At 38.0% G+C, this 72,089-nt stretch overlaps 2 pseudogenes; both read right to left on the bottom strand.

Annotated features, from left to right (window-relative positions):
• Window positions 1-38,895: 38,895 nt before the first annotated feature.
• LOC149184859 (auxin-responsive protein SAUR32 pseudogene) lies at window positions 38,896-39,336 on the bottom strand (annotated as a pseudogene).
• A 9,018-nt stretch (window positions 39,337-48,354) lies between these two features.
• LOC149184858 (auxin-responsive protein SAUR32 pseudogene) lies at window positions 48,355-48,795 on the bottom strand (annotated as a pseudogene).
• Between the last annotated feature and the right edge of the window lie 23,294 nt (window positions 48,796-72,089).

Raw genomic sequence — 72,089 nt, 5'->3', positions numbered from 1 at the left:
TTGTCGAAGGATCGTGCTATACGGAACTGGTCCGCGACTATGAGAGTGATGATGATCTAGACTGCATCCACAAGATAACAGTGCGAGACCAAGACTGGGTGAATCCCACTGCAGATGGACAGATTACATGGGAGCATGAAAGTTCCTACACTTTGGATTCTAACGAAGAAGTAGAATGATGGTAGAATCAGTTACACGAAGTAACTACGTTGAATTACAACATGATGACCTGGTCACTGCATTGCGTGTCGACAGAAGTAAGAGATCTGCCTACTTATGATGGTCTAAATGAGGTAGATACCTTCTTGGATGCATTTTAAAGGGAGGTGTCGAAAAAGCAATGCTTCCAGGCCTTGGACTAGGTACTATGCGCTATGCCCACAAGATGGTGGGGTATGCACAAAGGAAGCTTTAATGATTGGCACAAATGTAGGAGAATGATGTGAGTATGATTTGGGAAACCTAATATGCAACTGACAAACAAGTATGATGGGCAGAGTGATCAACGCACATGGATGCAGGTCTATGAAGAAAAGCCCCAACCTGAGCAAGTGCACCTATACTCCCTGCTAAAGTACCTAGTCAATAAGCCTGTGTTGGGGGGGTGAATTTGTAGGTGGCTTTTATTGTTCCAAGAGTATGAATTTGAAGTTGTTGTGAAGCTTGGATGATTAAATGCAGGACCAAACCACCTGTTGCACATCGAGACAAGGGAGGAACCTACTAGTTTGGAGGATGGATTACCTGATCCGCAGCTCTTTGCTGTGCATGTAGCGGATGGGAATTTTCAAGATATAATACACTTTCTAACAACTAGACGTCGAAAGGATACTCTATCTAGCAGAAGAAGGAATTAGTGGTACACGTGACAGATTTCTCTGTCATTGTTGGGCATCTATATAAGATGGGGAATGATGAAATACTGCTGATCCAAAATGGATCTTGAATAAACCTTCCAAGTCTTTGAAAATGTTTTAAATCAAAGTATGACAAGGAAACTATGTTGAAACGTAAGCCTGTCAAAGAAATGCAGCATTAATGCTCAAGGGCCGTTGGATCTGAAAGATCAATAGACGGGAGCAAAACAATGGAGCAGTCATCCATTGTTATCGCATCAGAGAAAAGCCAGTGGTGTGTTTGGACTGTGGCCTTAAGAGAAATGCGATGAAGCGGACCCAAAGGATTATTGAACAAAACAGTGAAGGAATTGAGTTCCGTGGTAAATGGTATTTCAGGCAGGCTTCAGGTGGTAAGTGGTATTGGAAGGGTTGCACCCAAATCCATACACCAGTTGACATGTAGCACGCATTAGGAGAGAGAAAACCGCTCTTTTCAGGCAAGTGATCTCCGCGCAAGTAAGCCATCTGAAAAGACTATCAGCCGTTGGATTAGAGATCGCAGATCAACAGTGGAGATTGAGTGGACTACTTGATGTTTTGGGTTTAGTGTGAACCGTTAGATTAAAAGGCAAATAGATGGGCAATATTAAGTCATGATATATTGCATCGCAATGTTTCCAAAGGGAGGGAGTTAAACCACAGGTATGAAGGAATTACGATAAGCAATATGCGATCGGCAATTGGGGGATTGGGTCACGATAATACAAAGGGGCCTTGCAACATTGCGACATGTGACTATGTGATGTGCGATAGTGCCGATCGGTGATCATTGAATCACATCACAACAATACAAAAGGGCCAATGCACATGCGACTTTCCAATTAAAGCAATGGGCCAATATGCGATAAGCAATAGATCGAAGATCAGCGATCAGAGGAGTAGTGTAGCAGGACATGAAACTTTTTATATGTGTGGACTTGAAAGGATTATAGATGCGGCTGAATTTCATTTGAGTTCTAGCTTTAGGCTCACGGTTGGGTTTCTGTGAAGTTTTCCCATGTATTCCATTATTGGGTTCTGTTTTGGGATTTATGCCGGAGGAAGGTCGAACAGTTGGGTTACCCACGCCCGCTGTTCCTTTCATTTGTAAACTGATTCTTTTAATGAACATTCGATTCATGCTTTAAGCGATTGTTGTAATAGAATGTGTTATAAAACACGATGAACCCAAAGATACTATGAATGGAGGATAGCCACCATAGGTTGGGAGGCAAAGCCAGAGCGCTTAACAAAGCAAAGCCACCAAAGGTTGGAGGTAGTGCCTAAATGCTTCAGTGAAGTATCAGACAGCAAAGAGATCGAAGGATCAAGCTGTTGCTGGTGTCTATTATGCAGAAGACAGAAGAAGGAATTCCAGAGACAGTGCAGAATTCTGAGGGAGTCAGAGAAGCCAAAAGCTCAAGAAGCTCAGAGCACTGATTGAAAGAATTAGTCTAGAGAAGCCTAGATCTGTCTGCAACTAAAGGACAGCCAGGGGTAAGATGGCATTCTAAGCCCATTGGTTTAGTTGTAAACCATTGGAGTTGAGTGTGGAACTTGTAAGAGAATTCAAGCCATAATCCCAAAGAGCCTAGTCGAATTGATTAGAGCTCAAGGAGACGTAGCCCAAGATATCAGGGTGAACTCCATATTATATTGTTGTCTTTTGTGATTGATTATTACTGCATTGCATTTACTGTTATATGTTTAAATATTAGTTTAAGCAAATGAACTCAAGCACTTGAACAATTAAAGGTAAACAAAGCATACACCTATTTCCAGTTCTCTTAATTCTGCAAATTATCAATCATAAGCATAGATCTTGGAAATTGTTTAAGCTTTGGAGTGGGAGAGGTTCTTTTAGGTTGACAAGAAGCCTTTAGATCCCCATTTTAGATCAGGTGGTATTAGAGCTAGATGCTTGATTGACAGAGCAATCTATTTGCTTGTTTGACTTGATAAGTGTTTAAACAGTACAAAGGATGTTTACTATTTGACTATTTGTAAACTGATTATTGTTTGAGTTTGCAAAGGTAAAGGAAAAGTTGTTATTGGCTAAGTCCATGAGAGGACAAGAAGGAAGAAGGGCTGAAGGCATTCTTCTTATCCCAAAGGACCTCAAGGCAATCCTTGAAGCACAAGAGGTTTGTTGCAAAAGGCTGCTTGAATAAAAGCTTGACTCTGAAGTCATTTAGTTCAGAAATTTGTCTGAATTTTGTTGAAGTTCTTTTGTTCATTTTCATAATGACAACTTCTACAAGTAAGTTCTCAAAATCTTCCTCATTTACAAGAGTCTTTGATAATTACATGATGCAAGACTTGTTCATCATGATGGATATGGTGAGAGAAATGAGTACCGAACTTCGAGAGCAGTTGAATTCCATGAAGGAAGAGAAGCAGTTGCTTTCTAACAAATTGCAGGAAATGGAGAGACAACTTCATATTGCAAATATGGATCTGGAAAGGGTGCATGAGTTGGAGACATAGCTCCTTGTTGCCAAAGAAGCCTTAGTCAAGTATCAGCTTGAAGAAGAGGTAAATATATCCAATTTGTCCTCAATTTCCTCTAAGAATGTTTATATTGGTTCTTTTGAGAAACATTCCAGAGGCATAGGTTCCAAGTTAATGTCCAAAATGGGCTATGAAGGAAAAGGATTGGGCAAACATGCACAGGGTATTGTTGAGCCAATAATGGTTGAGGAAAGGCATAAGTATTTGGGTCTTGGCTATGGACAATCTTATGGAGAAAGTTCCAAAGTTGCCATGAAGGCAATTGAAACAGTTCCTAGAAGGAGTTCATGTCAGGTCTTCTACCTCAAAAGTGTAAAGATTGTATTCTTAGGGAATGCAATAGTTTGAAACATACTTTGCAGGACAAAGGTGTTCATAAGCATACACTTGAACCAGAGAGTTGTGGAAACTCATAAACTATTGAAGAGATTGATGGTGATCCAAAGGGAGCCACTTCTTCATTTGACTCAGCTCCTCATGAAGGTAATAAAGGTGAAGGAGAAAGGTATAAATCTAGTTCTAGTCATATTCCTTTTGATTATGTAAAGCATGGTAAATTTCCATTTAAGCATGGGAAAAGAATTGCATGTTCCTTTTGTGGTTTGGATAACCATAGTGTTTCTAGATTTTGGAAGAGAATGGCCGCATACAGGAAACTTTCGAAGGAAAAGAAGCAAGAAGCCAAAGGTCCATTGGACAAGGAAAATCATGCTGTTGAGAAGATGCACATGCGTTGTACTTATTTCCATAAGCAAGGACACATTGCTGAAAAGTGTTGGACTCTGAATCCAACAATGCTTCCGCGAAATTTGAAGAAGGTGGAAAGAGAGAATGGCAGGAATGGAAAGAAAGATTCCATAACTGATGTGTTTAAGGATGATTCACATGTTGATGTTGATGTGTAGACAAAGGAAAGACCTTTAAAATGGATTGGTAAGAAATGGTTAGAGTTCTTATCCAATTAAAGGTTGCATGTCTATTGATATAATGCATCTATTTGCTAATAGAATGCAGGTTGCAGGGTTTTACCAAGAAGGTGAATGGAAAAGTTGAGTATGCAGACTCACTTTATTGCAGCTAAATCATTTTCATTTCAGCTTTGAAAGTACAGTGTACATAAGCGAAAGTTGAAGGATGAAATGCATGCATAAGAATAATGTGCATAAACACAAGGATGTTGATGTTTTTCCTTGTATTTTAAAATGTATGTGTGATTAGCTTGAAGGGTTGATTACTTTGTTGTAAACATGCATGTAAGGTTTTGTGGGCTTGTTATCTAGTCAATCATTTGTATGCAGATGTAAAGACATGGAGGTAATTCACAAGATGTGAAATATGTTTCTTTTGTTGAAGCAAGAGTTTAGGCCATCCAGTTTTGTCTGTAATTCTGTTGTTCTTGACAAGATGTCAATAGAACATTTTTGTAATAGGTACAAATGTAAATTTTTGTGAAGAAGATGTAACTTCACATTTGTTTGAGCCACCTTGGATCAATGATCAAGGAAGAGAAGTTCAAACTACCTTCTGTAACCTTCTCAACAGGAGTTCTGCATGAAGTCAAGGAGGAAGATAGTTCTTAACCAGAGGACTAGCACATCCAGGAAGGAAGTGTTCAAAGGCTTTGGTTCAGAGGCACTATGCAAGGCAAGTGTATGGAGGCTGAAAGAAGAGGGTGTTGTTACTCTCATCTACTGTTCAGATCAGTATGTCAGTCTTTTGGGGTCCAAAAGATTCCCAATGGGGAGGTGTGATCCAAAATGGATCTTGAATAAACCTTCCAAGTCTTCGAAAATGTTTTAAATCAAAGTATGACAGGGAAACTATGTTGAAACGTAAGCCCATCAAAGAAATGCAGTGTTAATGCTCAAGGGCCATTGGATCTGAAAGATCAATGGATGGGAGCAAAACAATGGAGCAATCATCCATTGTTATCGCATCAGAGAAAAGCCAGCAGTGTGTTTGGACTGTGGCCTTAAGAGAAATGTGATGAAGCGGACCCGAAGGATTATTGAACAAAACAGCGAAGGAATTGAGTTCTGTGGTAAATGGTATTTCGGGAAGGCTTCAGGCGGTAAGTGGTATTGGAAGGGTTGCACCCGAATCCATACACTAGCTGACACGTAGCACATAGCAGGAGAGAGAAAACCATTCTTTTCAGGCAGGTGATCTCCATGCAAGTAGGCCATCTAAAAAGACTATCAGTCATTGGATTGGAGATCGCAGATCAACAGTGGAGATTGAGTGGCCTGCTTGATGTTTCAGGTTTAGTGTGAACTGTCGAATTAAAAGGCAAATCGATGAACAAGATTAAGTCGTGATATATTGCATCGCAATGTTTCCAAAGGGAAGGACTTAAACCGCAGGTATGAAGGAATTGCAATGAGAAATATGCGATAAAAAATCGGGAGATCGGGTCGCGACAATACAAAGGGGCCTTGCAACATTGTGACATGTGACTATGCGATGTGTGATAGCGCCGAACAGCGATTAGTGAATCGCATTGTAGCAATACAAAAGGTCCAATGCACATGTAACTTGCCGATTAAATCGATGGGCCGATATGTGATAAGTGATAGATCAGAGATCGGCAATCAAAGGAGTAGCGCAGCAGGACATGCGACTTGCGATATGTGTGGACCCGAAAGGATTATAGATGCGGTTGAATTTCATTTGAGTTCTAGCTTTAGGCTCATGGTTGGGTTTCCGTGAAGTTTTCCTGTGTATTCCATTATTGGGTTCTGTTTCAGGATTTATGCCAGAGGAAGGCCGAACGGTTGGGTTACCTGCGCCTGTCGTTCCTTTCATTTGTAAACTGATTCTTTTAATGAACAGTTGGTTCACGCTTTAAGCGATTGTTGTAACAAAATGTGTTATAAAACATGATGAACCTAGAGATGTTAGGAATGGAGGATAGCCACCAGAGGTTGGGAGGCAGAGCCATAGCGCTTAACAGAGTGAAGCCACCAGAGGTTGGAGGCAGCACCTAAATGCTTCAGTGAAGTATCAGATAGCAAAGAGATTGAAGGATCAAGTTGTTGCTAGTGTCTGTTGTGCAGAAGATAGAAGAAGGAATTCCAGAGACAATGCAGAATTTTGAGGGAGTCAGAGAAGGAAAAAGCTCAAGAAGCTTAGAGCACTCACTGAAAGGAATAGTCCAGAGAAGCCTAGATTTGTTTACAACTAATGGACAGCCATGGGTAAGATGGAATTCTAAGCCCATTGGTTCAGTTGTAAACCATTGGAGTTGAGTGTGGAACTTGTAAAAGAATTCAAGCCATAATCCCAAAGAGCCTAGTCGAATTGATTAGAGCTCAAGGAGACATAGCCCAAGATATCAGGGTGAACTCCATATTATATTGTTGTCTTTTGTGATTGCTTATTGCTACATTGCATTTATTGTTATATGTTTAAATATCAGTTTAAGCAAATGAACTCAAGCACTTGAACAGTTAAAGGCAAACAAAGCATACACCTATTTCCAGTTCTTTTAATTCCGCAAATTATCAATCATAAGCATAGATCTTGGAAATTGTTTAAGATTTGGAGTGGGAGAGGTTCTTGTAGGTTGACAAGAAGCCTTTAGATCCCCATTTCAGATCAACTATGAAGGTATGTACCTGAGTTTCAATGAAGCAGCATCCTCACAGACATTCATGAGGGCACCACGAGAGGACATTATGCAGGAAGAGCAACCGCGCAAAAGATTCTACGCGTCGGTTGTGGTGGAGAACCCTTCATTAGGATTCAAAAGCATATTGCAAGGCATGTTATGTATGCCAGTGGATAGGAAGGCCATCATGGAGGGATGAAATTCCTTTGAATCCACAAATGACATTGCAACCTTTCGAAAAGTGGGCAATAGATTTGGTAGGATATATTAAACCTCAAGGAAAGACAGACGTGAGGTATATTATCACTGCGGTGAAGTATTTGACTCTTTGGGTAGAAGCGCAGTCAGTGAAGGATTGCACAGGCACGACTTCCATGAAGTTTCTCTTTGAACATGTATTGACGCAATTTGGATGCCCATAGATTTTGATGAGTGATTGTGGTACGCACTTCCTGAATGAGACAATCAATGCACTGCTGGTGGAATTTCAGGTGTACCATCAAAACAGCACACCTTATCACCCACAGACTAATGGGACAGTGGAGGTGTTCAACAAAGTACTTGAAAATGAACTGACCAAGATCTGCAATGCGCAGCGAAGTGATTGGGACCTACGCATACATGCAATGTTATGGGCTTATCAGATGACATGCAAGAAGCTGATGAGACAGACACCTTTTAGGCTTATCTATGGAGTGGAAGTCGTAATGCCTATGGAATACATCATGCCTATTCTGCACATAGCAATGCTCATAGGAATGATGGATTGCGGAGCCCTGGAGGAGAGGCTCACGCAGTTGGATGAGCTCGAAGAAGAATGATGTTTGGATGGATTTCACCAGCAGGTCCAAAAGCAGCACAAAAAAGCATGGCATGACCAAAATATTAAGCTATGCACATTCAAGCTAAATGATCTAGTTTTCTTGTATGATAGTAAGTTTGATAAATTCCCCAGAAAATTCAGGATGCACTGGTTAGGACTGTATATTATTCAGGATATTACTGACGGAGGCGTGGTACAATTGGTAAAGTTAAATGGAGAACCCTTCCCAGGAAAGGTGAATGGCAGCCGATTGAAGCCATACACTAGTGATCCGACAATGTGACTATATTAAAGTGGCATAGTCTTAGCACTCCAGGTAGCTGAAAGGAGGCGCGGGACTATAAACTATACTACCCGAGAGCTGCACGATTTCGGGACTGCGTGAAGCAGCAAAGTGTCATAGGGTCCGCAATAGCGTGAAGACAGCTGCGTTGGCACACAGGTCTACCGGAAAGTGACCATTAAAGTCACTATTCATGATTTGATGGTTGGTTTCAAGCCAAATTGAGCAGGCGACAGGCATTTAAGGTGAACTTTATGGGTTAGATTCTTGGAAATCTATCGCCAATCTAGCATTAATAGACCGAATGTGGGGGGAATGGTCGAATTCAAATTCAAAAGGCGCTATAAATCACAAGTGGATGTCCAACAAACAACACTTGGAAATTTGAGAACTAAGTTGTTGCGCGCTCAAGTATTCATGAACCAAGACTTATTCGAGACTCTGAAAGTGAATTCGTTGTTTGAGCAACTACCCAAGACACTAAAGGAACTGTGGAGTAGCACTATGTTAGCACCCGAAGAAGCCATGGACATAGGAGTACTGACAGCCGAGGAATCCACACAAGAAATTGCGGAAGTGGAAGCCCCAGAGAGCACAGAATAATTGTTGAGATCCCTAAATCACCACGCACACCGAGACCTAAGAAGGATAAGTAGGCCATGATCCCAGTGCGTGTCTCACCCAGAAATCCACTAAGGACCAAGCTCACATTGCAAGAAAAGGGGAAGGCCATTAATTTAGAGGCCGACCAGGAGGAATCTAAAGAAATCTTAGTGGAGGAGGAGGATGAAAAGATGGAAGTTGAAACCCAGGGTGTGGACCCTATTACCTGGTTACTTGAATATGTTCCTCCGCGAAAGGGTAAATCCAAGGTGCCAAAGGATATAGATGAGAGAAAGATCTCTTTACAAACTTCGTTGCTCACATACAATATTATCTTTGAGGGACCGCACATGGGGCGGGTTTCTGTGTTGAAATTTGAAGATTAGGACCTCGCAGACCACGAGAAGTTCCCGCATTTAGCGACTGAGAAGCTAATGCACCAGAAGATCGACACGATAGCTGGAATGATTAAATTGGAGTTGTGCAAATGGCTCAAAGGTGTAGAGAAGGCTAGGTTGCTAAACCTGTTCTGGGTGCCGCATTACCACCATGCCCCAGTGAACGTCTTCATAATCAGGAAGCTGCTCTTCTTGGTGCATGACGGGTACTTGTGGCTGGAGGAGCCCATCCCCATCACAGACCATTTCATTCACCAGATTACATGGCTACCTTTCTCAAGAGAGGACCCAGCAAACATTTCAGAGGGAAAAGGTGGCGAGTTGGCCCTCGCAGAGCCAATGAAAAAGAATTTTAAGTTGGAGAAGAAGAAGCAATGGTATGCCATCTCCAACATTAATAACCCTACAGTTAAGGTCACAACACAAATATTGGTAGGGAAGGTGATGTGGAAGTGTCACGCGGATGAGGTGCCCGTGCCAGTGGTTGCACTAGTGGTGCAATGCGTAGAAGGTGTCCAGTTCAACCAGGCGAACTATCTATGCAACAAGTTCCTTGCAAACTTCTGCGAAGCACAGGAGCTGGGCAAAACGTTTCATTACGCATGGCTCCTATTGTCGATCATACTGGTGGCATGGGAGTTCCCAAAGATAGCCAGTTCCCTTCAGTTACACTGGACATTCAAGAGGCAGCGAAGTACGCTTCACTATGGGTGACCAAGGATGCACAACAGATCATAGAAAGCAAGATCTTCTGGGTGCTAATGGAGATGAACATACAGATGGGGATCAATCACAACTCACGGTTATCGCCCATAATCTACAATAGTTTGCAGAGCTTTGTAGAGTTCAAAGTCGATTTCCACCATGTCTTCATCAGCGCATGAAAGGACCCTATGAAGACTGGCATGATTTACCATACTTGGCAACCAACGATGTAATATTCACAGTCCTTGTGTCTTGGCCGTCGAAGTGGCGTGCTCCAGCTAGCTCCACGGTGGAAACGGAGAAGTCCGCTGCACAATGCAAGAAAGAAGAGATAAAACTTCAGATGGTGCAACTAGTGGAGAAGCGCAGAAAGGAAGAAGTAGCGGCTAAGGCCTAAGCAGCGCATGACGCTGCAAAGTTGGTAGAACAGCAGTAGAAAACAGGACAAGAAGAGCGTGCAGGATAGAAGTCACCTCCGCCCGAACCAGAGATAGACACAGAATAAGGTGGTGCAAACCCATAGATGACGTCCACCCAGCTCAAGTGTGCGTGACCAAGTGAGCAGATAGTGCCACGAAAGAAGACCAAGACATCCAAAACGTCCTTCGACCCAATCACCCTCACTGGGGGGGGATTTGCATGATATTGGCAAAATGGTGAGGGATGTCACTGCAGAGGCCCTCCAGCAGTTTGAGGAACAACAATGATTGGTATTTGGGGCTCTTCAGACAGAGTTGTAGGAGTTGTAGGTTCACACTCCATAGGCTGGCATAGTGTCCACCAGCCTTGTAGTTGACACTTCAGCTGCTGAGGAAATGTTGCGCACCAAGGTGACCAATACGATATTGCTACCAGATGAGGCACTTACTACAGAAAAGGAAGCCGAAAAACCCATGGTGAGAAGTTTGAAAGGGGTATGGTTGAACATGGTTGTGCTCCCTCAAGAGACACTCTACCTATTACACGATGGAGTCATCATAGAACTTCAGGTCAGGGAGAGTCGCACTATATAGGTAAGGAGCGAGCAGCGCATCAACATTGACGAGTTGAGTCTGCAACACAACAAAGAAGTAGAGCATAACAAATAGATAATGCAGGTCATTAAGGAAGCCTACCAAATGGTCCCGGAGTTGGCCATTCAAGTAGAGGAACCATTGGAGGCACGCGTCTGCAAGTTAGCCACAAGGGTTCACAACGCAAGAGCAAAAATGGCCAGGGTTCAGCTGGAGCGGAACCTGCAGATCGTAGATCTACAGTTGAAGGCTCAGTCTTCAACTCCGCTGGAGGTTAAGGAAAAGTGTACCACCGCGGTTATGACAGAGATCACGGCGGTTGACAGTGCAGTGACAGACTACATGAAGCTATTTGAATAGTCATTCGAAGTCCTAACCACCCTGCAAGAAGACCCGAATTTGGAGTGCCTAGAGACAGAGGCGCGCGAGCTGCAACAGAAATATGATGAGGTAAAGGGGCCCACATAGATGGTTTCCCTTACACAAAGGCTTGCACAGATGTAGCAGGCAAATGCGCTCAAGGAACAGGTGGAGGTCGCTTGGCACAAAGAAGAGGTCTTGAAAGCGCACCTACAGCCATGGATCGACGAGGGTTATAAAATTACAACCTCCATCGAAGCAAAGCTCGCACAACTGCAAGCAACTCAGGAGAGGATTTAGGGTAGTAGTTCAACAGCAGCGAACACCAAACAGTGCGTGGAGGAAGTCCAGCAGGCAGTCGCTCAGTGCGTTGCCGAAGTTGCAACGATCCAAATAGAGCTGGGAGGTCTTCGCGCTAAGATCTCCGCACTTGAAAAGTGACTCGAGGGTGAGTCACGATGTTTGTGTTGGGGAACAGTTGGGCGCAGGATCCCCCAATGGCAGTTATGGGGCTTAGAGCCCAGATTTTGGTCCAATGTTGTAATTCCAATCTAAAGACTCCGCATTTTGTGGGCACGGAGTGCATAGTTGTTAAAGAGTCATAGGTTTGTCTGCCCTTATTTTCATAATGTAATATTGGCTGTAGAAGATCTACCCATGGTCCACGGACCATGGAATTGTATAAATAGAGATAAGCTCTAAGTAGTTAGACACGCAATGTCGAAGTAATGAAGATGTATGCGAGATAGCTCTGAAGTGTAAGTCTAATTTTTGGGTCGTAATGTAGGTAGATGCTTTGCAGTTGAGTACACAGAGGCCTAATAGTCCGCAGCTGAGTGCGCAGACCCCTGCAGCTGAGTGCATAGGTCAAGTTGAGTCTGTAACCATTGGGAATCATTAATAAAAAGAAGTTTTCTATTATTTTGTGTATTTAATTCATGTTTATGCATCTATTATATTGGGTATGAATTTCACTTCTAATTCTCATATGATATGCGAATGTGTATAAATATATTGGTTAAGTGAATGCAAGTAATAACATTTTTTTACGCGAAGCTAACTAAGATCTGCTAATAAGATAAGTAAGATACTTAACCTAGTTTGAGAGACAACACAGATTGTTGCTCTAGTAGCATGAAAGGATTGCAGCCCCTGGTTAGGACTACTCGAAAGCTGATTGTAACACTTCACGAAGGTACTGAAGGATAGAGCAATGAGCAAAGCCACCTGCATGAAGGCAGGTATAGTTGGAATAAACTGACATCACAACCATCTCAAGGGTGCGGAAACTTGGTTCCAGCATCCCCCCATACTACTTCGGGTGAGACTTCAATTCGTGCTCCACGGGCTGATGGCAAAAGGGCCAGTAGTGTATGGATTTGTTTGGCTAGCTAATGTTGAACCTGGGTTAGGCCCCCACAAGCCAACACTCTGATTTTTTTAACTCGTTGTGTTATATGACCCTTACTTACATCAATAGAATAATGATATGGCTTGCATTATATTGTGTTACGCCAAGTAATGGAACAATTAATACATCTTTAACTAGGTTAGAATGGGGAGCTGAGGTAACCCACTAATTGAATCAATACTTCCTGGAGAATTGACACTTTGTGTGTAAATGAAACTGTTTCAGAGAAGTTGGGTTTCTCCTAGTGTGTTGCCAAGTGTTATTGCTCCAACAATGAACCTCTAAACTTTTTTCCTAAGTCAATATTAGAGCCTACATGAACCGTCATTTCAAGCCCCCTAGTGTTGTCATGTTGTTGGATTTTTTATTTGTATGTTTTCTTCTAGTGCCGCATCCTCCTAAGTTAATGTTTCCTAAGTGTCATCACCTAACCCTTATAAGTGCTTAGGTTATCTAGTCCATGGTTAGGTGAACTCATGACTTGTCTTGACTTATAGACTAGCCTTTATGACATCCACACACTTGAAAAGAACTCAAAAGCACATAAACAAAAAACAAAAGCAAGAAAAACAATTTTTAAGGCAAAGCACACTTCAAGTTGATGAAGACATGCACTTCAGTTAAGCAAACTCCTTCAGGCTGAAGAAGTGCACCCTCCTTGAGTGCACTCCTTCATGTTGAGCAAGTGCGCCCCCTTGAGTACACTCCTTAATGCTAAAGACATGCGTTCTTCTTGGATGCATGAATGTGTCTCTTTATTTCATGTGTGAACACTCCTATAAAATAGGAGTCCACTTAACTTCCCTTTACTAATCCTTTCACTTGTCAAAAAGTGGTGATCATGCATGAAATAGTTCGGTATGTAAACTCTTTTAAATTAACCCAGTTAATCATTCTCATCTATGTTGGGCGCATAGCTGCAGATCAAGAAACTCTTCATCAACCTACATTACAAGTGAGTTTTTCATGTCGAATCTATTCATTGTCTCTCATGATTTCACTGCCGATCTTGCTTTTGCTGTTGGAGTTTCTTTGTTTTTCAATTTATTTACTGGCATTTTTGTTTAATCTTGATTCCATAAGTTTTAATTTGTTGTCACATGTACAAACTCTGCACCTCCCTTAACCTTTCACATTCCACCATGATTGTGACAGGATCCATATAAGCTTGCAGATCCTACTTCTTATCATTCCTATCATGAAATCTTATTGTCAAAATTGTTCTTGAGCTTTTGTTAGGCAGAGTGCACTTCTAGAAATTGAAGCCTAATCAGCCCTAAAAATTCCACCCATAATGACCAAGTTTCCCTCTTGATCGCACTCCTTCGCCATGAAGAATTGTGCCCTCCGTTGATCGCATGAGCGCACCTTGAAGATTCGAATGATTTCCCTTCGTCCCTTCGACATGCACTAGTGCACCCTCCTTTCCTTTGATCACATGAGCACACTTCGAAGGCTAGAAGACATGTTCCTTTTTCCCTTTGGAGTGCGCCAGTGTGCTCTCTATGTATCCTTGAGCATACGAGCACATTGTGAAGGCTTGAATTCTCAACAACTCACCCCTTGAACTATTCATAGTGTGCCAGTGCATCCTTGATGATTTCATTCCCTTGCTTGAGTGCATGAGTGCAAGTCTCCCTTAGAAAATCTAAGATTTAGAGCCCTTGTTTTCTCAAGTTCCTTTCTTCGACCCACTATTTCAAGTTCTAAGTTTTCATTGTGCCTTTCCTTTTATAAAACTCATTTCTTCAAAACTTCTTCAGTTAATTTAGCTTCTTTTAGATGGATTTTTACCTGAGTTATTTCTTCAATAAGAGTATTTTCCTTACATATATCATTTTCTTCTAGATCATCCATAAAAACATCATCATATTCATCTTCAAATTCCATAAGCAATTTGCAATATTGATCAAATTCAACATCCTCATTATTGGAATAATATTCACTATCTTCTTGAGTATAAAAACTTTTCTTGTTATCAAATCTTCCTTTAACATTCCCTTTTGAATAATTCTTCCGTTACTCATGATTTTATTATAAAGACATTTAGTAGTGTAGTGACCAACCCTTCCATAGGAAAAGCGTTTGAGAGGAAGCTTACCTCTAAACTTGCCAGTTTCTACTTGAAGTTTCTTCAAGAAGTTCCATTTTTCTTCGTCTGAAATGTAACATGTTTCCTTAATCTCTTCCTTTTCCTTTCCTTTGTATGTAGCTTTGAATGTTGCTTCTCTAATATGTGATGGACTCATTTTTCTCATTTCATAAGTTGTTAAAATCCCATGGAGTTGTTCCGTAGTGAGATTCTCTAAATTCTACATTTATTCAATGGCAGAGACTTTAGAATCGAATGTTGGGATTAGAGATCTTAAAATTTTCTTAACAAAAATCGAATCTTTTACTTCATCACCAATATTTTTCATTGTGTTAATGATCTCATCTACCCTAATGAAAAAACTTGCAATACTTTCATCATTAAGTATTTCGAGAGTCTCATATTAAATTCTAAATGTTTGAAGTTTATTGTTCTTTACCTTAGTGTCACTTTCATAGCTCTAGATAATATTGTCCCATATAGCTTTTGTAGTATTTATCTGCATAACCTTCACAAATTTTAGTTCTGCAAAAGATTCCTAAGAGAGCATTGACTTCCTTTGCATTGGTCTCATATTTTTTCTTCTCTACATCATTTGTGGGAATGGAGGATGGATATTGACAACCTCCTTCAACAATTATCAAAACATCAGCTCCAAGTGACTAAAAAAATATGCTCTCATTTTGACTTTCCAGAATACCAAGTTAGTTCCATTAAACAAAGTTGGTTAGATAGAAGATAATCCCTCTTGATTGCGCATCTTGATGGATCTCCCTTTAAGCAATCAATCTTCTTCTAAGGGACTTTCTCTGATACCAATTGTTGGGAAAAATACTAAGATGGTGCATGAATCAGTATTTTAAATTCAAAACTTCCAACTTTTTATATTTTGAAAAATATACACTAATATTATTAAGGAAACCTACGTATGTATGCTAATTCAAAGAAGGAAACCAATGCATATCCAATTTATTGATTTCTTGTGTATTCTATCAGGAAGTTATCTTCAATCAGTGCATCAATAGATTAAGCACTTTCAATATGCAGTAAGGAACATAAATGAATTATAGGAAACAAACATAGAACACCAATATTTTAGGTAGAAACCCAATGTGGGAGAAAACCACCGTTGATATTGTCTTTGTCTTCTTTCTTATGATATAAAGAAAAAAATATTACATTTGTATTGATGCATAGTCTTGTCAGGATGCAAACACTGACCTGCAGAAGGCTACAATCTTATCTCGCTTTCTAGCACCCATTATATGGGAGCTACAACCCCCTAAACTCATTTACTGACTCCTACTATAAAGTAGCTCCTACCTCCTTTCTGAAAGTTTCTACCCTCAACTCCTTTTGGACCAATTTTCATAATGTTTCAGACTAGATCCACCTATCAAACAATTATCATACAACCTATAGGCCACCTTTCATCAAATTTTCAAACTGGACCCATATCAACCATAAACCCAAACAAACTAAAGCATTGAATCTGAGACATTGTCACACTATAAATCAAATGAAATTTTGAAACATCAATTCACTGAATGCATAACCCAACCGGAAACAATAAATATCAAATTATGTACGTGATTGTACTAAATAAGACTCACATATATACAAATTTTATTTGTATAACACATGCATATAGATCTCAAAACATTGAACACTAAATCCTTAATCACTGAACCATTCATAGACCATTTCACTAGCTATAGATCATTGAATCAATCATAGATTTCTGAGCCAATTACAGATCATACACTCAGTGAAACTTTTATGTCATTAAAATTGAATAATTCAGCCAAGTCACCTCAATCATGATAAAGACGTCATTGACAAACAACAACAAGTAAACCAAATAAAATCAATTGTAAACATCAATCATCAGATCTATAAGCATCAATCGACAAATCAACCCTTGGTTTATGTACGTGACTTCCACAAGGAATATCAATGTATATACACACCTATCATGCACAACACTTGTGTACATATCCACACATACTAAAATTTATTTCGCATAATTTATACGTGACCCTTTAGAGGTGGATCCAGGTATGTATGTGACTATGCTAAACATATTTGCATACATATCTAAAAAAAATTCGCTGCAAACACAATTTCACTTTCCACAACCTTGATTGTCAATACTACAGACTGCTGAATAAATCATTTAGATCATAGCATCACAATTTCCTCATTTGCAGTAAGTAAATCAATTAGGAATACATGTCAGCATATTTGAGATCTTTCATATCTGAGTCTTCTTCTTTCTCCCTGTGCACACCCGTTTCAGATCAAATCATTCATAGACAACTCAATACTTGCACACCTAACACTTTGATCTCCATCTCCTTATATAAATTTAGCCTTAGCCAATACCTTAGGCCAATCCATTAGTAATGTCGTTGGTATTCTTTGACGGGATCAAATAACCATTTTTGCACTCATTACTATGGGCCAATACCATGGTAAAGACCCATGGTATTCAAATTACCATGGTGTGGATTTTGTACATGACTTTTCTTCATAATACCTGCATATGTACGTGACCCTCCTACATAGGATCCGCGTATAATTTCCTAAACTTCATATTCAACATCCATATGTCTCTAATATGTCATTTCTTTTTTCATCAATTCTGCAGCATCTATTCCAACCTGCATAATCATCCCGTTACCATAATGTTGACATCTTTATCAAGTAGGTTGTCATCAAGGACAACACATTAGCCATAATGCCAACAATATATTCCATCCCATCGATGCTACCAAAGAGACCAACAAACGAATAGTTGTATACCTTGTTGTTGGATAAAATGCCTCTTCATAGTTGATACCTTCCTGTTGAGAGAATCCCCTAACCACAAATCTTGTTTTATATTTATCATTACTTCCATATGTTTCATGTTTGATTTTGTAGAGCCATTGGAAACTTACCATGGATTTTTCTTCAGGCCTAGGTACGATCTTCCAAACTCCATTCTTCATTATAAACTGATATTCTTCATTCATGGCATCCTTCAATTCTTAGTGATTAACAACTTCTTCAAAAGTGGATGGCTCTGCTTCTATTAGTTTTGTCATGTAGGCTACATACCCAAAATATTGTTTGGGCTTCTTGCTTTCCATGAATGTACCTTGAGCCACTGCATGACCTTTTGCATCTAGAAGTGTGTACTTCAACCAGTTAGGTGTTTTTCTAGATTCAAGGATTATCACAGGTTGTATAGGTTCACGGGGATCTTCATCTTCATGGTTTTCTTCTTCTTCCGTAGTAACTTCTTCTTCAAATACCGAAATTTATTCACCAGTAGAGTCCATAGGGAGATCATTTGGTTTCTTGAAGGTAATACTTTTCTGAAATCTCACATCTCAACTGACTTCTATTCGATGTCCTTCATTTATGTAGATCCTATAGGCCTTAGAAGAGTTATTGTAGCCCACAAACATTCCCTTCATGAGAGATGGATCCAGATTCTTCCTTTTGTCCTTAGGTATATGAATATAGACAGGACAACCAAAAATACAAAGATGATCTACGATTGGTTTCTTCAACACTTCTTCGAGAGCCTTGTTATCTAGTGACCCATGGGGACATTGATTTTGTATGTATACAATTGTCTTTGTAGCTTCACCCCACATAAATTTTGGTAAATATTGATCATGAAGCATTTCTTTTACACTTTATTCAATGGATCGATTCTTTCATTCTGTGACTCCATTTTGTTCAGTATTATATGGGACTATCAGCTCCCTCTTAATCCTAGACTCATAGAAAGTTATGATTTCCTTAAATGTGTATTCTCCTCCATTATCGGATCTTAATATCTTGATTCTTTTTTCTATAAGGTTCTCTACTTCGGATTTGAATTCTTAAACTTTGGTAAATACTTCATCCTTGGATTTCATTAGGTAAAACCAAGTTTTCCTTGAATGGTCATCTATCAATGTGACATAATATATATGACCTCCAAGTGATTTAGGATTCATAGGACCACAAACATTGGAATGAATAAGATCCAAGATTTATTTTGACTATGAATGACTGCTTCTAAATGGTCTCTCAGTGTTATTACCCAATGCACATCCCTTGCATACTCCTTCATGGCCTTCTTTTAGTTGGGGATTCCATCTACTATTGAATTTAGAATTGGAAGGATTTTGAAATGGAGATGATCGAATATTCTATGCCAAAGTTCACATGGGTTGATTTTAATGTGAACTAAAGCTTGAGCAAGAGGAGATATCAACCTGTAAAGTCTTCCTTCACAAATCTCAATCACTATGGCATTTTCTATGCTTGAGTTTTGACCCCATACTACAAATTTTATATCAAAGAAAGCCACTCTATCACCTTTATCTTCTAGGCTTGAAAAGGAGAATAAGTTCTTATGCAGACCTAGAACAAATAGGATGTTTTTGAGATGAATATTGCCTCCATTCTCCATCTCTATTGAGGTTGATCCAATTCCTCTCACAGTATATCTCTTATTATCACCAAGCTCTATGGAGTAAGAATAATTTCCTTTTGAAATTTTTTTTAGTTTCTTGTGATGACCAGTCATCTATATTGATGCTCCACTTTCGATCATCCAAATGCTCTCATCTTGAAATGTGCCAGTGAGTGCTGAGAAGAGTCCTTCGTCCTTTGTCTTGGTCACTTCCTTATTTGGAGTAAATAGGAGATTCCATACTTCTTTGATACCTTTCTTGAGATGACTTGCCACTTTTTAACACTTCTTTATAAACTTCTTCAATGTAGTATAGATATTCATAATGCCTTATGTCAACCTTAGCTCTGATACCATGTTGAGAAATCTCTAGGGCAATAGTTAAGATGATTTCTCTTTCTATGATAATTGCTTCTAATGTCTTTTTACTTTTTCTTAATTTATTAGCTTCTTTACTTATTATTATGTTTGAATATCATACAAAAAACTACCAAAACAAGAAGAAAAAGAATACACAAGAACACAGAATGTAGGTTGTAAGTGTTAAAATTGGAAACTAGGGCCAAACTCCATGTGGGTCATCTTATTCATGGTTGATAATATTTTTCCTAGATTCCTCTCATCGAGAGGTGTAGGATTGATCTAAAGATCATCCGATTCCAATAAGTATTTATGGAGATATGAATTTATTTTGATTATTGACAAATTATCAAAGTCGACCAACAACTTATGTAGGCTCAGATGCCCAACAGACACATCTATTCACCTTCAACGTTTGGATATAAATACAGGATCACTCCTCCTCATTTGAAAACTCACTTCTGATCATATCTCTCTCTCTCCTACGCAGAAAAAGAGCCTCTTCTCTCTCCTGCGCAGAAAGACTCTCTCTCTCTCTCTCACGTGAGCCGAAACAGGTCGTTTGAGGTCTAGGATTGGTGCACGGCGAAGTCCTGGACTGGTGCACAACAAAGTGTTGGACTGATGCTCGGTGAAATCTTCGACTGGTTCACGGCGAAGTCTTGGACTAATACGCAACGAAATCTTGGACTGGTGCACAACGAAGTCTTGGAATGGTGCACAGTGAACGACTCACTGGTGGAGACTTGGTGAGTTGGGTGTTCAGTGGGAACGCCCAACGAATTTGATCTAGGGTTTGTTGCTACTGATATAAATCAGATATTTGTACTATTTCTCTCTGTTGAATTATTGAAGATGAAAGAATATTTGATCAAAGGGTTTCCCCATATTGGGGTTTGTCCCTAGCTAGCCACCACATCTTGTGTCTCTTGTCTTGGCTTGTTTTTTGTTGATTGTTTAAATGTTCTATCTGCACTTTAATTAATGTACATGTGATTGCTAATTTGTGGATAATAATAAGAAACATAAGTAAACTGCTTTAAGCATAGAACATACCATAACTTAACATGGTATCAGAGTTGAGGTGAAGACAAAGCCCAAGCAAGAGCAAGAGAAATCACCGAAGAGAAGGTTGGTAGGGCTATCTGAAAGAAATCATGGGGTCCTCAACACACTTCCCTGCTGAAGACAAACTCTGTGAGAAGTCTGACTATCACGAATGGAAGATGTCTCTTAATCTAACATTAGAAGAACAGGAAGTGTTGGACCATGTGAGAAGCGGAATTGTTGAGCCTCCATCAAATGCATTCCCTACTACTAGGAACAAATGGACCAAGGGAGAAGTCAAAGCAAAGAAGAAACAATTCTGGGGCTAAATTCAAAGGAAAGGCTGGACCAAAGGGTGGAAGAAAAGGACGATGTTACAATTGCAATAAAATGGGTCACTATGCAAGGGAGTGCCTTGATAAAAGGGACTCACACCGAGACGATGATCAAAATCCCTCTCAAAGCAATCAAAGGAATGGCAAGTCAAATGGCAGAGGTAAAAGAAGTGCCAGAAATCAAGGAAGAGGACAACCACTCAAGAAAGCAAGAAATTCTAGGTATGGATCTAACACTATAGACAATAAACAAGATGAATATTATCTACCAGGTGCTCTATCTACTACTGCTCCCCCGGTCTCGCTGGGAAATTGGCTTATTGATAGTGGTGTCTCAAGGAACTTCACTGGTTATAAAGAAGCTCTCTATAATCTGGTAGAGAAAGAAACCAACCTGGAAATTGTTCTTGGAGACAATTCAAAATATCCCGTGAAAGGTGTAGGAAATGTCACTTTTCAACTAAATCAGGGTAATACCATCCACTTACAAGATATATTATATGTACCTGATCTCAAAAAGAATCTGGTGTCCATTTCGACAATGGAAGACAAAGGCTACAAGGTGGCATTCAACCATGGCAAGGTACGTGTATGGAAAAAGAACTTTAAAGATGCTTTTACTCTTGGGTTTCGAGTTGATTCATTATATTAGGTCGGAGGAAGTCCATTGGGTGTCATGACTTGTGACACATCTCTTCAATCCAAATTATGGCATCGGAGGTTTTCTCACCTTCATTATAAAGCTCTACCTGATGTTAGAGAAATGGTAACTGGGATGCCCGAGTTCAAATTAGAGCAAGAAGGTGTATGTCCAGGATGTGCCGAAGGGAAGCTCAAAAGGGGACCATTCCACTCAAGCCAAAGCAAGACCTCTGATATATTGTAGTTGGTTCACTTAGACATATCTGGTATGATGCTTGTGAACACTTTGGGAGGATATTTATATTACCTCACTTTTACAGATGATTATTCTCACAAGACTTGGATATATTTCTTGAAAAAGAAGGATGAAGTGTTCTCCTGGTTTTGACACTTCAAAGCCTTGATTGAGAATCAAACCGAAAAGAAGATCAAGATCCTAAGGACTAATAATGGGACTGAATATGAATCCAATGAGTTTCATGACTTTTGCAAAGAGGCTGGCATTAAGAGGGAGACCACTACACCCTATACTCCTGAGCAGAATGGTGTGGTGGAAAGGAAGAACCATACGATTATGGAAGCTATCTGTGTTATGCTCCATGATCAAAGATTTCCGAAGTCTCTATGGGCCGAAGCTGCGAACACCAATGTATATGTACAAAATCGATGCCCTCATCAAGCATTGGGTTCCAAAACTCCTGAAGAAATGTTCACCAGTAAGAAACCTGACATATCTCATTTTAGAATTTTTGGAAGCCCGGTAATTTTCATGTGCCAAAAGAAAAAAGGAATAAATTGGGTGCATCTGGAAAGAAAGCAATCTTTGTGGGTTATAATGAAAATACTAAGGGCTATAGAATCTATGTAGCTAGTCAAAGGGAAGTCGAGATTAGTCATGATGTCACCTTTGATGAAGATATGGCCCTTAGCAAGGTGGAAAATCTTCCTACTTTGAGGAGCACTCAAGAAGTTGACACCAGGGAACTGAAAGAAAAAGAAGAGGAGAGCCTGATGTGGAAGAACCCCTAGATCCTATTGATCCTCCTCCACCTGAGCCCTCCTCTTCAAGGAAGAGGCCTTCATGGCTTAGGTGGACACTTGATGATGCTGAAGGACACACACCACCCTAAGGAACCTTTCGTGAAAGTAAGAAACCGAATAGGTATCAGGGATACCTGACCATCATGAGCACGATCATCCAAAATGAGCCTTCATCATTCACAGATGTCGTCAAGAATCAAGTATAGAAGGATGTTATGATTGAAGAATATGAATCTATTATGAAGAACGATTTCTGGGATGTAGTCCCCAGACTCTAGGACAAGGCAGTTGTCACTTCAAAATGGCTTTACAAGATAAAGCATGCAGTTGATGGAAGTGCAGAAAAGTATAAGGTTCATTTTGTCACTCGTGGCTTCTCCCAAAAGAAAGGTATAGACTATGACGAGATATTTGCACCTGTTGCCCGATATACCACCATTCGCTCGATCATAGCCCTTGCTGCTTTGCAAGGATGGAACCTACATCAGATGGATGTCAGGACTGCGTTCTTACATGGTTCAATCAAAGAAGAGGTCTATGTGGAGCAACCTGAAGGATTTGAGATTCATGATCGAGAATCTCATGTGTGCAGGTTGAAGAAGGCCCTCTATGGGCTAAAGAAAGCACCCTGAGCATGGTATGAGAGGATTGATAGCTACTTGATGAAGTTGGGATTCACTACTAGTGAAGCCGACCCCAACCTTTACTTTAAGGTTATAGATGACAAGCCTCTCATACTGGTGCTATATGTTGACGACCTCTTTCTAACCGGTGCAGACCCTGTCATTCACGAATGTAAAAGGGAGCTGGCTTCTGAGTTTGAGATGAAAGACCTAGGACTTATGAACTATTTCATAGGACTGCAAGTCTAGCAAAAACCAGGGTATATTTTCCTATCTCAAGGAAAATATGTGGTGAATATATTGGAGAGATTCGGCATGGTGGATTGCAAGCTCGTAACCACCCTAATGGAGCTTGACTTCAAGAAGTTAAGTGGTAGTGTTGCTGGACCTGTTTTACGAAATACCACCGAGTATCATCAACTCGTCGGAGCATTGATGTTCCTAGTGAACTCCTGTCCAGATATATGCTTTTCAGTCAACACATTAAGTCAAAACATGGTTGAACCTCACCACATACATTGGATTGGTGCCAAGAATCTGCTGAGATATCTTCTTGGCACAATTACTTATGGGTTAAGATACATTGCCGGAAATGTAAGACTACTTGGATATACTGATGTTGATTGAGCAGGCAATGTGGTGGACCATAAGAGCACTTCCAGGTGCTGATTCTCCTTGGGATCTACTTCGATATCCTGGATGAGTAGGAAGCAGAAGTCTGTGGCTTTGAGCACCACCAAAGCAAAGTACATTGTTGCTAGCATGGCCTCCTGTGAGGTGGTCTGGTTACGAAAGCTCTTCAGTGAGCTGTTTGGATTTACATTGGATACCATCATGATCCTATGTGATAACCAGAGCGAGATTCATTTATCAGAGAATCCTGTATTCCATGATCGCTCCAAGCATATCGATATCAGGTACCACTATATTTGTGACATGGTGCAGTGGGGAGCTATAAGGCTCCAACATATTGGTACAGATGAACAGGTCGTCAACATTTTGACAAAGCCCCTAGGAAAGGTCAAATTTCTGACTTTCTGAGAATTACTTGGAGTCGTTCAGAGACCCTCTTTTGAGGTTCAAGTATGATGTACTGAGTTCTAGGAGCTCCAGGGAGGCGTGGGGTACTTCTTGGAGCAACATATGACCACAGGGTAACTCCCATCCCTTGTTGGTGCACTTTGTACAAGGTAAAAGGTTCAACCTTCCCCTGACACCCCATGGCAACTATGGAATAGGATGATTAGTTCTCCTGTGGACCAGGATGATTCATTCTCCTTGGCGATTATGGAACAGGATGATTCATTCACCTATAGGACAGGATGATTAGTTCTCCGTGGCATCCACTGGATAGGATGATTTGTTCTCCTGTGGACAAGATGATTAGTTCTCATGTCGAGGCATCCTACCCATGCAGTTTGGGACTCATGGGAAGTACCTCTCATCTGATCAGTGAGCAAGGAAATGAGGATAGGGACCATAGTAGTTCTATCGATGGACGCATCGTTGTATCTACCATACTCCTTATGCTAGGATGACCTCCATTGATCTGGGATCAATGATACTAGTCTGGGAATAGTGAGAGTCATACACCCTCTGAAACTGACTTCGGGTCAGTAGAGGACTCGTTTGGGACCAGTGAAAGTGGTACACACTCCAGATTGACTTCAGGATAGTGGAGGATGGTATGCAACAACCTCAATCACTTCTTCATCTTCATAGTGCAAGCAGAGTAGAACAGAATAAAGCAAAGTAGGGGCCAAGCTGTACAAGGTAGTGCATTTGATGGATGAATGGTAGGAACAGTCAGACGAATTGCAGATGGAGTTCTCACTAGTTGAGAGGGAGTGTTAAAATTGGCAACTAGGGCCAAACTCCATGTGGGTCACCTTATTCATAGTTGATAATATTTTTCCTAGATTCCTCTCATCGAGAGGTGTAGGATTGATCTAAAGATCATCCAATTCCGATAAGTATTTATGGAGATATGAATTTATTTTGATTATTGACAAATTATCAAAGTCAACCAACAACTTATGTAGGCTCAGATGCCCAACAGACACATCTATTCACCTTCAACGTTTGGATATAAATACAGGATGACTCCTCCTCATTTGGCAACTCACTTCTCATCATATCTCTCTCTCTCCTACGCAGAAAAAGAGTCTCTTCTCTCTCCTGCACAAAAAGACTCTCTCTCTCACACGTGAGTCGAAACAGGTCGTTCGAAGCCTTGGACTAGTGCACGGCGAAGTCTTGGACTGGTGCACGGTGAAGTCTTGGACTGATGCATGGTGAAATCTTGGACTGGTGCACAGTGAAGTCTTGGACTAATGTGCGGCGAAATATTGGATTGGTGCATGGCAAAGTCTTGGACTGGTGCACGGTGAATGACTCGCCACTGGAGACTTGGTGAGTTAGGTGTTTGGTGGGAGCGCCTGATGAATTTGATCTAGGGTTTTCTACTGCTGATATAAATCAAATCTTTGTACTATTTCTCTCTACTGAATTATTGAAGATAAAAGAAGATTTGATTAAAGGGTTTCCCCATATTGGGGTTTGTCCCTGGATAGCTGCCACAACTGGTGTCTCTTGTCTTGGCTTGTTTTCTATTGATCATTTAAATGTTCTATCTGCACTTTACTTAATGTACATGTGATTGCTAATCTTGGATAATAATAATAAAGATAAGTAAACTGCTCTAAGCATAGAACATACCATAACTTAACAGTAAGTCAAGACCAAAACCTCTCCACTTGAGAGGAAAACCCACAAAATCTATTATCTTCTTATAGATTTTTCAGTTGACGAATTCCAAGACCTCTAGACTAAGAGAAATACCCTCCAAGACCAAGTACAACCTTTATAAATGATGTGCTTCCCTTGTCCAAGTCAAATCCAATCAAATCTCTTCCAGCAGCACAATTTCAACCCCCAACTTTAGAATTTGGCCTCTACTGCAGGTCTGAAAATTTTGACCCACTGCAACTGCAATTGCATCCACGTGTTAGTGAAATTAGCCTTCCAGAGGCTCCCAAAAACTTCTCTTGCCTTGCTTCCTTGTCTAGGGCTAGTAGGTGACCTAGTAGACCCTTCTTCTAGTAGATTTGATCCTCTTCCAACAAATAGACAATTTCGACCTTGAAGTAGAAAACCCTAGCTTCTCTTCTTCACACATGTGAGAGAAAATTAGCCCAAAAATAATATTTCTTCATCCTCTTCCTTCTTCGCTTGCCTTATTTCTCTTTTCCTTTTCTTAAATGAGTGAGTGATGAATGTGTCTCAAGGAGGTTGAGTTCTCTCTTTTATATAGGCTTCTGAAGGTGGACATGGCTCATCAAAATAGTTCGACTTCCTAACTGCCAGGATGACTTGGTCTTGAAGGGTATTTTGACACTTTTAATGACAAAAATAATTTTCTTTACAAGTTACAATGTTCCCGATGGGGTCTTCAACTTATGACAATGACTCTTTTGACTTCTTTACCTAGGACAAACCCTAGAAGCAATCAATGGGTGCTTGAACTAAAATAAAAGACCTTAAGCATGAAACCCATGCTCCAAAAATAATAATAATAATTTTCTTTCATTTTACAATACACAAGAATCAAAAGTACAATTCATATTTATGAAGACTGAACCTAGTTACACATTTTTCAACACTATATAAACACCTTCCATGTTTCTAGGGTCCACTGGGTCTTTAGCTGATCTTAGGGAACTATGAATGGTTTTTAGGGGTATAAAGGTGGAAGAGACCTTAAAATTATTAAGAATCATAGAAATCTTGTCAATTGTCCCCTGAATAAAGGGAAGTTGAACACTGGAAAAAAATTCTCTGGGCTCTTTTCTTATCTTCAGAGCTTTGCTCATTTTTAAGAAAACCTTGAGACCATGGCGTTTATTATAGCCATTATTTCCAAACACTTTAAGGAGATGGGTTTTCTCACTCTCTAGGTGAATCTCATCTGAAACCCTTAAAGCACAAGTAGCCAATGCGTTGAGAACTCCTAGCTTTGGGGCTAGATAATAATGGAAATTAGCATGAAGATATTTCTATGTGTAATTTTTCTTACAAAAGACCAAGTGAGAGAAATAACCATCCTCTTTCTTAGAGACAAGAACGTCAAGGAAGAGGAGGTTTCCATTGAATTCTGACTCCATTGTAAACTTTATGGAGCTTGATTGATTGGTAAGATGTTGAAAAAACGGATCTAACTTTTCATGACTATGAGGCTAGATGATGAAGGTATAATCCACAAACCTCTTCCAAAACTTCAGTTGGAATTGAGAAGAAGCTAACACCTTGGATTCAAAGTCTTCCATTAACAAGTTTGCTATGATAGGCGAAAGAAAAGAACCCATGGCAACACCACAGGTCTATTCATAGAATTCGCCTTTAAAGTTGAAAAAGGTAGAGGTAAGGCATATCTCAACCAACTTGGTTGAATCCAGATTAATGGTGTGTTTGATTACCTCTACAACCTTATTAATAGGAATATTGGTGTAAAGAAAAACCACGTCAAAACTAACCAGAATATCATTAGGTTCAAACTTTATACCCATTAATTCATGAACAAAAGAGAATGATTCAGAAAGGATTTTGTGAGGCCAACAAGGGCTTGAGCTTTCAGGCTAAATATTTAGCTAGAAGATAAGTTGACCCACCTATATTATTAATAATGGGTCTAAGTGGGGGACCCTCCTTATGGATCTTGGGAAGCCCATAGATCCTCTGAGTAAAAGGGTTTCTCTCAATAAGTTTATGGCTTATGGAGCTCATGATGCTACTAGATTTAATAGTTAAAGAAACAACTTTCGAGACTTTTTTTTATAGGGTTCTTATTTAGCTTTTTGTAGCTACCATTGTTACAAAGATGATCTATCATTTTTCTTCCATAGTCATCCCTATCCAAGATAACAACCACCCCACCTTTATCAACCTTGAGAATAACAATGTCAGGGTTATTGTTCAATGCATTAAGGGCTTCGAATTCCAACTTGCTAATGTTGCTCTCAAGAGGTTTAGCCTTCCTACGAACAACAACAAAATATTGTCTAATGACATCTTTAATGGAATTAGATAAGTTCTTAATGTCATATTCAATGTTACATATATTATCATCTACTGGGATTTTTTAAAGGGCAATGACAAAATTTAACATTTTTCTAAACCAGCCTAGATCCCTCTAACTTTGAACCTATTATGCCCCAAGAGGGATCAAATTAATATTTTCAAATATTTCAACTTTATTGTGGAAATATTTGTCTTTAAAGGTTTTAATATATCCATAGGAGATGTTTTTTCCTTCTAAAGATTCGTTTTACAAATATTTAATTAAAAGAAATATTAAAAAATTATGGAGTAGGATTTTGATTCTTTATGTTGAATTAACATTTTTCCTTTGATTTAGGAAATGGTATTGGCTTTAGTAAAGAGTAAAGATGTTTTAGATTTTACCTAATTTGGATTTTTTATGTGGTAAATTTTTTTGTTGAAGGTAAATTTATGATTCATTCAAATTCAACATATATGATAAAGGAACTCTACACCTCACCCCACATTTACCCACTTTAACCTACTCACAAGGGTAAACATGAGATGAGAGTTACTATGCATGACTTGATTTCCAAGCTGCACTTATGAAAACTAGGGTTGACATGTCCAAAACTGACTCCAAACACTCAGTGATACACTATCACACTGTTATTAGCCTAACTTTGCCCAGCATTAATTTCCTTTTAATTTCATTTCCTTAAATTTAACACAACATTTTATTTTTGACAGTTTTTTCGAGTCCTAAACTTCTAAGGGTGTTTCGAGGACCTAAACGACATTTTCATCAAGAAGGCTTGTTGCCTTCTTGCACTAGCTGCAATAAAACACAAATTAACACACACATTCATATAAATCAACCATGGGTCATCAAACCATGCATTAGATCTAGATTAAGAGCACATCATATAATAAAAAATATACCATACGTGTAACCAACATTTAACCAGATTTGAAGCCATCGCAAACTAGTCATATAAATAACAGTAAATCAACACTTATGCTCATTGATCATCAACAAAGAATAACACATATTAACATATGCATGGTACCTGTTAGACACCTATACCAATAGGTTTCATATTTCATGATTGGCTATGGAAGGTCCAAATATGCTCTACTTTGATGATTCAAAGATCACATATTTCCTAGAGAATCTGATCTGTGCTTATAGCTTGGTATGGACTTAAAATTTTGATGGATGGTCCAACAGTCTAATCTGGATCATTCCATGGTTTAAATTTGCAGTTGTAGAATAGAGAAAGGAGTCTGTCCAAACTGTTTAATCTTGGCAGACAAGTAGTTCAGGTAGAGAAGAAAAGGCTCCCAACAGCTTAATCTGGGACCTTGGAAGAGATAAGAGTAGAAGTAGATAGAAAAAACAAAGAAAAAGCCAAAGAAAAGAAAAGGCAAGTAAGGGTTTGCAAGTCCAAGTGCACCCTCCAAGAAGAAATAAAAAATGCTAGGTAAGTAGCTGGGTAAGTAGTTGGGGTTGCAGAAAGGTTATCTTTACCATTGCAGATATGTTAACTGTGTTTACCAGAGTAAAGTCAATCAATTGACAGGGTGTTCATCTTCATCAAGTTACAGCAAGGAGCATGACTAACCTCCCTCCTCCCCCTTCCATTTCATTACTAACATCCCCTCATCAGCTGAGATTCATGGAAGAAGATCATGGTTTCATGGTGGTTCTTGTTCATTCAAAAGCCACATTTCTTGTCTAAAAATCTTTTCATTTTGATCTACTCTCTAAACTAAGTAAGTTTCAAATAAGCTTAGTGGTTTCCCCTCCATTTACCCCTTCATCCATATTAACTCTAACACTACTATGTAAACCCCCTACATTACCTTTCCCCTACTAGTATTAACACCATGGTGTATAAACCCCAAAATTTGTATAAATATCCCTCCCTTTGGCATTATAGCCAATAAGTTCTCTGTCAGGAATCAAATGGCATCTGGTCACTTTGATGAACCCAACCCTAACCCCCTCCCCTCCTCTCAATTCATTTGGCCCCTTGGAAAGCTTCATTTGATAAAAGAGCCTCACAAATGACCTGGTTTTGCCTATACCCACTTCATTTACAAAAATAACCCCTAAATACCCACTTCGTTCTCTTATCCAAAGTATTGGGGTTGTCTTATTGCGCATCGGAAAACCTTACAAAACCCCTTTATCCATGAAACCCCTTTGATACTACCAAAAAATCCCGAAAAACCCACTTTCCGCTGCTTAACCAAAGTTTGCGCATATATTCAATTTTTCGGAATATATTGAAAAGACATTAAAAAATATATATTTATTCCTCCGCCCGTGGCTGTATCCACCTATCATGTCATCATCCCGTCCACCGTCGGATCAGATCCAAGAGATCCGATGGTCCTTATGGATATCGGAGCGGTCCCCGCGACAGAGGTTTAGCGCCCGAGAAAGTGACGTTGCGTTACGTCAGGGCGCGGCCACGTGTCGCCCATTGAGGACTCTCGGAGCAACCTCTGACAAGTGCGAGGCCGTATCATAACTGCCCCGAGAAACCGCAACTGTTAGGGCTAAACCGTAACCGTTAGGTCACTCACCGCCCGGTTTGCGGGTCCAGCGCCATCCCCACGTCATCACCGTGCCTGCCACCTCATTACCCCGTGGACCAATGGCAGCCCGCCACCTCATCCGATGACGTCATGCTGACGTCATCCAAGGCTGACCCCACCCTATGACGTCATGCTGACGTCATCACAGAAAAGGCGCCAATTTGCAAAAAGTCCATATTTTAGCCAAAAAACGCGTTTTTTCATACTTTTCGCTCATTTGCTATTGTTTCCTCTGCATGCTATTTCACGTCCTGAACTGCGCCACCTGCGGGAAACGACCTGAAGACCTCCAGAGCACCAATTCCACCCACAGTTACGACCTCTGTTCGCGGTTAGCCAGGTATTTCTCATAGTTCATCCTCCATACGCCTAAATTCACTGTAAATTGCTCAGAACGCTTAAGGAACACTGAAACTCACTATTTCACCGACAGTTTTCCTCTGCAACACTTCTAAATTACAACTGCAACCTTGAAACCTCCGGCTGAGCCTTCATTTCCCGAGTTTTGGTCGAAAAATTGTAAACTGCTCGCGCAAACGTGAGACAGTTGTTCAAGCTATTTAAAACCTGCCATAGAAGACAGAGGGAGACCAGGAATTGGTCTTATTCATAATTCGAGCAGTATTTCAATTGCTGCGTGTCCACTCCACCCTCTGGTCCCTATAATTCACAGTTGCATTGCAAAAAGTCACCTCTGTGCTGTACTACTCACTTGAACTAATTCACCTGCAAGACAGAAACTGAATAGACCATGGAGACTCCAATTGCACTGAACATCAAGCCTCTCAATGCCCCTCACCAGGAATTAGAATGGAAAGCCCTGGGAGATATGGATTATCAAATGCTAGACTGGTTTCCATTAGGCTCCAAATATAATATTCAGATGCTGAATGAGTTGAAAGCCCAGCACCTTAGTGGAGCTGACATCCTAGGGATTTGGGACTCAAACTTGCCCATCTACAACCTCCCCCAGGTAAATCCTATGCCAGAGTTGATCTACAGATGCCAGGAGTGCTATGATCCAGGCCAAAGAGCTGTCCTCAGCCCTACAGGCTCAATTCTGTTTCATATCACCCCAGAAAGCATAAATGAGATGCTGCACTTCCACACTGCAAAGCCATTGACCCCCCTCCACATGCAGAACTTGATAAAGAAGGGGAATAAGTTGTCAAATGACCAGACCATCAAAATCAACCAGCTGTTTGTACAACCAGGGTCTGAAGCCATCAGAACTCCTCCTATTGGATATCATTACTTGAATAAATTGGGCAGAATGCTAGTGGATTTGATCAGCTATGTCCTAGGGTTCAAGGGAATGGAGGATGTGGATGAAATCATAATGGCAATGTTGTCTATATTCTCTCCTGGAAAGCCCCCAGCTGTACATTATGATTATGCCACATACATTGCAGATAAGATCCATGACCAGCTCATGAATTTGAAGAGGGAAAGACTGTTCAGGTATACTTCATACATATACCACCTATTCTTGTTTTATCAGCCAGCCAGCTTCTCTATTCCCTTGAAGCAAGTCAATGCCCAGGGGAATCCAAGGTCAGTTGTGTTTTGGACCTCTGTTTTTCATTGTGCCTCTGTATCACCATACACATACTCTGAATTCATAGACTTATTCATTCATCTAGCCATGACAGTATTGGATGGTGTTCCTCCTCCAAGGTTAACTGATGACATGAGGAGAATTCTCCACCTGAACAAAACCTACAGCATTGGTAATTGGTACCTATACCAAGATCACACAGTCATCAGAGTAAATGGCTATGAGTTGAAGCCTTTTAGGTTGCCAAGGTATGTCCCCATGAGGCTTTTTGCCTTAGAATATTTCAGGCAATTTGGGAATGCCTACTACCTCCACTTTCAAAGCAAGAACAAGAAGGCACAGTTGAAGGTAAGGAGCCAGCTGGGCCCTTTCCTATACAACAGAAAAGAGGAGGGGTGGAAAGAGGCAAACAGTATCCTAGAGGCCCTCAAACTGCAAACTAGCTTTGAATGGATACCCTATGACCCCAATCACTTTGTCTCCCTCAGGAGGATAAGATACAAATTGGGCAGCTATTCACACGTGAGGCAGCCTGAGATTGAGCAGTATGCCAATAGATTAAGCTGGGAAGAAGGTACCCTAGAAGAGGAAATTACTAGTGAGGAGCTGCTAGAGAGAGAGGCTAGAAATATTCAAAAGAAAGCTGACTTAGAAACTTGTGGACAGGTTCCCCTCTCATACAAAAAACAACTTGGAGCAGCTGCCTCGTCCTCAACAACGCATCATCAAGCTGCCATGAATCCTCCACAGACAGTCAACAAAGGCAAAGAAAAGCAGGTGGAACAGCCACCTCCTATGACCGAAGAGCAAATGGAAACCCTAATGCAGCAACAAGAAGAGATGGAGCAGCAGGGAGAAGGGCAGCAGCAAGAGGAGCAGCAACAACAACAAGAACAAAGGCAGGAACAGCCTGCCCAGCAAAAGCAAACAGTGGAAGCCCCTAAATCCACTGAACAAACTGAGCCTCCAAGGCAAGAGACTTCAGCTGAGGCATCTACACTCCAGACTCCACAAAAGGAGGACACAAGCAGGAAAAGGGACAGAGAAACTCCCCTTACAACATCAGCAACTCATGGGGAGAAGAGGCAGAGAATCAATCCTCTTTCAGAGGAAGAGATGCCAATAAGGCAGCCTCTGGGTATGGTTCCACCCAGCAGGGAAACATCAGCAAGTTCCTTTCAACAGGAACAGGATAGAGCAATGGGAGGAGAAGTGAGTTTCTAGGCAGCAAAGGGAAGGTGGGCCTAGTATTAAACAACAGTTCATCGATATTAAGATGAGAAATGAGCCCATCATAAGACAGTTGTACAACCATCTGCTAAACTTGGCTCCCACCAATCAGCAAAGACTCATGTCTGCATATGATGTGCAGGAAGGCAAAATGATCATGAGTCATTTCATGCCAACAGCAGTACAGCCCCAATCTGCCTCTGATTATTTGAGGACTAACTTGGAAGTCCTTGCCAAGGATATCCACCTAATGGACAAGATAGAACTGCACAAGCAAACGGGTGAGATGGTCTATGCTTCCCTGGCAGACCAAACCTTGGATAACTATAGGCTACAAAATAGCCTTAACAATACAGCCTCTCAACTGGAGTTGGAGATGGCATCATCCCAGGCAAAGGACAACAGAATAAGGTCCTTGGAAGACATAATCATTGAGATTGGACATGATCCCAAAGATATCAAAGGGATACAAGAGGTATTGAAGTTAAGGGATGCTGACATGGCAGCCTTGAGGAGAAAGATCAAACTCCCTGCCACAATCCACCCTCAATCAGATGAGGTGGCCCAGCAAAGGCATGATCAAGAGGCCACAACCCTGTTGATATCTCTATACAAGGAGCTAATCCGAACTCAAGACAAACTAGGAGAATCAGAGGCTGCAAAGGCAGCACTACAGGCAGCATTGAAGCAAAGAGAAGAGGGTCAAACCTCCCAGCCTCCTCCTGAAATAATCAATCTTGAGGAAGCTCCTCCAACAACTGCCCCTCCTCCTCAGCAAACAGGGCCTACAGCACCAACTACATCAACAACTGCACCAACAACAGAGCAGACTCATAGTCTGGATATGCAGAAGCTCCAAAATGAAATTCAAGTCCTGGAAGCTCAAATGTTGGAGCTCAATTCAGCCAAATAATCTTTGGCTAAAGTAAATGAGAGATATGATAAGAGCAAACAGAATGCAGTTGAAAAGGAACGAGAAATAAAAGCTCTAAAGAAGAGGATAACTGAGCTTGAGAAGGAGCTCACACTAGAAAAGGTGACAGCAGAGCTAAAAGCAGTCCTTTGGGCCAATATTGGCCGGTCTATCACCAATCAGTGGCAGTACATTGAGACTATAGATGAACAATCAACACTCATTGCAAAGGCAAACAGGGAAATACACAGAGCTAGAGCAAGCCTTGGCAACATGCCTGATGCTGCCACCAGAATGATCAATATTTTAAATAACAGGACAAGCTCTCAACTGGCCACCATGGGAATTGCTCACAGGACTGAGACAATCTCAATGGTTAAAAGGGTCCTGACACTACGAAACCTGGTTGGAACATTGGAAAGAAGAACCCAGGATATGCAGACTGAAATCAACAAATTCATGGACAGATTTCAGGCATTACAGAACAGAGGCCTCCCCAGCATATTAAGCAGTGTAGGAAGACTGCTTACCCTTGAAAACTACACTAAGAGGGTTGATGCATATGCTGCAAGACAAATTGCAAGACAGCCCAGCACTTCAGCAGAATCAGGGCCAGCATCAGGGCAAACTTTATACAATAGGGTGGACAACCTATTTTTTATTATGAACGAGATCAACCATCTGTTTGATGTGCCTCCAAATTTTTTTAAGTATACAGAAGCAGATGAAACCATAGAGGCAATTGTGAAACACCAATTGCCCACACAGGAAGTCTGGAAAAATTTGACACAGATAATATTATCAAGCCAGAACCTGTAAATGTTAATTTTTGTCCTGTTTATAAGTAGTCATACACAGGCAGAATTTTGATAGATAAGCATACAGAGGAAAGATAAAGGCTGAGCCAACTCAGCAGGGCTATTCGGTCACTGCAGCAGCAATCACAGTCACAGGTGGCAAACCCGAGAAAATACAGCACAGCAAACATAAAGACGCGTTCGCCAGCATTAAAGCAGAGCGGCTCAACCGACTCACTGACCTCCAAAGGTCAAAATTATCCTCTGACAGACTTAAAGAGCACTTATGCTGCATTCAAAGTTGTAATAACTTCTTTTCTACTTTCTGTACGAATTTATGAAGATATTTTCTCTCTCAGATGACTCAATGCCTGAGATATTTTGTAGAAACATTCCTATAAAGTCCCCTTCGCATGAGCTTGCAAGGGTGGTTGTTGATTTCTCCTGAAGAAATTCTTATGCTGTAATCCTTTCAGAAGTTTAATGAAGAAAGTGATGGAATTTCTCGGATTTCTGAGGTGTTGAATGCGTTCTGGTGTCTGTTGATAACTGCTGGATTCCTGTGTATTTCACCATACAATAAGTCTCTGTAACTCTCTCTGTTATTTACTTGTTTTGTTAAAATCCATATATGTTATCTGATTTTCAATACTAAGCAACAAGGAAAAAGAATAACTTTCAGGATTTATTCACTGAGTACCCTGGGTTCAATCTGTGTTGTTAATGAATGTTTTCTTCAGCTGTAATCTAGATAAGTGTAATTCTTAATTGCTGCACTTTCAGAATACACCTTTCACAGTGGCCTTTGTCACAGGAATTCAAGTTTTGCTCCTGTGCAGCGTGTTCACTTTCACCTCACCAGCTTAATAGAAAATTCTTAATTGCTTTCTGTTGGTTGACATACATCACCATTTAAGCTAACTTTGTTTGTTTAAGATACACAATAGGCCCTGCAGTTTGAACACCACCAATCCTGCATATCAAATCATTTCACAACTCCAGACTCCATTGCCCAATGATATTTTACTCTCTAAACAGTATATCATAAGACCTGAAAGAAATCCTTCAACCAAAACATAAACCAAAACCTGAGCATAATAGCTAGCCTAAAACACCATCATAACAGAGACAAATCATAAAGAGAGAGCCCTCTCTGATTACAGTTTGGCTAGAAACTGTGATCCAAAGATTGGTTAGTGGTTACCCCGGCCGTATTCCCTTGGGAGTCATAGGGAACAACCTGGGTGTTAACAGTACCAACCAAGTCAGGGACTTTCACATACCACACGACCACAGATTGGGTTAAACCAAATCTCACCCCTATGCCATATTCCAAGCATGTATGTGAGATCATACGAGTTAAACCAAAATAGAACCAACTAGGGCTTCCAGATGCCAAACCACCTCAACCCTCAACCACATTGATTTCACCTAAACTGGTCCAAAAACCACCAACACCAAAACAAGTTTGGATGCCTCCAACTTTCTTCACCATATCCAGAGGAATTTTCCTGTCTCCAAACATCCATCAAGAGTTCCAGGAGAAATCTCATCTCCACCCTCGACCCTTGGATTTTCTTGATGCCACCTCAACTATGATCCAAAGTCTACCGGCCATCCAAAGCTTAATCAAAATAATGAACCCAGTACACTATGGCTATCCAGTAAATGGCATAGAAAATTTGAAACCACTGTCAATCCACGCAAATCGCATGTTAATGACAATAAAATAATCAATAACCACATGCATGTACCATGCACTCAAATCCCAAGAATGAAATCACACATGCAACCTATTACCAGCAATTTTCTCTTGTTGTACTTATTTTTCCAACCTCTTTCGTTGCCTATGAATTCCTTGCTTGCTCTTGTCCGAGTGTTGTCTTTCCAAATCCAAGTGAGAGTGTCTCTATGTCCAAGTGAATGTTAGAATGCCTCAAGAATGCTATAAGTGTGTAAGAGTTTATGAGTAAGTGTAGCTAAGAGTAACCAAAGTGTTAAGAGAGGCATAGAATATTCTCCCCCTCCTTTTGTTTCATTTTCCCCGATTTTACTTCATGTCCTTTGTATGCATATTTGTGTTTCTTCATTTTCTTTTTCTCCTATTTCCTTATATTTCTTTTGTCTCTTTGTCTTTGTCAATGTCTTCGCCAATTTCCTCAGTCATTAATAAACCATAAATGATGTTTACTATAATGTTTTTCCCTCCATTTACACATTGTCACCATATTAGGTTGTAGAATGCCTTTCTCAAGGCAAAGATGATACACCAAGAAATCAAAAGAAAATTTAGAAAGATTAATCACCCTCTTATTAGAAGAGGGGGATAACAAAATAATATTATTAAGAGAAGGAGAACGGATTGGACCGAACACAGAGGGGAAAGGGGTGTCCAAGGACACAAAGGGATCTTACAACAGAGTTGTTTTTAATTGCAATTATTTGGAATTTCTGGTGGATTTCTGACCAGAATCTAGTGGAAAAAATTGTGGTGAAATCTTGATTTGTGTTGTTTAAACTAGTTTTTTCACTACATATATGGATTCAACACCGTGAAAAACCCCTAAAGCACTTGGACTTCCTTGCCAATTAAAATATTTTCAGCCAAAACACTAAAAAAATCTAAAAGAGTACGAAATTTAATCATGGCTGCAATTCTTTATTAAAATAATAATTACCACTCAAAATATTTAAGAAACTTTATGTGATGAGGTGATTGCATCTCCAGTTAAATCGTAATGGCATGAAAGCGTCTACTGCAATTGACAAGTGCTGTCCAAATAAAATGTGAACATATGAAATTGAGAAGACTTTGTGCAGTTAGGGTTCCAATTCACAACGTAAGAAGGATTGCACTGGATGATCGACCAAGGAAATTTAACGAAAAATGATGGCTGCAATTCTTTATTAAAATCGTAATTACCACTTCAAAAATTTAAAAACCTGTAAATGGTGAGGTGATTGCATTTCCAGTTAAAGATTAATGGCATAAAAGCCTACCGCAATTGAGAAGTGCTGTCCAAATTGAAAAGACTTTGTGCAGTTAGGGTTTCAATTCACAAAGTCAGAACGATTGCAATGGATGATCGACCAAGGAAATTTAAGAACAATCACGGCTTCAATTATTTATTAAAATAATAATTACCGCTTGGAATAATTAAAAAGCTTTAAATGGCGAGGTGATTGCATCTCCAGTTAAATTTTAATGGCATAAAAGCCTACTGCAATTGAGAAGTGCTATCCAAATAAAAAGTGAACATCTGAAATTGAAAAGACTTTGTGCAGTTAGGGTTTCAATTCACAATATCAGCAGCACTACACTGGATCATGGACCAAGGAAATTTAAGGAACAATCATGGCTTCAATTTTTTTTTTTAAATATTTAAAAATCTTTAAATGGTAAGGTTATTGCATTTCCAGTTAAATCTTAATGGCATAAAAGCCTACTGCAATTGAGAAGTGCTGTCCAAATCAAATGTGAACATCTGAAATTGAATAGACTTTGTGCAGTTAGGGTTTCAATTCACAGTCAGGACTCCACTGGATGATCGACCATTTTTACTTACTGATGTATCTGTCTGTCCCTGTCGATGAGCCACCGGATGTACTCGAAATCAGAAATCTGGCAAGGTATTCTGAAGACTCCTTTCTGGTGGAAGCCATAGGCCTGCTCGGCTTCCTGGAGCAGACGGTGGAAGACCGGGTGATTGAAGTATAAGACGGGGATCACAAACCGCGTCTGCTCTTCTTGCTCGTCCCCCACGTACACAGCCACGAAGCCCTGTGGAACGTCCTTCGGAGGGAACTTCTTTCCATTCCGATGCCCTGCAAAATTGAAATTACGCCAACACAAATGGCGGCCGATATGCCGTTTCGTGCGAGCAAGAAGATTCGAACACCTGACCGAGGCCTTAATGTGACCTGAACGCAGAAATTTTCTCCCGAGCTTGGCAATCTTACGTCTCGGTTTCAAACCCCTGGCGTGATCTCCGTCCATGTCCATGGCTAGCATCGCTTTGTCCAATCTGGGCCAAAAAAGGATAAAGATCGATATAATTGAAAGAAATCTATACATAGGCTTAATGGCGAACGTACGGGAACATGTTGTGGTAGAAGAAAACAGTAAAGAATCAAGAGCAATTTCGTTCAAATGTGCACAGGCTAGATATTTCGACTCATGACGCAGCGAGACGCACTTCTATAGTTTGGTAAGCGACCTAAATTGCAGGCAATGGGAGAAATTAGCAGCGGCAAGCAATTTGAAGAGATGGGGAAATGAAGTAAAGGGGAAATTTATAAAATGCAATCTACAATTCTGGCGCTGGAACCGGTCTCCGTGATGGCATAGTCTTTGCTGTCGAAATTGACGAAGTAATCAGAAACAATCAATTTGTTGAGGGCCAGAGATTTCCTTCATTGAAGGTAAGGTAATTTGTCGCTGAGTAATATCAAAAAACCAAAAAGGTTTTAGACACACGGGGACCAACACTGAACGACTTGTACCGTTTGCTCTTTTGGCTCAATCTCGAGCTCTACCTGTAAGTGGTTTGAATTTTCAAATTGAAACAAACGCCACAAAATTGGTCGAGTCTCCAGCTATACTTGTAACAGGTGTGAATTTTTAAACCGAAATAAGGTATTCCATGAAATCCTTGCCTCGGAATTCTATTGAGGGATGACTGATGGGGCCGAGTCGTCAAATCGTTTAATTTTATCCGAGTAAATTTGAAATTAAATTACTTTTAAAATATATCAATTTGAAATTATTTAAATGACTCATTATCCACTTCATTTTTTAAAACGTGAATATCGTGCAAAATGTTGTGGTAAACGGCATAGATATTTATGGACTCTGTAAAATATATAATTTAAATTTAAATAAATTAACAAATATCTGGTTTACGTTAATTTTTTTTGTTTCGTCAATACTATTATTTTTTAAATGAGATTTATAATGAATTTATTCAATATAGAAAATTATTTAGATTTTGTTTTATTTTTATTGATTTATTTTAAATTGCCATTGCTTTTGGATAGCTATTTTTTTGCTGGAATCTAATTTTTTCAGTGTGAGATTGTTTGAATCATTTTTTTTATGGTATAAATAAATTCAACACTATCAAAAATGTCTAGGCTACCTAAAATCTTGAAGCTTGGTGGCCATAACTCAAATCTCCAAAAATTTCCACCAGATTTTGTCAAAATTATACTGAAGTTTGTATTGTTTTATGGGCGAGAATGTGTCTCGTGTTTTAAATTTGTTTATTTTAATTATGGATGTATCGAGTTATCAAATTTATTAAATTTAAGATTTTCAATAGTGATATGAATTAATTTTTGTGGTGTTTTTTTATGTTTCTTATCTATTAAAAATAAAAATAAAAATAGTAATTAATATTTTTTTCCTTTAAAATTTCATCATTTTTTAAAAAATTACAAAATTACATTTTTTACATGCCTTTTTAAATTTACCTTAAACATTTCAAAGTTTAACCGAAAAAAAAGTCCATATGTGAACCTGCTCAACCTCAACTTCATCATATCTAATATATAAGAGAAAAAACTCTCAATTTCATCATATCTAATATATAAAAGAAAAAAATCCACTTATCAACTCAACAGATATACATCCTTTCCATTTTGGAAATATCACTTTAATTTATAAAAAAATAGAATGAAAGCTTTGAAGAAAGGCTTCAAATAGGTGCATCCCTTGCTCCTACCATTAATTCATGAAAAGGAGGGTGGTAATATGAAAAAATGTCCATGTTAATATATCCCTTGCTCCTACCATTAATTCATGAAAAGGAGGGTGGTAATATTAAAAAATGTTCATGTTCGTATATTCCATTATCATCCATGTACCAATTTGCATTAGAATTCTAACTTTGGATAAACCATTAGTTTCCATATTTCTTATAGCCCATTTTACCTACCAAGTTGCATTAAAATTCCAACTTTGGATAAATCATTAGCTTCCATATTTCTTATATTCCATTATCATCCAAGTACCAAGTCGCATTAGTATTTTAACTTTGGATAAACCATTAGGTTCCATATTTCTCTCTATGTAAATATGTTGAAGAGCAAGATGGTTGAAAGACACTCTCAAACCTTTGACTACTTCCAAGACAAAATTTAAAAACACATTGTGACATCTTTGTTCAACTTTTACCCATTTGATGACAACCTAGGAATTAGCCCTTGTAAGCTATTAATACATTTTTCATTCGTTAGCAACAATACTAGTTTCAATGCCATCAATTTTACATAGTCATTTGACCCCTCCCACAATGCTACCCTAAACTTAATGTAATGATTATCTGCAAAGAATAGGATCCCTCCCCTCGGCACATAACATAATTCCCTTGTGATGCCCGAGCGAAAAAATTCCAACGAAAGCTCTTATCAATTTGTTCTTGAATCACTACCCTTGTCGAGTTTTTTACATTATCTTATGCGAAATGACTTAATATGTCGAGCCTATTAGTTATACACTTTATCATAGAAATGTGTTTTTCTTAAAAACTTGAAAGCTCTTATCAATTTGTTCTTGAATCACTACCCTTGTCGAGTTTTTTACATTATCTTATGCGAAATGACTTAATATGTCGAGCCTATTAGTTATACACTTTATCATAGAAATGTGTTTTTCTTCAAAAATTGAAAGGTTCCTAGCCAACCATATCTCCTAGGCCACTAATAATGGAAGAGCCTTAAAAGCCTTTGTTTGTGGATTCCCTGCCCATTTCCTCAAAACTACATCAATAGAACCCCTTGACCAGACATTTTCAATCCTATTATTACCTCCACTTCCAACCACAATTGTTTTAAATAGTCTATTATCACTCCGTAATTTCCCAAGGGTGTGAGAGAAACCCAAAGGTAATCACAAAACCACTTTGGATGCTGGGATCTAGTCCTTCCAGCTTCAGAGAGGGATCTCTATATATGATTTAGATTTGTTAATTTAAAATATTAGACTAGTTATGAGTTATGAGTTTGGTTTTTTCAAAGGTTTGGTTGAAACTGCAAGGGCAGTCCTTTGGTATGGAGTCAATGAGTCTTGGGTGATCAAATACAAGAATAGCATAACATATGTAACAGGGCAAGGTAGACAGGCTTTTGGATCTTTAGAGAATTTATGGAATGAATGGGATGAAGAGACTTAGATTCAATTAAACATAGAGCATACTAGGATGAATTCTATATTTAATATCAGAGTGAAAACATAGATATTGTTTATAAGCCAGAGCAGAGTGTATTCAAACAAATTCAACCCTTAATCTTCTTTAAACAATAGAGACAAAAAGAACATATGGAAAACTAGAAAAATAACAATTTTGCAAGAGAGGAAACTTCACCAATTGCCTCAAATAGGAATCCTGAAACAAACTTTTTGTATTAATGGAAATGATCACTTCATTATATGCACAACTTTACATCAAGGATTTTCTTTCTTCATAAGAGTTCCAATCCTTTGTACTTTGAATTATGAATTATTTATACAAATTCATCAAAATATCTTGATTTAAAATATCAAGATTTTCCTACAAAATATCCTAAAACTGTTTACAAAAATAGTACAGGAATATAGGAAAACTAAAACTGCTGAAGCTCTGGCACTGACTTCGAGGATTGTTGGTGATGACTTGGCCTGAGAAAACTGCTACTTTATTGTTGAATATGAATACCTGTTTTACTCAAGAATTTGACAAAGTTTATCCCATTTGTCTTCATCTAGGGTGGAGAATTTAATTAAATTTATGTAGGTTTCATCCACCTCAGTATATTTTTGGAAAGTAGGGATGATTAAACAGATGCTTTATTTCATGTTTGATCAACAAGTCAAATTTCAAACCTTCCAAGAAAGCTTTACCTATAATGGTTCCCTTTATGGTGGAAAATTTTGATTTATCTCTTCCTATGGAATATAAATTGTGTTGATAATCCTCTAGTTGAACTAAATTATCTCTCATTCCATTTAAACCTAGAAGCCCCTTTTGGTGCATTATGTTGAACTTTTTATGGAATTTATGAATGCTAGACTCCAAATTGTGACACTTATTCTCTAATTGTAGCATTAAATTCCTTTTTGTAATAATTCTTGTTACCTCTAGTATTGTTTTAGTTCTGTCAGTGATCTCATATTCCTCTAGCTCTTCCTTGGTCTTTGAGTTCAGTATTCTTATTAAGGCAGTGGCTTTAGCTGGTTTCTGACCCAAGTTTTCCTTTATCTCTTTTATGACCTCTTTTGATATTTGTACCAAATCCTCTTGCTCGAAAATTATTTCGATGGAAGGCCAAATTTCATTCATAGCTTCATTTTCCACCCAAATATTCTCCTTTTCTTGTGCAATTTTTTGGAGCATGGCAGATTCATTCTCTAACTATTCAATTCTCTGAGTTAACCTGTGAGTGTTTTGAAGCTCTGTTGCATACACATTGTCAATCTTTAATTTCTTCTCTTGAAGGTTTTTAAGCTAAGTTTTAAAAATTTCAGTCTCTTGACCTTGGATAGACAAGTCTTCCATAGCTTTCATTAATTCTCCTGATGTATCTGTAGACTATTTCTCTATTGTAGTAGTTGATGAAGTCGAAGCACCTGATGTTGATGTACCTGCAACTGGAATTGTTGTGAGAGGAATGACTGCTAAGTTAGTTGATTGTTCTTTCTCTTTTAGCAGCTTCTCAATTTAAGTCTCCATTTGTTTAATGTGTCCATTCTGCTCAATGATAATTTTAAACATATCTTCTTTCTCCTTCTCTAGTTGGCCAACTTCCTTTGTCTATGGATCTTTAGTGGATGGAAGTTTGAGCTTCTTTTTCAGGGCTGTTATATCAACATTTTTTCTTTTAATGATCTCCTCAGCAACTTTTACATTACTGGGATCATATCCCAGTTTAATCACTAAATCCTCTAAAGACTTTATCTTAGTGTCTTTAGCTAAAGAATATATTTTCTCTAATTTTAATTGAGACTGAATGTTGTTGACTGATGCCTGAAGTCTGGATGCAGCCATTGCTGAGTTTGTCAAGGTGGAATACAACATCTCACCTATTTTCTTGTGCAAAAACATCTGATCAAAAGGATGGATTTGATCAATGTTTAAAGAAAAAATGGACTTTTTGTATTCATCTGCAGTTTTACGAAAAGGAACCTTAGCTTCTAAGAAATCTATCTGCATTTTCCATTCCTCAATGTCAAAATCAGAGAGAAGTCTATGCTGAGATGAAGTTGTTTGCTTCCAAAACTGAGAATAGGTGGTTGCCTTTAGGAGTTCATTTTTATTCTTTATCTCCTTATACCTAGCAAATATACTTGGTTAAGCTTGATCATAAACCAATTCTCCTGATTGAGATGTTTCTAGAGGTTCCTAAGAAGCTGAAGATGATGGTGATCCAATGAAAATGTCTTCAATGCGAGGGAAAGAAGAAGTATAAGGGTCCATAAAACTATTGTAGATTGTACATTTTCTTCCTATGAAAGCTCTTCTACTAGATTGGTTTTCAGCCTCTTCTTATATATTGAAATTCTTTCCCCTGAATTTCTATGACTGAAGGGGAAAAATCCTCCCTTGGCCTTTTATCCTGCTTTTCCTTGGGCACTAGTGTCTATGATGTCATTGTAGAGAGTACTTGTTATTCTGCCTCCTGCAACGTGTTTTCATGCCATTGATCTTGATTCATATATTGCTCAATTTTAGGTCTGGGAGTATGAGTGTAGGGAGTAGTTTTTGGCTATACTCTCAACATTGATATTATTCCCAAAGGATCATATGACCAAGTGAAAATGAGTTTAAATTTCATCTTTTTGAGCAGGAGATCTTCTTATTTTGTTGTTGTCCTAGTATTGCAAATGAAAGGCCCAACATGTGCTTTAACCTACTCACCAGGGTAAACATGAGATGAGAGTTACTATGCATGACTTGATTTCCAAGATGCACTTATGAAAACTGGGGTTGACATGTCCAAAACTGACTCCAAACACTCAATGATACACTATCACACTGTTATTAGCCTAACTTGGCCCAACATTAATTTCCTTTTAACTTCATTTCCTTAAATTTAACATAAGTTTTTATTTCTGACAGTTTTTTCGAGTCCTAAACTTCTGAGGGTGTTTTGAGGGCCTAAACAACATTTTCAGGGAAAACAAAGATACTAGAAAAGTGTCAGAATTTGTTTCAAAATTCCTTTTTTGGCCTTCTCATGGATATATTCAAAACAAGGTATTATGATAGTCAAACAAAGATCGTATGCCAAAGTTACAACCCCGAGAAGTTGGAGGTCCAAATTATTCATTTATAGAAAAACTTTATGACTATGGTACCTATATGTCATGAGTGCATAGTTTGTTCATTGTTGTCATTAGTTCATCAGATATTCATCAAGAAGGCTTGTTGCCTTCTTGCACTAGCTGCAATAAAACACAAATTAACACACGCATTCATATAAATCAACCATAGTCATCAAACCATGCATTAGATCTAGAATAAGAGCACATCATATAATAAAAAATATACCATATGTGTAACCAACATTTAACCAGATTTGAAGCCATCGCAAACTAGTCATATAAATAACAGTAAATCAACACTTATGCTCATTAATCATCAACAAAGAATAACACATATTAACATATGCATAGTACCAACCAAGTCAGGGACTTTCACATACCACACGACCACAGATTGGGTTAAACCAAATCTCACCCCTGTGCCATATTCCAAGCATGTATGTGAGATCATACGAGTTAAACCAAAATAGAACCAACTAGGGCTTCTAGATGCCAAACCACCTCAACCTTCAACCACATTGATTTCACCTAAATTGGTCCAAAAACCACTAACACCAAAACAAGCTTGGATGCCTCCGACTTTCTTCGCCATATCTAGAGGAATTTTCCTGTCTCCAAACATCTGTCAAGAGTTCTAGGAGAAATCTCATCTCCACCCTCGACCCTTGAATTTTCTTGATGCTACCTCAACTATGATCCAAAGTCTACTGGCCATCCAAAGCTTAATCAAAATAATGAGCCCACTACATCATGGCTATCTAGTAAATGGCATAGAAAAGTTGAAACCACTGTCAATCCACGCAAATCGCATGTTAATGACAATAAAATAATCAATAACCACATGCATGTACCATGCACTCAAATCCCAACAATGAAATCACACATGCAACCTGTTACCTGCAATTTTCTCTTGTTGTAATTATTTTTCCAACCTCTTTCGCTGCCCATGAATTCCTCGCTTGCTCTTGTCCAAGTGTTGTCTTTCCAAATCCAAGTGAGAGTGTCTCTATGTCCAAGTGAATGTTAGAATGCCTCAAGAATGCTATAAGTGTGTAAGAGTTTATGAGTGAGTAAGTGTAGCTAAGAGTAACCAAAGAGTTAAGAGAGGCATAGGCTGTTCTCCCCCTCCTTTTGTTTCATTTTCCCCGATTTTACTTCATGTCCTTTGCATGCATATTTGTGTTTCTTCATCTTCTTTTTCTCCTATTTCCTTATATTTCTTATATTAAATTGTCATTTATTGTCTCTTTGTCTTTGTCAATGTCTTCACCAATTTCCTCAGTCATTAATAAACCATAAATGATGTCTACTGTAATGTTTTTCCCTCCATTTACACATCATCACCATATTAGGTTGTAGAATGCCTTTCTCAAAGCAAAGATGATACACCAAGAAGTCAAAAGAAAATTTAGAAAGATTAATTACCCTCTTATTAGAAGAGGGGGATAACAAAATAATATTTTTAAGAGAAGGAGAACCGATCGGACCGAACACAGAGGGGAAAGGGGACCAAACAAAGAGGGGAAAAGGGGTGTCCAAGGACAGAAAGGGATCTTGCAACAGAGTTATTGTTAATTGCAACTATTTGGAGTTTCCGGTGGATTTCTACCAGAATCTAGTGGAAAAAATTGTGGTGAAATCTTGATTTGTGTTGTTTAAACTAGTTTTTTCACTACATATATGGATTCAACACCCTGAAAAACCTCTAAGGCCCTTGGACTTCCTTGCCAATTAAAATATTTTCAGCCAAAACACGAAAAAGTCTAAAAGAATAGGAAATTTAATCGTGACTGCAATTCTTTATTAAAATAATAATTACCACTTCAAATATTTAAGAAACTTTATGTGATGAGGTGATTGCATCTCCAGTTAAATCGTAATGGCATGAAAGCGTCTACTGCAATTGACAAGTGCTGTCCAAAGAAAATGTGAACATATGAAATTGAGAAGACTTTGTGCAGTTAGGGTTCCAATTCACAACGTGAGAAGGATTGCACTGGATGATCGACCAAGGAAATTTAACGGACAATGATGGCTGCAATTCTTTATTAAAATAGTAAGTACCACTTCAAATATTTAAAAACCTGTAAATGGTGAGGTGATTGCATTTCCAGTTAAAGATTAATGGCATAAAAGCCTACCGCAATTGAGAAGTGCTGTCCAAATAAAACGTGAACATCTGAAATTGAAAAGACTTTGTGCACTTAGGGTTTCAATTCACAAAGTCAGAAGGATTGCAATGGATGATCGACCAAGGAAAGTTAAGAACAATCACGGCTTCAACTATTTATTAAAATAATAATTACCACTTGGAATAATTAAAAAGCTTTAAATGGCGAGGTGATTGCATTTCCAGTTAAATTTTAATGGCATAAAAGCCTACTGCAATTGAGAAGTGCTATCCAAATAAAAAGTGAACATCTGAAATTGAAAAGACTTTGTGCAGTTAGGGTTTCAATTCACAATATCAGAAACACTGCACTGGATCATGGAACAAGGAAATTTAAGGAACAATCATGGCTTCAATTTTTTTTTAAATATTTAAAAATCTTTAAATGGTGAGGTTATTGCATTTCCAGTTAAATCTTAATGGCATAAAAGCCTACAGCAATTGAGAAGTGCTGTCCAAATCACATGTGAACATCTGAAATTGAAAAGACTTTGTGCAGTTAGGGTTTCAATTCACAGTCAGGACTCCACTGGATGATCGACCATTTTTACTTACTGATGTATCTGTCTGTCCCTGCCGATGAGCCACTGGAGGTACTCGAAATCAGAAATCTGGCAAGGTATTCTGAAGACTCCTTTCTGGTGGAAGCCATAGGCCTGCTCGGCTTCCTGGAGCAGACGGTGGAATAGCGGGTGATTGAAGTATAAGACGGGGATCACAAACCGCGTCTGCTCTTCTTGCTCGTCCCCCACGTACACAGCCACGAAGCCCTGTGGAACGTCCTTCGGAGGGAACTTCTTTCCATTCCGATGCCCTGCAAAATTGAAATTACGCCAACACAAATGGCGGCCGATATGCCGTTTCGTGCGAGCAAGAAGATTCGAACACCTGATCGAGGCCTTAATGTGACCTGAACGCAGAAATTTTCTCCCGAGCTTGGCAATCTTACGTCTCGGTTTCAAACCCCTGGCGTGATCTCCGTCCATGTCCATGGCTAGCATCGCTTTGTCCAATCTGGGCCAAAAAAGGATAAAGATCGATATAATTGAAAGAAATCTATACATAGGCTTAATGGCGAACGTACGGGAACATGTTATGGTAGAAGAAAACAGTAAAGAATCAAGAGCAATTTCGTTCAAATGTGCACAGGCTAGATATTTCGACTCATGACGCAGCTAGACGCACTTCTATAGTTTGGTAAGCGGCCTAAATTGCAGGCAATGGGAGAAATTAGCAGCGGCTAGCAATTTGAAGAGGTGAGGAAATGAAGGAAAGGGGAAATTTATAAAATGCAATCTACAATTCTGGCGCTGGAACCGGTCTCCGTGATGGTATAATCTTTGCTGTCGAAATTGACGAAGTAATCAGAAACAATCAATTTGTTGAGGGCCAAAGATTTCCTTCATTGAAGGTAAGGTAATTTGTCGCTGAGTAATATCAAAAAACCAAAAAGGTTTTAGACACACGGGGACCAACACTGAACAACTTGTACTGTTTGCTCTTTTGGCTCAGTCTCGAGCTCTACCTGTAAGTGGTTTGAATTTTCAAATTGAAACAAACGCCACAAAATTGGTCGAGCCTCCAGCTCTACTTGTAACAGGTGTGAATTTTTAAACCGAAACAAACGCCATAAAATAAGGTATTCCATGAAATCCTTGCCTCGGAATTCTATTGAGGGATGACTGATAGGGCCGAGTCGTCGAATCGTTTAATTTTATCCAAGTAAATTTGAAATTAAATTATTTTTAAAATATATCAATTTGAAATTATTTAAATGACTCGTTATCCAGTTCATTTTTTAAAATGTGAATATCGTGCAAAATACTGTGGTAAAGGGCATAGATATTTATGGACTCTGTAAAATGTATAATTTAAATTTAAATTTAAATAAATTAACAAATATCTGGTTTACGTTATTTTTTCTTTCGTCAATACTATTATTTTTTAAATGTATTTGGTGTTGTGCGGATATAAATGAGTTTTATAACTAATGAATTTATTAATATAGAAAATTATTTAGATTTTGTTTTATTTTTATTGATGTTATTTTAAATTGGCTAAGAGCTCGTCTTCTTCGGACGTAAGGAAACAGGTTAACGGCCCAAGACCCAGAGGCATCTGGCAAGAGTGAAAGTCTGCTCCCTTACGGACCACCAGCGGGTTATTTCAGGTGGCGTGGTTTTCCTTGATAACAGTGATGTGTCAACTGACATTCTCGGATAGCAGCCAGAGATGGTTGTCCTCAATGTTGGTTTGACAAGCTGAGTTTGATAGTTTTTTCCACCTTTTGAAAAAAAAAAAAAATTGGCATTGGTTTTTAAAGTGATAATTTAGTTGGATAGCTATTTTTGGCTGGAATTTAATTTTTTAAGTGTGAGAGTGTTTGAATCATTTTTTATGGTATAAATAAATTTAACACCATCAAAAACTTTTAGGTTGCCTAAAATCTTGAAGCTTGGTAGCCATAATTCAAATTTCCAAAAATTTCCACCAAATTTTTGATAACTCAAATTTCCAAAAATTTCCACCAGATTTTGTCAAAATTGCACTGAAGTTTGTATTGTTTTATGGACGAAAATGTGTCTAGTGTTTTAAATTTGTTTATTTTAATTGTGGATGTATTGAGTTATCAAATTTAGTAAATTTAAGATTTTCAATAATGATATCAATTAATTTTTGTGGTGTTTTATTATGTTTCTTATCTATTAAAAATATAAAAAATAGTAATTAATATTTTTTCCATTTGAAATTTCATCATTTTTTGAAAAAATTACAAAATTACATTTTTTACATGCTTTTTTAAAATTTACCCTAAACATTAAAAGTCCATATGTGAACCCGCTCGACCTCAACTTCATCATATCTAATATATAAAAGAAAAAACTCTCAACTTCACCAGATCTAATATATAAAAGAAAAAACTCAGCTTATCCACTCAAGCTATATACATCCTTTCCATTTTGGAGATACGACTTTAATTTATAAAAAAAATAGAATGAATAGAATGAAAGCTTTGAAGAAAGACTTCAAATAGGTGCATCCCTTGCTCCTACCATTAATTCATGAAAAGGAGAGTGGTAATATTAAAAAATGTTCATGTCGGTATATTTCATTATCATCCATGTACCAAGTTGCATTAGAATTCTAACTTTGGATAAATCATTAGTTTCCATATTTCTTATAGTCCATTTTACTTACCAAGTTGCATTAAAATCCAACTTTGGATAAATCATTAGATTCCATATTTCTTATATTCCATTATCATCAAGTACCAAGTTGCATTAGAATTTTAACTTTGGATAAACCAATAGGTTCCATATTTCTCTCTATGTAAATATGTTGAAGAGCAAGATGGTTGAAAGACATTGTCAAACCTTTGACCACTTCCAAGACAAAATTTAAAAACACATTGTGACATCTTTGTTCAACTTTTACCCATTTGATGACAACTTAGGAATTAGCCCTTGTAAGCTATTAATACATTTTTCATTCGTTAGCAACAATACTAGTTTCAGTGCCATCAATTTTACATATTCATTTGACCCCTCCCACAATGCTACCCTAAACTTAATGTAACAATTATTTGCAAAGAATAGGATCCCTCCCCCTCGGCACACAACATAATTCCCTTGTGATGCCCCAGCAAAAAAATTCCAACGAAAGCTCTTATCAATTTGTTCTTGGATCACTACCCTTGTCAAGTTTTTTTCCTTATCTTATGCGAAATGACTTAATATGTCAAGCCTATTAGTTATACACTTTATCATAGAAATGTGTTTTTCTTCAAAAATTGAAAGGTTCCTAGCCAACCATATCTCCTAGGACTTAATATGTCGAGCCTATTAGTTATACACTTTATCATAGAAATGTGTTTTTCTTCAAAAATTGAAAGGTTCCTAGCCAACCATATCTCTCAGGCCACTAATAATGGAAGAGCCTTAAAAGCCTTTGTCTGTGGATTCCCTACCCAATTCCTCAAAACTACATCAAAAGAACCCCTTGACCAGACATTTTCAATCCTATTATCACCTCCACTTCCAACCACAGTTGTTTTAAATAGTCTGTTATCACTCCGTAATTTCCCAAGGGTGTGAGAGAAACCCAGAGGTAATAACAAAACCACTTTGGACGTTGGGATCTAGCTCTTCAAGCTTCAGAGAGGGATCTCTATATATGATTTAGATTTGTTGATTTAAAATATTAGACTAGTTATGAGTTATGAGTTTGATTTTTTCAAAGGTTTGGTTGAAACTGCAAGGACAGTCCATTGGTCATGGAGTCAATGAGTCTTGGGTGATCAAATACAAGAATAGCATAACATATGTAACAGAGCAAGGTAGACAAGCTTTTGGATCTTCAGAGAATTTATGGAATGAATGGGAATAAGAGACTTAGATTCAATTAAACATAGAGCATACTAGGATGAATTCTATATTTAATATCAGAGTGAAAACATAGATATTGTTTATAAGCCAAAGCAGAGTGTATTCAAACAAATTCAGCCCTTAATCTTCTTTAAACAATAGAGACAGAAAGAACATATGGAAAACTGGAAAAATAACAATTTTACAAGAGAGGAAACTTCACCAATTGCCTCACATAGGAATCCTAAAACAAACTTTCTATATTAATGGAAATGATCACTTCATTATATGCACAACTTTACATCAAGGATTTTCTTTCTTCATAAGAGTTCCAATCCTTTGTACTTCAAATTATGAATTATTTATACAAATTCATCAAAATATCTTGATTTAAAATAACAAGATTTTCCTACAAAATATCCTAAAACTTCTTACAAAAATAGTACAGGAATATAGGAAAACTAAAACTGCTGAAGCTCTGGCACTGACTTTGAGGATTGTTGGTGATGACTCGGCCTGAGAAAACTATTGCTTTATTGCTGAATATGAATACCTGTTTTACTCAAGAATTTGACAAAGTTTATCCCATTTGTCTTCATCTAGGGTGGAGAATTTAATAAAATTTATGTAGGTTTCATCCACTTCAGTATATTTCTGGAAAGTAGGCTTGATTATAAACAGATGCTTTATTTCATGTTTGATCAACAAGTCGAATTTCAAACCTTCCATGAAAGCTTTACCTATAATGGTTCCCTTTATGGTGGAAAATTTTGATTTATCTCTTCCTATGGAATATAACTTTTGTTGATAATCCTCTAGTTGAACTAACTTATCTCTCATTCCCTTTAAACCTGGAAGCCCCTTTTGGTGCAGTATGTTGAAATTTTTATGGAATTTATGAATGCTAGACTCCAAATTGTGACACTTATTCTCTAATTGTAGCATTAAATTCCTTTTTGTAAGAATTCTTGTTACCTCTGGTATTGTTTCAGTTCTATCAGTGATCTCATATTCCTCCAGCTCTTCCTTGGTCTTTGAGTTCATAATTCTTATTAAGGCAATGGCTTCACCTGGTTTCTGACCCAAGTTTTCCTTTATCTCTTCGATGACCCCTTTTGATATTTGTACCAAATCCTCCTGCTCAAAAATTATTTCGATGGAAGGTCAAATTTCATTCATAGCTTCACACCCAAATATTCTCCTTTTCCTGTGAAAATGTCTGGACCAAGGAAGATTCATTCTCTAACTATTCAATTCTCTGAGTTAACCTGTGAGTGTTTTGAAGCTCTGCCACATACACATTGTCAATCTTTAATTTCTTCTCTTGAAGGTTTTTAAGCTAAGTTTTCAAAATTTCAATCTCTTGACCTGGGATAGACAAGTCTTCCATAGCTTTCATTAATTCTCCTGATGTATCTGTAGACTGTTTCTATGTTGTAGTAGTTGTTGAAGTCGAAGCACTTGATGTTGATGTACCTGCAACCGAAATTGCTGTGAGAGGAATGACCGCTAAGTTAGTTGATTGTTCTTTCTCTTTTAGCAGCTTCTCAATTTCAGTCTCCATTTGTTTAATCTATCCATTTTGTCAATGATAATTTTAAACATATCTTCTTTCTCCTTCTCTAGTTGGCCAAGTCCCTTTGCCTATGGATCTTCAGTGGATGGAAGTTTGAGCTGCTTTTTCAGGTTGTTATGTCAACATTTTTTCTTTTAATGATCTCCTCAGCAACTTTTACATTACTGGGATCATATCCCAGTTTAATCACTAAATCCTCTAAAGACTTTATCTTAGTGTCTTTAGCTAAAGAAGATATTTCTCTAATTTTAATTGAGACTGAATGTTGTTGACTGATGCCTGAAGTCTAGAGGCAGCCATTGCTAAGTTTGTCAAGCTGGAATACAACATCTCACCTGTTTTCTTGTGCAAAAACATCTAATCAAAAGGATGGATTTGATCAATGTTTAAAGAAAAAATGGACTTTTTTATTCATCTGCGTTTTTATGAAAAGGAACCTTAGCTTCTGAGAAATCTATCTGCATTTTCCCTTCCTTAGTGTCAAAAGCAGAGAGAAGTGTGTGCTAAGATGAAGTTGTTTGCTTCCAAAATTGAGAATAGGTGTTTGCCTTTAGGAGTTCATTTTTCTTCTTTATCTCCTTATACCTAGCAAATATACTTGGTTCAGCTTGATCATAAACCAATTCTCCTGATTGAGATGTTTTAAGAGGTTCCTAAGAAGCTAAAGATGATGGTGATCCAATGAAAATGTCTTCAATGCGAGGGAAAGAAGAAGTATAAGGGCCCGTCAAAACTATTGTAGATTGTACATTTTCTTCCTATGAAAACTCTTCTACTGGATTGGTTTTCTACCTCTTCTTATATATTTGAAATTATTTCCCTTGAATTTCTGTGACTGAAGGGGAAACATCCTCCCTTGGCCTTTTATCCTGATTTTCCTGGGGCACTGGTGTCTATGATGTCATTGTAGAGAGTACTTGTTCTTCTGCCTCCTGCAATGTGTTTTCCTGCCATTGATCTTGATTCCTATATTGCTCAATTTCAGGTCTGGGAGTATGAGTGTAGGGAGTAGTTTTCTGCTCTACTCTCAACTTTGATATTATTCCCAAAGGATCATATGACCAAGTGAAAATAAGTTTAAATTTCATCTGTTTGAGTAGGAGATCTTATTTTGTTGTTTTCCTAGTATTGCAAATGAAAGGCCCAACATGTGCTTTTATTTTGAACTGAGATTTCCTCTTGGTTGTTACAAAGTGTAGATCATCCATATTGATCATTTTCCTAATATACTCTAATGCAAATATTCTTATGGGAACAAATTTTGGCAATTTATAGGGAGGAAATTCGCACCCATACACTCTGATCTCAGTGTAATTTTGATACAGGTACCAGTCACCTATTTTTGTTTGATCACTGAGATGTAAAATTCTCTTTATCTCAGGTCCAATTCTAGGTTCAACATCATTGTTAAGTAAGCAGGAAACTGTATACAAAAACTGGTCTACATAATCACTGAAGGTGAATTCATTGGTCTGCTTCCTTACCAAGGAAGTCCAATGAATCACAGATTGTGCATTTCCTTGTTCATCCAGCTTTTGTAATGGAAATTGAAATATGTCTACTTGATGGAATAGGAACAAGTACACTAAAACTGAAGCATGTTTGAAGACTCCTTCTGTAGAAAACTTAAGGAATTGTTCATGAATGACCTCTGCTAAGAATTCACTGTAATTAAAAATGATTGAAGGCTTTTCTTCTGTTGAAAACACTGATAGGAAACCTATGATGGCTTCATCAACCCATTGATCGGTTTGATAGCCCAGTAAATAAGAAACTATAGAAATAATTTGTTTTGTCATTTCAGGGAACATGGAGGATGGATAAGGAGGGTTTGTCTTTAGAAATTGGACATCCTCAGGTAGAAATGTATCAAAGATTTTGGCTTTGTGAGGGAAAGTGAGGTTTTTGTAGAGTTCCATGAGGGAATATATTGAAAATGGTTTCATAAAGGTTGAATTCTAGATCTGCAACATTTGGAAAATGGAGTCAGGGGTAATTGTGAAAAGGATGTCATTGTTTTGGGCTACAATTTCTCTTTGGCTAGGTATGTACCAGAAATGGCACCATGAAACAAATTCAGGAAAATGATGGGTCTGAGGAAAAACGAATTGAGGTAGGAAGGAGTCCCACAAGGGAAATTCATCACTGAGATCAACATATTTTTGTTTTATCCAATTGTGGAGTTCGTAGAGATCAAACTCACAATTGGTTTCAATGATTTTGTATTGCTGATACACTAAAGGCTGGTGGTCTAAGTAAATTACAGGAGGAAACATGGGGTTTTCAACTATGGATTTGGATTTACCTTTTGCAGACATGTTGGAAAGAAAAGGAATAAAACTATGTGATTACCCGGGAATTTGGTCAAATGAAACCGGTGGCTTGATGACTAGTTGTAGTAATAGGTTGGCTTGTTGACTGGTTGCAGTAACAGTAGCAGGTTCAGTCGTTCAATGCAGTGGGATCGCAAAGGAAAGGCTAACTAAACGAGGTTCCGGTTCGTTTTATGTGCAAGATCATTGTACCGTTGACAATTTTATGTTTAACGGAACGATTTTGTTACTCTTGGAACATTTATTTACTAAAATGAATATTTTAACGGTTATATGACAAGCATAAGGATGTGACAGGAGTGGGAGATGCTTGGAGGGAAAGTGCCATGTGGTGGGAGCCAATTGGAGTGGAGTGGGAAGGGATGTGCCACTTGGCAGGAGAGGAATGGACCGAAAGGAGTAGAGTCAATGGTTATTTTTAGACGGGAAGAGGGGAAAGGCGGATTTCGGAGGGGGGTGAGTAGTAAGTAGTTTATGTGGGGGGTATGAAGTCCACCAGGGAGCGCCATGCTGCAAAATTTGTAAAGGGGGAATCCTCTTTTTAGACCCCCGCCTTGATTAACTATCGGAGGGGTGGGAGGGGGGTGGTGTCCGGAATGATCGCCCACCATTGATCTGGGTGGGTTAGATCATGACCATTGATCTCAGCCCGACTTTTATTACATAATGATAAAAGTGTCGTATCAAACTTTATTAACACTTAATTAATCGCGATTATACTATGCGATTAAACTAATTAAACTCAATTATTAAACAACTAATGCGGCATTTAAACTAACAACACATATTTTTATTTTCTAAGGGGTTTTTTAATCATATTTTTTATTTTTTGAATATTTGTCCATTTTTTCTTTTATTTTTTCATACATATATCATTTTTTTTATATTCCCTTTTCATTTTATTTTTTTTCTTTTCTTTTTTCTATTTTTTCATTGGAAACAATTTGCAAAATGAAGTATTATTTACAACATCTCATAACATAAAAAATCAACAAATAATAATAAATTTATCCTATAGATTATAGGACTCTAACAATGGCTCCAATGGGGATGGCATCCTCCCTATGAGGTGCCAAGAACGTTGTAGATCAATAGCCTTTGTCCATTGGGTATCATGTTCTTATTCTACAATTGAATTGATTACCTAATGTTATTATAAATACTGGCAGCAACTCACCAAACGCTCAAGGCCTTCTCTTCGGGCTTCAATTACTAATGTTAGTCACCCTCTCTTGTAGTAAAATGATAAAATGATATTTACAATGAATTGAATGAAAAACTTATCTATTCTGGAAGAAAATAGTTCTTGAGTAGTCTGCCATTGATAGGTCCTCCTCAAATTCCTTCTCCAGTTAATTATTTCAGGAAAAATGCATTGTTACCTTGGAAAGCTTCAATTTTATAGGGTCTGTTGTCGTACAAAGTGTCTAAGCACCGCGACAACACTCAAAGTAAGGGTTGTCACTCTAATCCTTATTCACTCCATTTAGACTCTCTCCTAGACAAGTCAAGGGGTGTAGTCCCTAGGTGAATGGATGAGGGTACCCTGTGGAACACGAGCTCTAGGAGATTTTAAGGATGAACAACTTGAATAATTTAAAGCAAGTCTCGGTCAATTAATATAGATAGATTAAAAATAAGACACAAACACAAGATATAAATGACTACAGACCAATGCCTTTAATTTGAATTAACCATAGACTAAATAAAACAAGTTATCTAGAACATTTTTCCAATATGTGACGAATAGTGACAATCATGAATGATCAATGTAAATGCCCAAAACTGCAATATGCAAGAGATTCTAGATTTAAAATAATTTTCAATTAATGGCCCAGATCTAGAATTAATTAACTTCCTCCTATCGCTAATATAATTTTTAAAAAATTAGTCGCACTTGACAACAGAGAAATTACTTACCACGAAAAGACACCAAGGAAATTTATGTAATCAATTCAATTGTTCCTTAGGAAATTAATTAAATGTGGTGAATGAAGAAATCAAAATCTTTTAATATGACAAAGTAAATCAAAAGGGGTAATAAATTGAAATTTTAATGGGCCATAGGCCACATTAAAATTTTTAATGTGAAAGCGCAAACCCTCTTTTAATTCAATTCCTTAGTCACTAGAAAAATATTTTTTATATTATTTAAATGTCTTAAATTTTGGATTTTTTAGATTTTAGAAAGGTGATAAATTTTCCTAGATTTGGGTCACTAAGCATAAATCATTTTAGATCTAGGATTGTGAATTGATTAGCATTTAAATTTCATGGTTTTTTAAAGTATTTGGATCTCTAGAAATTTAATTGCTAGAATATTTTCCATCTATCGAAATTGATCGTCATTGCTTGAATTATTTGATGTGTATTACATGTTAGATATTTTGCGAATATTCCCAAGTGATTGTTAAAGTACTTCGTCATGGAATCGTAATAGATTGCATATCTTTGTTTCCTAAGCTGAGTATATTTTGAGCATCTATTGACATTGATATTAAATTGGAAAGAAGTTTTTGTTCTCTTTGAGCTATAATTATATCAAAAAGATTTGAAATAAGCTTGTGGTTTAATTGTAATATTTTCAGGGGTTTATTTCTAGGTCTTCATCCAATAAAGGGAACATTTCATTTTGGTAATTGAGGGATTTTGTGACACAAGTGTTTCTAATCCTCAAGTCTAGCTTCATCTCATCATCTAGTGCATATGCATAGAAGTTAGTTTTGCATAAATAAAATTTACTTCCAAGCATAAGTTTTGCCAATAGAGAGATAGGTGTTCATCCATATTTTCTTGAGAAGCCTGCTTTTAATAGTACTTAAAACGGTGACCTTACAATCGTCAAAGCCATAGCTCTCTGCAGCGCCGGAGGCACCAGGTATGTTATATTTTCAGGAGAAGTACCGTTAATCAAAACTTAGTGTGCTTCACCTTATCTTCTCACTACTAATTACTACAAAATCAGGCTCAACGCAGAAAGGGTTGAAGGATTCAAATTCAAATATGCATTTAACTAGAATTAACCAAGATTCGTGCATCTTACATTAGCTTTAGGATCTTCATTTCACATAACATAGTCATTCATCTAAGCAGTAGTTGCTAATCGATTACTTGGTCTTAATTTCCCTAGAAAAATCATTTACTCCATAAGGCATTGGTATCAATAGTTTAAAATCTAATCAAATCCTATAAGTCTTTCTATATCTTAATCAAGTACTTGGTTGCTTCACTGTGTCTCCCGAACTAGTTGATTACCAACTAGTTCTTCTTCATTCCATTTTTCCATAGGGTCTACCCCCCTTAACCTACTGTAGGGAGACACCTTAAACAGAGAGATTGGGGATTAGGGTGATAGCCCCCAATATGAGCCATTGTCACGGTGCCTAGACATTCTATGCGACAACAGGGTCCTTTCCACAAACTATCAAATTTCCCATGCTTACCTTTTTCTTCATTTCTTGAGTCCCATCTTAACATGAGATCATCTAGTTGGAAGTCATCTGCTTTGGTCCTTCTGTCATGGATCTTTTTTATTTTGTCTTGAATTATCTAAGTTTTGTTGTAGACTTCCTCCCTAGTTTGTTGCAACTGTATTATTTGATTTATCCTTCTTTGTACATCGATTGGTTTGACTTGTGATTCCTGCAATAATTTTAGCACAGGGATTCGCAGGGACGTAGGAAAAACTGCATCTACTTCATATAATAATTGGAAATGAGACATTCCAATAGACTTCTTAGTGCTAATTATGTCATCCCACAGAGCATTAACCAACTTCTTGTGCCAGGATTTTTTATTTTCTTGCAACAGTTTCTTAATAATGTTGACTAAACTCTTATTAGAAGACTTAGCTAACCCATTCCCTTGTGGGTAATAAGCAGTAGAGTGTCCTAATTGATATGATACTTGTGGACATCCAAATATGGAAAGAATATTACCTTCTAAAAAATGAATGATTACAGTGTATGTAGCTTGTCTGGTTGGAATGGCCTCAATCCACTTAGTGAAGTAGTCAGTAGCTGTAAAAATCCATTTATGTTGAGTTGAGGAGCTTGGATGGATCTCTCCAATGAAATCTAGGCCCCATTGTTGGAAAGGAACCTCAACTGAAATGGGCTTTAAAGGTAATGGAAAGAGTTTTATCTTGCCTTCAAAGATTTGACATTGATGGTATGTTGAAACCCTCTTATAAACATCTGCAAACAAGGTAGGCCAGTAAAAACTAGCTCTCAGGAATTTTTTGGTTGTGGTCTTCCAGTATAAATGTCCTCCATAGTCTCCTTGATGAAATTCTTCCATAGCCTTATCTACTTCATCCTTCAATAAACAATTTAGCAAAATACTCGCAGCATATTTCCAATACACATTCTGATCTAAAATGCAGAATTTCATAGATTTTAACTTTAGAAATCTAGCTTTTGTTTTTATTAAACCAGGAGGAGCTTGTAAATTTTGTAAAAAAAATACAATATCTGCATACCAAGGAGAGGTATAAAATTCTTCTGATACCTGTGGAGTCGCCAGCTCTTCCTGTTCATCAAGTGCAACTATAAAATTTATGTCTAGTGCATGGAAATTTGACTCAGCCATTAGCTTAGCCAATCCCTGACCTTTGATGAGCTTAGTAGGCCTTACTTCAATGTCATATTCTAGGATCTCTGCAATCCATTTTCCTCTTTTCCCATCTGGATCAGTCTGAGTGAGGATATCTTTCACTAAAACACTTTGCAATTATATGGGAATGGAGAATGTACACCCTAAAGTCTTTCAGTGCCTTTACTAGAGAAAAGTCTTATTTTTCCATGATATTATACTTTAAGGAGTCATCTCTTAAAGCTCTGTTGAATAAAGCTATAGGTTGTTCAAATCCTTCACTATTTTTCTGCAAGAGAACTGCTACAATGGTGTGTTCAGATGTAAAAGAGAAAATCATGAAATCTTTAGTAAAATCAGGGCTAATTAAAATAGGAGCAGTTGTCAAAGCTATCTTTAGTCCACTAAAAGATTTTTTATCCTCACTATTCCATTTTATCTTTGTATCTTTATTCAACATGTTTGTAATTTCTCTTAATATCTCATCCAAGTTTGAATGAATCTTCTTAGGAAATTGATCCTACCGATAAAATACTAAATTTCTTTCTTGTTCCTGGGAGGATCAATCTTCATTATGGATTCAACTCTATTGGGGTCTATTCTGATACCTTCTTTTGAAATAATATGGCCAAGTAGCTTTCCTTCCTTTAAACCAAAAAGATATTTTTTGGGGTTTAAGGAAATACCATATTTCTTGCATTTTTCAAAAACTCTCCTCAAGTGTAGGAGGTGATCTTCCTCTGTTTTGGAAAATATAGTAATGTCATCTAGGTAAATTACAATGAACCTATCTTTCTCATCAGTAAATGCAATATCCATTTCTCTCTGAAAAGTGGCCCCTGCATTCATAAGGCCAAAGGGAATTTTTACATACATAAAGGTTCCCCAAGGTGTAGTAAAAGTTGTTTTATGTTGATCATCAAGATGTACCAGAATTTGGTTATATCCTGAGAAACCATCCAACAAAGAAATTATGCTGGAACCAACTACTTTCTGTAAGATATGATCCATTTTAGGTAGAGGGTAGTTGTCCTTGAGAGAAACTTTGTTTAGATTCCTGAAATCTACACAGAGCCTTATTTCTCTTGTCTTCTTTCTTGTTGGCACTAGATTAGACACCCATTTTGAAAATCTTAAGGGTACAATGATTTTTGCATCAAACAACTTTTTAACTTCCTTTTCTATCAAAGGTAACAGAACTAGATTTACCCTCCTTAATTTCTGCTTGAAGGGTTTTTGGTATTCTCTGATGGGAATGGTATGTTGTATGATACTAGTATCATATGATTTTAGATCTTCATAGCTCCAAGCAAACACATCAGAAAATTATTTTAATAGCTTAATGTATTCATGTTTTTCTTTAGGAGGCAAGGATTTGGACAACTTTACAATATTAGGACTTTCCTCAATACCTATATTATAGTCCTCAACTTCAACTCCTACAGGTTCTATTTTTGGTTTTTTGGCTACATCGTTAAAATCAAACAACTCTTATAATGGCATCATTCCTCTTGGTAACACATTGTCTTTTAAAAGTAAAACCTCAAGTTCCTCTGAATTTTCATCGGTCTCACTCAACGGTGTTTCATTTATATTCTCATCTACATCATTATCTACATCAATATGTACACACTCAAACTCTTCTTTCAACTGTAAAAAAAAAATTCTACCTGCTTATCACTACCAAAAACCTGCCAATATCTTACATTATCTAGAACAGTTGCCCTGTGTTTCACTTCCACCTCATATTTTCTATTGGGATGGAATGGAATTTTACAAGTACTCATTGAAGTAGCCAAAGTATCATCTAAGATATTTTACTCTCTAGGGATAACAAATAATTGATATTCAGGAAAACTTGCAGAAAATCCAAGAGTGCATTTTTGTAGGCTCTAAGTCTAGGGTGTTTATCCAAGTACTCACCTTTAATTTGGTTAATGATGAGATCTGAATCCCCATGTACAAAAATTATTTTACATCCCAACCTCTTCAAAATTTGCAGTCCTAAAATCAGTGCTTCATATTCAACTATAGTATTTGTACATTGGAGATTAATCTTGTAAGCATGTCCCTTTGCTATATTTGTGTGTGTGTTTGAGATGAAAACACCTACCCCTACTTATTCCTTGCTCACAGGCCCATCAAAATCCTTGTTCCAAAGGGCTTCTCCCTCTTCATCTTGTTTCTCAGTATCTAATTTTGTGTCCTCTGTCTTACTCAATTCATCTTCCAATTGTGACACTTCCTCTACACATTCATCATTATACAAGATAAAGGTGTCCATATATAAATGCACATAATATAGGGGGTAATTATTTGGCTTGTCTTGACTACTCACCATATATTTCATTAGTTTTTCCCTGTATAACCTTCTCTATTGACCAAAAAAAAGAATGGTAGCATAGGTCATGTCCATCTGCAAAGTACCCTATAACTTTGCTCCCCATGATCTTGATAGAAACATTCCATACTTGGGAGGTATGTCTGCCACTACAATATCCATTACCAAACTCTTTGTTGGTATTTGGACCAGTGTAACACATAAATATTTGATGAGACCTAAGCATCTCACTTTGTTGGAGTCAAAAGAATATAAATATTTGTAGGGTCTTGTTATGTCTAATCCTAGCTTCTCCATGATGGCTCTAGGCATAAGATTGTGCGAAGCACCAGAATCAAGCATAGCATTATGCATAATTTTGTCATGAATGTTCAAACTGATATAGAAAGGTGGCACACTACCATCTTGAGACTTCCCTTCAACTTCAGGCCCAAACAATAACTCAGGTTGGTCATCAGTTAAGTTGACTGTGTCTGTCCCTTCCCCTATATTTAGGGCCTTCATGACTTGAAATCTATATGCATTCTTGTTAATTAATTTAGTGAGAGGAATATAAATTTTCACCTTGGCCAATTCATTTTCAAATAAAATATGTCTGAGGTTTATCTATTTCTTTGCTATTTAGATCCTGTTTTTTAGAAGTCTCCTTTTGAGAATCATCTTTTGACTAGCTAGTAGAAGGCGTGTCACTATGAATCTTCTTAGGAGGAGTTTCAACAACCTTTTTACTCTGTAATTTGTATTGTTTGTGCACCTCCATTATAGCATTTTGGTATCCTTGCTTATAATCATCTGACTCTAAAGGGAGGAATTCTGGCTGTGATAGCAAGAACAAATCTTGCTCCTCTTTAGTTAAGAAAATGTGGTCAATTTCACATTCCTCAAATAATTTTATTTGATTTTCTTCAGGATCCTTTGGTATCTCATCTTATTCATCTGCATAATTCTCTTGGAAAGGAGGTCTAATTTGTTATTGATCAGTTAGGCCTCTCTGTTCTTTCTGTTTAATTTGAGGTGGGTTTTTTCTAAAATTAGGATTTCTAATTGGAGGGCCACCATGATTATCCCTTGGAAGAGCCCTATCAGTTAAACTTATCCTTTCCCTCATTATCTCCATGGTTTTAACTAAGGCATCCAACTTAACATCCGATGAAGAAGAAGCAAGTTCTTCTTTAATAATGACTCTCCTCTCAGCCTTTAACCTAACTCTCTTTTCCAATAGACTTGCTTCCACACTGACTGCATTCCTCTACATTTCCCCAAGGGTAGCAAGATTCCTCTCCCTTAGTTGGTAAGACATGTCTAGATCAAAACCATCTGGAAATTTGATTAGAGCTAGTCCTAGTGGGGGTTGTATAGCAGCTGGAATAGAATTGTAAATGTTATTGCATCTAGTGAAATAGTCTTGGACTGTTTCACCAAGGGATCTCTTTATACTCTCATATTCAGCCAATATTTGGACAGGATTCTTATTTACTTCCCATCTTCTGAGGAAATTTTGGTGAAATTGTGCGAGATCTGGGATAGAGGCAGCTGGAAATTCTTTAAACCATTTCTTAACTTCTCTTGTGAGACTTTGGGTAAATAGTATCATCTTCACATCATCATCATCAATTTCTTGCAAATCTAAATAATCATTCATTTTGTCTGTATGATGTTGAGCAATGATTGGTCCTGTGCCATCAAATTTAGGTACTCGGCTCCGATAATCTTGAGGCATGGCATTAAGTTGTCCAGGTAGAATGGTGGGGGCATAACAAGCTACCATGATTGGTAATAGGGAATGAGAAGATGATGAAACTACAATAGATGTGGATATGGGAGGTATTAAAGGGGGTGGGATTGCACTCTGTTGAGTTGATATAGTGGTGGTAGGGATGGTAGACAAAATGGGTACAATGGTAATAGGAGGAATTATTGGTGGGGTAGTAGTAGGGGGAATCACCGATGGGGTTGGTGATGAGGACGTAGTAATAGGGAGAATCACAAGTGGGGTTGGTGATGAGGCAATAGAAGAAGAAGGTGAAGATTTAGATGTTTGATGAATAAGGTCTTTCTTCACAGCCTGATCTAATTCGATCACCAAAGCTTCAAGATTATTAAACTATTTTACAACGTCTTCATCATAGTCTGGATTTACAGGTTGATGCTTTGAGATATAAGGTTTCAAAATACTTTCATAAAAAATTGTCTTAGGTACAAAGTTGTCTGACTAAGTACGAAAATGTCTATGCTCAAAAGGTAAATCAAATTCAATATCCTCTACAGTTACAAAACTTTCAAGGAGAGAATTAAGTATGGGTAGTGGATTATTACTTGCTTGGCTCTTAGTAAAATTCTTCTTTTTGACAAGTTTTTTAGGATTATCTACAATTTCAGGTGGTTTAGGATCTGGATTAGCTCTAGTTTATATCTTTCTAGGAGCTAGATCTATAATAGATTATTTACAGAAAGCAATATGTAGAAAACTTAGGTGGAAAACACCCTTAATAACATCTATTTCACATCCACACACTTGAAATAGTCTTCAAGCTATGAAATAAAAATTTTACCGGGGAAAAATTTAACTTTATATCAGATTTGTTCGAAGTATCCCCAGTATGATCGCCAGAATATTATCACTCCATAATTTCCCAAGGGTGTGAGAGAAACCAAAAGGTAACCACAAAACCACTTTGGAAGCTGGGATCTAGCCCTTCCAACTTCAGAGAGGGATCTCTCTATATGATTTAGATTTGTTGATTTAAAATATTAGGCTAGTTATGAGTTATGAGTTTGGTTTTTTCAAATTTATGGTTGAAACTGCAAGGATGGACCATTGGTTATGGAGTCAATGAGTCTTGGGTGATCAAATCAAAGAATCACAGAACATATGTAATAGGGAAAGGCAAGCAGGCTTTTGGATCTTTAGAGCATTTACAAAATAAATGGGATGAAGAGACTTAGATTCAATTAAACATAGAGAATACTAGGATCAATTCTATATTTAATATCAGAGTGAAAACATAGATATCGTTTATAAGCCAGAGCAGAGTCTATTCAAACAAATTCAGCCCTTAATCTTGTTTAAACAATAGATACAGAAAGAACGTATGTAAAACTAGAAAAATAACAATTTTACAAGAGAGGAAACTTCATCAATTGCCTAACACAGGAATCCTAGAACAAACATTTTGTATTAATGGAAATGATCACTTCATTATATGCATACCTTTACATCAAGGATTTTCTTTCTTCATAAGAGTTCCAACCCTTTGTACTTCAAATTATGAAGTATTTATACAAATTCAAAATATTTTGATTTAAAATATCAAGATTTTCCTACAAAATATCCTAAAACTATTTACAAAAATAGTACAGGAATATAGGAAAAATAAAATTGTTGAAGCTCTGACACTGACTTTGAGGATTTCTGGTGATGACTTGGCCTCAGAAAACTACTGCTTTATTGCTAAATATGAATACATGTTTTACTTAAGAATTTGACAAAGTTTATCCCATCTGTCTTCATCTAGGGTGGAGAATTTAATTAACTTTCTGTAGGTTTCATCCACCTCAGTATATTTCTGGAAAGTAGGCTTGATTATAAACAGATGCTTTATTTCATGTTTGATCAACAAGTCAAATTTCAAACCTTCCATGAAAGCTTTACCTGTAATGGTTCCCTTTATGGTGGAAAATTTTGATTTATCTCTTGCTATGGAATATAACTTTTGCTGATAATCCTCTAGATGAACTAACTTATCTCCCATTCCCTTTAAACCTAGAAGCCCCTTTTGGTGCAATATGTTGAAATTTTTATGGAATTTTTGAATGATGGACTCCAAATTGTGACACTTATTCTCTAACTGTAGCATTAAATTCCTTTTTGTAAGAATTCTTCTTACCTCTAGTATTGTTTCAGTTCTGTTAGTGATCTCATATTCCTCTAGCTCTTCCTTGGTCTTTGAGTTCAGAATTCTTATTAAGGCAGTGGCTTCACCTAGTTTCTGACCCAAGTTTTCCTTTATCTCTTCTATGACCTCTTTTGATCTCTGTACCAATTCCTCCTGCTCGAAAATTATTTCGATGGAAGGCCAAATTTCAGTCATAGCTTCATTGGTTTCCACCCAAATGTTCTCCTTTTCCTGTGCAATTGTTTGGACCATGGCAAATTCATTCTCTAACTGTTCAATTCTCTAAGTTAACATGTGAGTCTTTTGAAGCTCTGCCACATACACATTGTTAATATTTAATTTTCTGCACTTGTAGGTTTTTAAGCTAAGTTTTTAGCTTTTCAATCTCCTGGCCTTTGATAGACAAGTCTTCCATAGCTTTGATTAATTCTCTTGATGTATATGTAGACTGTGTCTCTATTGTAGAAGTTGTTGAAGTCGAAGCACCTGATGTTGTCAATGTACCTACAATTAGAATTGTTGTGAGATGGATGACTGCTACGTTAGTTGATTGTTTTTCTCTTTTAGAAACTTCTCAATTTCAGTCTCCATTTGTTTAATCTGCCCATTCTGCTCAATGATAATTTTAAACATATCTTCTTTCTCCTTCTCTAGTTGGCCAACTTCCTTTGTCTGTGGATCTTCAGTGGATGGAAGTTTGAACTTCTTTTTCAGGGCTACTATGTCAACCTTTTTTCTTTTAATGATCTCCTCAGCAGCTTTTACATTATTGGGATCATATCCCAGTTTAATCACTAAATCCTATAAATAATTTATCTTAGTGTCTTTAGCTAAAGAAGACTCAAGTTCAATTGATACTCAATTTTGTTGACTGATGCCTGAAGTCTGGAGGTATCCATTACTGAGTTTGTCAAGGTGGAATACAACATCTCACCTGTTTGCTTGTGCAAATACATCTGATCAATAGGATGGATTTGATCAATGTTGAAAGAAAAAATGGACTTTTTGTATTCATCTGCAGTTTTAGGAAAAGGAACCTGAGCTTCTAAGAAAGCTATCTGCATTTTCCCTTCCTCAGTGTCAAAAGCAGAGAGAAGTCTATGTTGAGATGAAGTTGTTTGCTTCCAAACTAAGAATAGGTGGTTGCTTTCAGGAGTTCATTTTTCTTCTTTATCTCCTTATACCTAGAAAATATACTTGGTTCAACTTGATCATGAACCAATTCTCCTGATTGAGATGTTTCTATAGGTTCCTGAGAAGATGAAGATGAGGGTGATCCTTTGAAAATGTCTTCAGTGCAAGGGAAAGTAGAAGTATAAGTTCCTATCAAAACTATTGTAGACTGTACATTTTATTCCTATGAAAACTCTTCTACTGGATTAGTTTTCTACCTCTTCTTATATATTTGAAATTCTTTCCCCTGAATTTCTGTGATTGAAGGGGAAAAATCTTCCCTTGGCCTTTTATCCTGCTTTTCCTCAAGCACTGGTGTTTGTGATGTCATTGTAGAGAGTACATGTTCTTCTGCCTCCTGTAATGTGTTTTCTTGCTCTAATCTCAACTTTGATATTATTCCCAAATGATCATATGACCAAGTGAAACTGAGTTTAAATTTCATCTGTTTGAGTACAAGATCTGCTTCTTTTGTTGTTTTCCTCGTATTGGAAATGAAAGTCCCAACCTGTTCTTTTATTTTGAATTGAGACTTCCTTTTGGTTGTTACAAAGTGTAGATCATCCATATTGATCATTTTCCTAATATACTCTAATTCAAATACTCTTATGGGAACAAATTTAGGCAATTTATAGGGAGGTAATCCGCACCCATTCACTCTGATCTCAGTGTAATTTTGATATAGGTACTAGTCACTTGTTTTTGTTTGATCACTGAGATGTAAAATTCTCTTTATCTTGGGTCCAATTCTAGGTTCAACATCGTTGTTAAGTAGGTAGGAAACTATATACAAAAACTGGTCTACATAGTCACTAAAGGTGAATTCATTGGTCTGCTTCCTTACCAAGGAAGTCCAATGAATAAAAAGAATTACATTTCCCTCTTCATCCAGATTTTGTAATGGAAATTGAAATATGTCTATCGAATGGAATAGGAACAAGTACACTAAACCTAAAGCATGTTCGAAGAATCCTTCTATAGAAAACTTAAGGAACTGTTCATGAATGACCTATGCTAAGAATTCACTGTAATTAAAAATGATTGAAGGATTTTCTTTTGTTGAAAACACTGATAGGAAACGTATGATGGCTTCACCAACCCATTGATCAGTTTGATAGTTAATAAATAAGAAACTATAGAAATAATTTATTTTGTGATTTTAGGGAACATCGAGGATGGATAAGGAGGGTTTGTCTTCGGCAATTGGACATCCTGAGGCAAAAATGTCTCAAAGATTTTGGCTTTGTGAGGGAAAGAGGTTTTTGTAGCATTCCATGAGGGAATCTACTGAAAAAGGTTTCAGGGAGGTTGAATTATGGATCTGTAGCATTTGGCAAATGGATTCAGGGGTAATTGTTAAAAGGATGTCATTTTTCTGATCTACAATTTTGCTCTCATTGGGTATGTACCGGAAATGTCACCAGGAAACAAATTCAGGAAAATGATGGGTCTGAGGAAAAATTAATTGAGGTAGGATGGAGTCCCACAAGCCCAATTCATCACTGAGATCAACATATTTTGTTTTAGCCAATTGTGGAGTTCGTAGATATTGAACTTATAATTTGTTAAGTTATGGTATGTTCTATGCTTATAACAGTTTACTTCTTTTTCTTATTATATTCCATAGATTAGCAATCACATATACATAAAGTAAAGTGCAGATAGAACATTAAATGATCGACAGAAAACAAACCAAGACAAGAGATAAAAGATGTGGCGGCTAGCCAGGGACAAACCCCACAATGTGTGGGGAAACCCTTTGATCAAATCTTCTTTTATCTTCAATAATTTAGCAGAGAGAAATAGTACAATAAATCTGATTTATATCAGTAGTAGCAAACCCTAGATCAGTAGCATCAGCATTAGCGGCTTCATTATCAAACTAGGGCAGACCATATCTCACAAACCGACAATCGGATTGACTTCATTCCACCACCAAAAGTTTCGGCTTCCAGAGGAGGTTCAGATGAACCTACAGCACAGTTCAGATGAGGAGATCTTCTAGGCCACGCAAGTCAATCTTTACTTCTGCAGTTGCAGCTTCAGTTTTAGCAGTTTCCGGCTTCAAACTAGGGCAATCGATATCTTGCAAACCATTTGTCAGATTGACTTCATTCCACCACCAAAAGTTGCGGCTTTCAAAGGAGGTTTAGATGAACCTACAGCGCAGTTCCGAAGAGGAGATCTTCTAGGCCACGCAAGTCAATCTTTACTTCTGCAATTGCAGCTTCAGTTTCAGCAGTTTCTGGCTTCAAACTAGGGCAGTCGATATCTTGCAAACCGTTCGTCGGATTGACTTCATTCCACCACCAAAAGTTGCGGCTTTCAAAGGAGGTTCAGATGAACCTACAGCGCAGTTCCAAAGAGGATATCTTCTAGGCCACGCAAGTCAATCTTTACTTCTGCAGTTGCAGCTTCAGTTTCAGCAGTTTCCGGCTTCAAACTAGGGCAGTCAATATCTTGCAAACCGTTCGTCGGATTGACTTCATTCCACCACCAAAAGTTGTGGCTTTCAAAGGAGGTTCAGATGAACCTACAGCGCAGTTCCAAAGAGGAGATATTCTAGGCCATGCAAGTCAATCTTTACTTCTGCAGTTGCAGCTTCAGTTTCAGCAGTTTCCGGCTTCAAACTAGGGCAGTCAATATCTTGCAAACCGTTCGTCGGATTGACTTCATTCCACCACCAAAAGTTGCGGCTTTCAAAGGAGGTTCAGATGAACCTAGAGCGCAGTTCCAAAGAGGAGATCTTCTAGGCCACGCAAGTCAATCTTTACTTCTGCAGTTGCAGCTTCAAATTCAACAGCTTCCGGCTTCACATGTGTGAGAGACAGAGACCCATTTCAGCGCAGTAGAGAAGACACTCATATCTGCGCAGTAGAGAGAGAGAGATGTGATGAGATGAGTGAGTCCAAATGAGGAAAAGTCCTCTTATATTTATACACAACGTTGGTGGATGAATATATGTGACTATTGGGCTTCTGAGCCTACATGAGTTGTAGCTCGGCTTGATAATAATTCCATAATCAAAAGAAATTCATATTTCCATGAATACTTATTGGAATTGGATGATCTTTATATCAATCCTACACCTCTCGACGAGAGGAATCTAATAAAAATATTATTAGCCATGAATAAGATGACCCACATGAAGTTTTGCCCTGGTTTCCAATTTTAACACTCCCTCTCAACCATGGAGAACTTCATCTGCAATCTGTCTATCGGTCGTTACTATTCATCCATCAAATGCACTGCCTTGTACAGCCTAACCCTTGCCCTGCTCTGCTCTATTTTGCCTGTTCTGCTTTGTCTTATTATGCCCTGCACTGATCTATACTGTTTTGTTCTGTTCTGCTCTGCTCTTGCATTGTTCTGTTCTACTCTTCTTTTGTCCAAATTATGAAGAAGAAGAAATGATCGAGGATGTATCATACTGACTCAAAGTCAGTCTTAGAGTATGTACCACTGGTCCCAGACTAGTCTCAACCAACCCAAAGTCAGCGTCATAGTGAGTACAACTCCAATGGTCCCAGACCAATATCATCCTCCACTGACTCAAAGTCAGTCTCAGAGTATGTACCACGGATCCCAGACCAGTCTCAACCGACCCGAAGTCAGCGTCATAGTATGGTACAACTCCTACCACTGGTCCCAGACCAGTATCATTGATCCCAGATCAATGGAGGTCATCCTAGCGTAGGGAGTACGGTAGTTACAACGATGCGTCCATCGGTACTACTATGGTCCCTAACTTCATTTCCCTGCTCATTGATCAGATGAGAGGTACTTCCCATGAGTCCCAGACTGCATGGGTAGGATGCCTCGACAGGAGAACTAATCAATCCTATCCTCACAGGAGAAGACATCAATCCTACTACAATTGCCATGGAGAACACATCAATCCAGGTCGCCATGGAGAACACATCAATCGAGGCCTCACAGGATAACTAATCATCCTGCTACATAGGAGAGCGAATCATCATGTTCCACAAGAGAGCGAATCATCTTGTCCC

Source organism: Pinus tabuliformis, chromosome 3_2 (genome assembly GCF_031772625.1).
Source record: "Pinus tabuliformis cultivar Carrire ecotype Pingquan chromosome 3_2, CPIR1, whole genome shotgun sequence".
Taxonomy (NCBI): domain Eukaryota; kingdom Viridiplantae; phylum Streptophyta; class Pinopsida; order Pinales; family Pinaceae; genus Pinus; species Pinus tabuliformis.
The sequence above is the reverse complement of the archived record's forward strand: the minus strand, read 5'-3'. Positions and strand labels throughout refer to the sequence as shown.